The sequence below is a fragment of the Microcebus murinus genome, chromosome 4, assembly GCF_040939455.1.
Source record: "Microcebus murinus isolate Inina chromosome 4, M.murinus_Inina_mat1.0, whole genome shotgun sequence".
Lineage (NCBI taxonomy): Eukaryota > Metazoa > Chordata > Mammalia > Primates > Cheirogaleidae > Microcebus > Microcebus murinus.
The window spans coordinates 5,382,215-5,448,801 of record NC_134107.1 but is presented as its reverse complement, the minus strand read 5'-3'; the positions used below and the strand labels follow the sequence as shown (position 1 = coordinate 5,448,801).

Genomic DNA, 66,587 nt, shown 5'->3' with positions numbered 1-66,587 from the left:
TCCCAGGGTGGCCGAGCCCTCGCTCCTGAGTGGCCCTTTGTCCCCGGGGTCCTGCAGCCCAGCCCGGCCGTGTGGGCAGGGACCGGGAGCCACGCGTGACCCACGCTCCCACCAGCCCGAGGGGCCTGGCCCTGACTCACGCTGGGACCCGCCACCTGCCCAGACGGGGGAGCACAGCCCGTCCCCGCGAGGACCTGGCGCTGTCCGGGCGTCCGTGGGCAGTTCCCTTCCCGTCCTCAGCTCCCCCTGGGCCCGAGTCACCCCGCTCTCTCCTGGCCTCGGGGCTCTTCCTCGCACTCTCCTGCGTCTCTCGAGGAGGGAACCCCGTTCTCCCTGCTTCCCGGCGCGTCTCGCGTGCGGAACTCCCTCTCACTGCACGGGGCCCGCGTGTCCCGGCTCTGACACGCCATCTCCCTGCGTGTCATCTCTCCCGTCACTGTTTCTCTGCGCTGTGCCCCGGCCAGCAGTGCCCGTCACTTTGCACGGATGAGGGGCCTCTCCAGTGACCTTTCTGTGGGCGACTTTTATAATTATTCAGCAGTCGGAGACTCTGACCAGAGTGGCGCCTTCTCTCCTGATTACTGGGGCCGGCTTTGCAAGTCGGGCAGTTGTACCAGCTTTCCCCGTGCGCTTTGTAAATATCTGTGCTACTGTTGCTGCGTGCAGGAGTCTGCACACGCCCCGTGGGTTTGCCCTGTGCAGGCGGGATTCACACACCCCGTGGGTTTGCCCTGTGCGTGGCGGGATTCACACGCCCCGTGGGTTTGCCCTGTGCGTGGCGGGATTCACACGCCCCGTGGGTTTGCCCTGTGCATGGCGGGATTCACACGCCCCGTGGGTTTGCCCTGTGCGTGGCGGGATTCACACGCCCCATGGGTTTGCCCTGTGCAGGCGGGATTCACACGCCCCGTGGGTTTGCCCTGTGCAGGCGGGATTCACACACCCCGTGGGTTTGCCCTGTGCGTGGCGGGATTCACACGCCCCGTGGGTTTGCCCTGTGCAGGCGGGATTCACACGCCCCGTGGGTTTGCCCTGTGCAGGCGGGATTCACACGCCCCGTGGGTTTGCCCTGTGCATGGCGGGATTCACACGCCCCGTGGGTTTGCCCTGTGCATGGCGGGATTCACACGCCCCGTGGGTTTGCCCTGTGCAGGCGGGATTCACACACCCCGTGGGTTTGCCCTGTGCAGGCGGGATTCACACGCCCCGTGGGTTTGCCCTGTGCGTGGCGGGATTCACACGCCCCGTGGGTTTGCCCTGTGCAGGCGGGATTCACACGCCCCGTGGGTTTGCCCTGTGCGTGGCGGGATTCACACGCCCCGTGGGTTTGCCCTGTGCAGGCGGGATTCACACGCCCCGTGGGTTTGCCCTGTGCAGGCGGGATTCACACGCCCCGTGGGTTTGCCCTGTGCATGGCGGGATTCACACGCCCCGTGGGTTTGCCCTGTGCGTGGCAGGATTCACACGCCCCGTGGGTTTGCCCTGTGCGTGGCGGGATTCACACACCCCGTGGGTTTGCCCTGTGCGTGGCGGGATTCACACGCCCCGTGGGTTTGCCCTGTGCGTGGCGGGATTCACACACCCCGTGGGTTTGCCCTGTGCATGGCGGGATTCACACACCCCGTGGGTTTGCCCTGTGCAGGCGGGATTCACACGCCCCATGGGTTTGCCCTGTGCAGGCGGGATTCACACGCCCCGTGGGTTTGCCCTGTGCAGGCGGGATTCACACGCCCCGTGGGTTTGCCCTGTGCATGGCGGGATTCACACACCCCGTGGGTTTGCCCTGTGCGTGGCGGGATTCACACACCCCGTGGGTTTGCCCTGTGCATGGCGGGATTCACACGCCCCGTGGGTTTGCCCTGTGCAGGCAGGATTCACACACCCCATGGGTTTGCCCTGTGCGTGGCGGGATTCACACGCCCCGTGGGTTTGCCCTGTGCATGGCGGGATTCACACGCCCCGTGGGTTTGCCCTGTGCAGGCGGGATTCACACGCCCCGTGGGTTTGCCCTGTGCAGGCAGGATTCACACACCCCATGGGTTTGCCCTGTGCGTGGCAGGATTCACACACCCCATGGGTTTGCCCTGTGCATGGCGGGATTCACACGCCCCGTGGGTTTGCCCTGTGCAGGCGGGATTCACACGCCCCGTGGGTTTGCCCTGTGCATGGCGGGATTCACAAGCCCCGTGGGTTTGCCCTGTGCATGGCGGGATTCACAAGCCCCGTGGGTTTGCCCTGTGCGTGGCGGGATTCACAAGCCCCGTGGGTTTGCCCTGTGCAGGCGGGATTCACACACCCCGTGGGTTTGCCCTGTGCATGGCGGGATTCACAAGCCCCGTGGGTTTGCCTTGTGCAGGCAGGATTCACAAGCCCCGTGGGTTTGCCCTGTGCAGGCGGGATTCACACACCCCGTGGGTTTGCCCTGTGCGTGACGGGATTCACACGCCCCGTGGGTTTGCCCTGTGAGTCGTGGGATTCACACGCCCCGTGGGTTTGCCCTGTGCAGGTGGGATTCACACGCCTCGTGGGTTTGCCCTGTGCGTGACGGGATTCACACGCCCCGTGGGTTTGCCCTGTGCATGGCGGGATTCACACGCCCCGTGGGTTTGCCCTGTGAGTGGTGGGATTCACACGCCCCGTGGGTTTGCCCTGTGAGTGGTGGGATTCACACGCCCCGTGGGTTTGCCCTGTGCAAGCGGGATTCACACGCCCCGAGGGTTTGCCCTGTGCATGGCGGGATTCACACGCCCCGTGGGTTTGCCCTGTGCAGGCGGGATTCACACGCCCCGTGGGTTTGCCCTGTGCATGGCGGGATTCAAACTCTCTATGGCTTTGCTGACTCCGGTGTCTGCAGCGCCCAACAGTGACAGGGACAGATGTGGGACCACCTCCCGCCGTGGGTGGGACCCGCGCGGCCAGCTCCTCACCTGCGCGGTCTGTGCGCAGAGACTCGGTCTCCTGAGAACCGCCCCACCCCTACGCGACAGGGACGCCCTGTGTGCTCGCCCTCCTCCCGCCCTACTCCGTCCCTTCCTCTGAGCATGGTCCTCCGTCCAGTGGCAGGTCGCTCTCCGTCGTGTCCTCCCAGCCCGGCGGCCCACGGCGGTCGGCGGCTGTGGATTCCCTCCCCACCGAGTCTCGGCTCCCGGAACCGCCTGGACGTCAGTGTCCGCCCGGTGGGTGAGTTTCCTTCAAGTTGCTCTGCGGAGTCTGGGTATGGATTTTTCAAAAATGTATCCTGTCTGGGATCATATACTGAACTAGCATTTGTGATAAATTCTAGAACATTCCCCCACGTCATCTCTGAATATCACCTCTCCCCTGCCATTTCTGTCTCCTCCCTGTGGGATTCCGGTCACTTGCGTGTGCGCCCTCGTGACCGTTCTCCATGCCTCGCACAGCTCACCCTCGACCTCTGGTTGTGTTTCAGCATCGAATCACAGATAAGATATTAATGTCCGTTTTCTAATCAGTGCGTGCTCTTTCCCCTTGCTGTAAACGTGCCCATGGGGTTTTGAAATCCAATCACCGTGTTTTTGTTTATAGAACTTTATATCCTTCTGCAGAACGGCCTGACGTGCTTTGTTCTCCTGTCCTTGCCCTGGTGTCTGTCTGACCTTTCAGTCTTCCAGTCCTCGCAAGGGAACCTGCTTTGTGTTCTGTGCTGCCGACTTTACTACCCAGAGCGTCGCTAGACCCATTCTCTGTCAAGCTCGTCCCACCTCGCTGCCGTGACCTGTGTGCGTGTCTGCGTGTGCGTGCGTGTCTGCGTTTTGTGATTGTTGATTGTGAGCTCACGTTTCCTGGAATGTCACCGGTGGGAATCCTTCACGCCTGTTGAAGGGTGGGATCTCCAGAGGGGACTAGAGTTGCTCTTCCACCCGCCTGGGACAGGCCACGCCAGGGGACTCTACATGGAATCTTGTATTCCGTGTTCAGATCTCCAAGGCAGACCACACGTGGCTGCCGGTGCCCCAAAGAGCAGCTCACAGGGACGTATTTCAGGAAGAATTCCCCCAGCCTGGACCAGGGCAGATGCACGGCTCCCGGGGCCCCCTTCCAGAGAGGGTCGGTCTCTAGCCCAGCCCTGCCGGAATCTTCCATCTATCCCCCTGTGGGCTCAGTGCCCTCGTGCCTGTTGGGTCTGAGGGTCCTTTGCTTTCTGACCATCACAGCGAATTTTTAGAATATTACCTTTATCAATACAGCCCTTTAAATATTACTTTATAAAATCTCTATTCTTGGGGAAGTTACTAGGTTGTGAATAGTATCTTGCCAAACTTATTAAAGAGGCGGGGCGTGGTGGCTCACACCTGTAATCCTAGCACTCCGGGAGGCCAAGGCGGGAGGATGGCTCAAGGTCAAGAGTTCGAAACCAGCCTAATTGAGAGACCCTGTCTCTATTAAAAATAGAAAGAAATTAATTAGCCAAATAAAAATATTTAGAAAAAAAGTAGCCAGACATGGTGGCGCATGCCTGTAGTCCCAGCTACTCGGGAGGCTGAGGCAAGAGGATCGCTTGAGCCAGGAGTTTGAGGTTGCTGTGAGCTAGGCTGACGCCACCACACTGTAGCCCAGGCAACAGAGTGAGACTCTGTCTCAAAAAATAAATAAATAGGCCGGGCGCGGTGGCTCACGCCAGTAATCCTAGCTCTCTGGGAGGCTAAGGCGAGCGGATTGCTCGAGGTCAAGAGTTCAAAACTAGCCTGAGCAAGAGCGAGACCCCGTCTCTACTATAAATAGAAAGAAATTAATTGGCCAACTGATATATATATATATATATATATATATATATATATATATATATATAAAAATTAGCCGGGCATGGTGGCGCATGACTGTAGTCCCGGCTACTCGGGAGGCTGAGGCAGGAGGATTGCTTGAGCCCAGGAGTTGGGGCTTGCTGTGAGCTAGGCTGACGCCACGGCACTCCCTCTAGCCTGGGCAACAAAGTGAGACTCTGTCTCAAAAAACAAACAAATAAATAAATAAATAATTCTATTCTTGGGGAACTTTCTAGGTTGTGAATAGTATCTAGTCAAAGTCACTGATTGAAAGAGAAACTCAGAAGAATTTTCTAGAATGTTCACGTGGCTCAGTTTTACTTTTTCCTGTCGGATCCATTAGGCGCTGGCGGCTGCCCCGCCTGTGAGGAGCCGGGACTGGAGCAGCCTCCGCCCTCTGTCCCAGCAGACTCCGGGTCTGGGGGCCCGAGCCCTGCAGCCCCCGCCCCTCTGCACCTCGCCCGGCTCGCCCAGCCCTGCGTGACCCTGGGGCTGTTCCCACGGCGGCCGCTTCTGGAGCTGACCCAGGTCTCCTCACCCCGAGCCGCTGCCCCCAGCGCAATGTCTCCGCCGTCCCGGGCAGCGAGGAGCCTCTCCCGACTGCCCCGTCTGTCCAAGATCCCTTCCCACGCGCGCGTCTCAGGGTGGGGTCTCTGCTCAGAGTGGCATCACTGCGGATTCCTGGGAGCACCTGCCAGGTGACACGCAGGGAAGGTTCTGCAGGGTTTGGGGACAAGTGCAGCCGAGGGGGAGGAGATGCCAGAGCTGCCTCCACGTCCTGTCGCTGGAAGGCGGGAGGGAGGTGACGCCCTGAGCCACGTCGGTGTCAGGGGCTGAGTGACGTCCCCATTCCACGTCACCGTCCCACCCCCAGCACCGCGGGATGCGACCTCACTTGGAGACAGGTCTTTAAAGATGCGATTACCGTGTTTTCCCCAAAATAAGACCTGCCCATAAAATGAGCCCTAGCAGAATGTCTAAGCATGTGTGCAATAGAAGCCCTACCCCGAAAATAAGCCCTGGTGACGGGTGTGGCTATGAAAATAAGCCTAGTGATGGGCGTGGCTATGAAAATCAGCCCTAGTGATGGGCGTGGCTATGAAAATCAGCCCTAGTGATGGGCGTGGCTATGAAAATCAGCCCTGGTGATGGGCGTGGCTAGAAAAAAAAGCCTACTGATGGGCATGGCTATGAAAAGCAGCCCTAGTGATGGGCGTGGCTATGAAATTCAGCCCTAGTGATGGGCGTGGCTAGAAAAAAAAGCCTACTGATGGGCATGGCTATGAAATTCAGCCCTAGTGATGGGCGTGGCTAGAAAAAAAAGCCTACTGATGGGCATGGCTATGAAATTCAGCCCTAGTGATGGGCGTGGCTATGAAAATAAGCCTAGTGATGGGCGTGGCTATGAAATTCAGCCCTAGTGATGGGTGTGGCTATGAAAATAAGCCTAGTGATGGGCGTGGCTATGAAAATAAGCCCTAGTGACGGGCGTGGCTACGCAGCACATCTCCACAACCCATGCGTGTCGTCGCGGAGCAGGAAAGAACACGAGCAGCCCTTCTCATCTGCCCCGTGAGAGCTCTAGTGCTCCACAGGAGAGATCGGGGCCGATGGTTCTAACGGAAACAGAGTCACAAGACATCCAGGATGGAATTCTGGGTTTGGAGAGTGATGATGATGTTCCAGAAGAAGACGACTTAACTGTATTTGAATCAATGTAGATGGTTGTACAGTACTTAAAAAAAATGACACATCCCCTGAAAATAAGCCCTGGGGTGTCTTCTGGAGGAAAAAATAAATATAAGACCCCGTCTTATTTTGGGGGAAACTCGGTAGTCAAGACGCGGACACAGTGGAGCCGTGGCCGCTGCTCCCACAGGACGGTGTCCTAGAAGAGGAGAGGAGGACACAGACACACTGAGGGACGGCCGTGTCGGGGCACAGGGACAAGACGCCGTCCACAGCCCAGAGGACGGACCTCAGAAGGACCCAGCCCCGAGACGTCGGACCCAGGCTCCCGGCGTCCGGACGGGGAGACAGCGCACGGCTGCTGTTGGCCCCGCCGGGTCCGTGACGCGCAGCCCTGGGGAGCTGACGGAGCAGGCGGCGCGGGCAGAGGGTTCCGGAAGGCACGGGCGCAGCTATGCACAAACTGCAAAAAGAATCACAGCGTGAACACTCGGAAGGGCGGGTTGTGTTTATTGAGGAGATGCAGACTGACCTCACGGGGGGACTCAGCGCTGCGAGGCCAGGAGCTGGGCCACACGCACGAAGGGAGGGTCCCGGGGTCTCCGGCCACGCGGGTCCTCCCAGGTCAGACGGCTCAGAGCGGGGAGAGGAGGAGGGGATGGAGGAGCCGGGAGGCGGTGGGGCGGGGACAGGGCCCAGCGAGGGTCCCTGGTCAGGGGCTCCAGGCTCAGGAAGCTCCCAGCAAGCTCACAGGAGGGGCCACGGGACCTGGTGTCTCGAGCCCTGGGAACACTGCAGCAGGAGGCGAGGAGAGGGAGAGGAGGAAGAGGAGGAAGAGGGGGAGTCTGGTAGGAGAGACGGGAAGGGTACAAGGTGCAGGAGCCCTTCTGACCTCAGAGGCTGGGGACTGAGTGCTGGGTGCTGAGTGCTGAGCTCTGGGCACCAGGCTGCCCAGTCCAGAGGACGACAGGCCCAGAGCTGTGCTCCCAGAGTCCTGCACACAGCTGCAGGCATTGCTGCGCTGGCCAGACCTGCAGGGCCCAGAGGAGGGCTGGGGACAGAGTCTAGATCTTGCACTGGCAGCAGACGGGGGCACAGCAGCTGGACTGGGAGCAGCAGGGCTTGCAGCAGGTGGACTGGCAGCAGCTGGACTGGGAGCAGCAGGGCTTGCAGCAGCTGGACTGGCAGCAACAGGGTTTGCAGCAGCTGGACTGGCAGCAACAGGGTTTGCAGCAGGTGGACTGGCAGCAACAGGGTTTGCAGCAGGACTGGCAACAGGAAGACCCACAGCTGCCCTTGCCACAGCTAGAGCAGGAACAGGCTGGCACACAGCAGCACACGGGCTTGCAGCAGCAGACAGGGACACAGCAGCCGGAGCCGCAGCCCCCACAGCTAGAGCTGCAGCCCCCACAGCTAGACTGGCAGCAGCAGGGTTTGCAGCAGCTGGACTGGCAGCAGGATGATCCACAGCCCCCCTTGGAGCCCCCACAGGACCCACAGCCCCCCTTGGAGCCCCCACAGGATCCACAGCCCCCCTTGGAGCCCCCACAGGACCCACAGCCCCCCTTGGAGCCCCCACAGGACCCACAGCCCCCCTTGCCACAGCTAGAGCAGGAACAGGCTGGCACACAGCAGCACACGGGCTTGCAGCAGCAGACAGGGACACAGCAGCCGGAGCCAGAGCCCCCACAGCCGGAGCCGCAGCCCCCACAGCCGGAGCCGCAGCCCCCGGAACAGCCACAGCAGCCCATGGTTCTGGTGGTTGGAGAGAAGAGCAGGTGAGAGGAGCAGGTGAGTGGAGCAGGTGGAAGGAGGTGCTGGTATGGAGCCTCCTGAGCCCGGGCTTTTTATACCCCTGCCCAGGTGTTTGCACTGAACACGTGATTACTTCCCTCTGTGTTTACAATGTTTCCCGTGCACAGGTGTTATTTTTGCCTCTTCCTGGTGGCGTGAGCTGCCATGAGCTCCGCCAAGGTCCGCTGTCTTTGGGATCTAAATTTGTCATTTCCTGGAAGCCGCTTCCCTTTGGAGAAGAGGCTGAGCTGCCTGCACGGTGGCTCCCGGGAGCCCAGGGACGGTCACGGCTGAGCGGCTGGTGACCCGCTGTCCTTACGTCACTTGAATCCTTATTGAAATAGATCCTCCACTCCTGGGCATAGTGTTTACATTTCCCTCCTTAAAAATCAATTCCTCATCATTTTTGTAAAAAATCCAAAAGCATTAAGCTGGAAGAAGACATCTCTAGTTCCAGCTCCACGTCTGCCTGGGTCGGTATTTTGACAAACGTGCAAAGCAACACTTTAGGGAAGGCGGGTTCTACGCCAATCGCACGTCCGGGTTCCTATTCCCTCCGTCCTGGCCCTGCCGCCCTCCCGGGCAGGGGACCCACCGGCTCGCGGGAGCCCCGCGCAGGTGGGAACCCTCCTTCCAGGCTTGTCGGTAGCAGTTTTCCTCGGGAATGTTTGCAAGAGGCCAGGAGTCACTTCAGGTTTACTGTCTTTGAAGGGACACTGTGTGATCAGCCGTCCCCTCGAATGACTTTCATTTTCTAAAGGCACACTTTCAATTTTTATTGGAGGTAAAACGCACATCCGTGAAATGCACAGCCTTTGAGAACACAGCTCATGAGTCTGGTGAACCGCGTCCTGTGTGGCCCTCCGGGGACCCCGGCCATTTCACCACCCGGAAGGTTCCCTCCTCCTCCCGCCCAGCTGGCCCGGTCTGGGCACACGCTCCTCTGCCGCCTCTTGTCCCCCGTCTAATACATGCGTGTGAGATCGTCACGCATTTGCTCTGGTTTCTGCCATGGGACGCTATCACGTTGTTCTGCACATCCATGATTTGTTCTTTTTTTTTTTTTTTTAAACTTGAAGTAATTTGTAACTGCTGGTCTATGTTCTTTTTTTTGAGTAGCATCTTGCTCTGTTGCCCAGGCTAGAGTGCCGTGGCGTCAGCCTAGCTCACAGCAACCTCAAACTCCTGGGCTCAAGCAATCCTCCTGCCTCAGCCTCCCGAGTAGCTGGGACTATAGGCGCACACCACCACGCCCAGGGTGAGTTTTTGACATATTTTTAGTTGTCCGGATAATTTCTTTCTATTTTTGGTAGAGACGGGGTCTCGCTCCTGCTCAGGCTGGTCTCCAACTCCTGACCTTGAGCGATCCTCCCGCCTGAGCCTCCCAGAGTGCTAGGATTACCGGGGTGGGCCACCGCGGCCGGCCCATGATTTCTTCGCCATTTAATCGCTGAGCACCGTTCCAGGTAGAAGTATATCCCGCTGGGCTCCCCTCTCCTGCGCACAGACCTCGGACTTGCTCTCGGGTTCGGGGCTCTGACACACGAATCATCCGTGGACGTTCGTGCGCGAGTCCTTTTGTGGACGGAGGTTTCCATCTCTCTGGGTAAATATCCAGGGCTGCACTCGCTGGACCCAGGCGGGCGCAGGTTCCACGTTACCGGAACCGGCGGTTTCCGGCCGAGCCCGGCCGCGGCGGGAGCACCGGCCGTCCCCGTCTGTCCGCGTGGCTGCTGTCGGCGTTTCCGTCCCAGCCGCCCGCGTGGGTGGAGACAGGGTCGCACGCGGGCGTCGGTTTGCCTTTCTCCCGTGACTCACGTGTGTGGGAATCTTCCCACGCGCTGATCATGCACACGCCTTCCTTGTTAAATGCGTCTGTTCAAATTCTCCACTTTTCCCCTGCTGCTGATGTGTTGGAGCTGCTATTCTGGAGACGGAAAGTGCTTTGGCAGAGATGGGTAGACGCACACACAGACGCGTGACTTTCTCCTCGTGTCCGGGTTACCTTATCCGTATCTTATTAATAATTTCTTCTGATGGGGAAGAGTCTTGATTTTGAAGTCTGATCGAACACTTTTGTCTTTGATGTGATCTATGTGAGAAATCTTGTAGGTTTTCTTCTAGAAATGTTTGAGTTTTCGTTTCATGTTTTTTTTGAGGCAGAGTCTCACTCTGTTGTTGCCCAGGCTAGAGTGCCGTGGTGTCAGCCTCGCTCACAGCAACCTCGAACTCCTGGGCTCAAGCGATCCTCCTGCCTCAGACTCCTGAGTAGCTGGGACTGCAGGCACATGCCACCATGCCCGGCTAATTTTTTCTATATACTTTTAGTTTGTGAATTAATTTATTTCTATGCTTAGTAGGGATGGGGTCTCGCTCTTGCTCAGGCTGGTTTCAAACTCCTGACCTTGAGTGATCCACCTGCCTTGGCCTGTCAGAGTGCTGGGATTACAGGTGTGAGCCACCACGCCCAGCCTTCCTTTCGTGTTTTGCTCCAGGATGGATCTGAAACTGGATCTTGTGTGCCGTGGGAGCCGATGGGGAGACGTTTCCAGCAGCTGCTCCGGGACCCACCTGAGCCCGGCAGCCCTTCCCGCCCCGCTGGCCGGGGCCGCAGCCACCACCACGCAGGTGTGGCCCACCTGTGACCCGCGTGCCGTGGGTTCCTTTCACTCTGGGTGTCGGCTGTGCTGTGACGCTCAGGCTGTCCAGGGTCACCTGCACCAGCCGGGACTGCGAATCCGCGGGTCCCCGACCTGCAGGGTTTCTGTCCGTCCCCTCTGCCTCGCAGACCAGCCGGGTCTCCTCTGCCAGCCCCTCCCTACGCCGACTCGGTAACTGCCGCCCCCGAGACAACCCACACACAAGTGGCCCCGAGTTTTCCCACCCCTCCCGGGAGACCCGTGGCCGGGGACAGTCTCGCCAAGAGCACCAACCACCTGCCAGCCTCGGGCGGTTTCCTTTCCACCCACCTCCCGCCCGTAAACCCGCCTTGTCTGGGAGGTTTCTGGGTCAGCGAGGACAGACCAATGGAGCTGCCCAAACACGCCACCCCCGCGTTTCCGGGACTCCCCTCGACACGGGCTTCCCTCTGCTCAGGTGGCCGCCACCTCGGGCCAGCTGGTGGCCCTGCTCTGAGATTGCTCACTCTGCGCGCAGACCCGAGCTGCAGCCCAGCTTAGCGGGGGCTTGCGGAAGGGCCCCCTGCCACCCTTCCTGTGCCCAGGACAGGAGGCCCAGGACACCTTTCACCCTCCCCAGTCACCACCCCTGCCGTCCGTGGCTCTGGGTGGCAGCGGCGTCAGTCCTGCAGAGGAGTGTTTAGCTCAGTGACGTTTAACCTCTCTGTTGTACCCTAATGCGGGTGTGCCAGGCCGGGAAGCTCCCTCTGAGCTCTGAGTCGGCTGCAGGCAGTGGATTGGAGAGACCCAGGTTCTCATCATAGTTTTCATCAAAAGCCTGCGTTTATTAACAGGTCTGTGGCTTCTCCTTCATTTATTAGCTGGAACGTTCCTCGCCAAGCTTGGTTTCCACAAGATAAAGTTGTACCTAAAGGCAGAATGGGGGCCGGGCGCGGTGGCTCAAGCCTAGCGCTCTGGGAGGCCGAGGTGGGCAGATCGCTCAAGGTCGGGAGTTCGAAACCAGCCTGAGCAAGAGCGAGACCCCTGTCTCTACTAAAATAGAAAGAAATTAATTGGCCAAATAAAAATATATAGAAATAATTAGCCGGGCATGGTGGCGCATGCCTGTAGTCCTTGCAACTCAGGAGGCTGAGGCAGGAGGATCGCTTGAGCCTAGGAGTTGAAGGCTGCTGTGAGCTAAGCTGATGCCACGGCACTCTAGCCCCGGCAAGGGAGTGAGGCTCTGTCTCAAAAAAAAAAAAAAAAAAATCTATTTGTATAAATTTTACCATTTCTTCTTTGTCCAGATGTGTATCTGTTTCTTCTCATTTTCAAATTTACTAGCGAAAGTTGTTCCCATTGTTCCTTTTTGTAAAACCCGATGTATGGGGATTATTTAACCATTCTCAGTGGCGTTCTGCTTACCTATATCTTGCTTCCTTTAAAGCTCAGATTATAGAGATTTGCCTATTGGCTTCTGCCAGGTGGCAGCTCCCACCTTGCTCCCTCCTGTTACGTTGTTCTCCCTCCTTCTCATCACTGGGCTTCCTGGTGGGCCGCTCTTTCCGGCTTCCGCCTGTGGGTGCTCACCTCCCTCTCAGCCTCTCTGTCCAGCTCCCCGTGTTCCTGGGGTCCCGGCTCGGGGTCCCTCCCGAGGTTCCGGTCAGGATGTCGCCAGGGGCTGCATCTGCTGCGGGCGGGAGGGGGCTGGAGACCCGCTTCCCCCAAACACGCTCCGTGGCTGCTGGCGGCCGGGCCTGGCCTGGCGCCTGGTTCCACGCAGGAGGGGCGTGACGACAGAGAGAGAGAGGGGTGTCACCCTCCCTCCCGTGACCCGGCCCCCAGCCCCTCGCCATCGGTGCCACCTGTCCCCTCCACCACAAGCAAGTCGCCGTGTCCCTGATGTTCCCACGCTCGTCTCTGTCTGCGGTCCTCACACTGTCACGCTCCCTGCGCAAGCAGTTGCCCTTGGCCGCCCGGAAAAAATACCGCCCTCACGCCTGTGCCATCGCGCTGTGGCGACAGGTGGTGAGGAGTGAAAACCCCATGACCCGTCCCCCCACCCCTGGGGAGGAACACAGCGAACGCTGAGCAGAAAACTTCCGCTTCCTCCCGCCTGGGCCCCTCTGCTGCTGGGCTTATTCTGGGATCTACGGGCCAAGCACGGACTCGGGGCCTCTGTGAACACTAGTAACTCCGTGCACAATTGCGTGCTTATGTGCACACGCGCAGACCTGCCCACGGGGAGGCTCATTAAAACGTCAAAGAAGAATCCGCGACCAACAGCAGGGGAGGAAGGGCTCCCGGCCCCGTCCCCGAGTGGAGCAAGGAGACAGGATGAAATCATCCATGGGTGCTCTGAGCAAAAGAGATGAGAAAATTGAAATGAGCTAATAAGTGACATGTGACTAGACAGGCATGCGGTGGTCATCCCTACACACGCATCTCAGGGGAACACGCTCGGACACGGCTCACGGGCGGGAGCACGGGGACACCGCTGTGTGGACAGAGCAGCTGGAACGTTCCGGAAGTCCATCCCCGCTGCTCCATCCTGGGTCTGCTTTGTTCAGCGTGGCGACCGCAGAGGTAAACAATGGCCAACAAGAACAAAGGGCACAAACATAAAGGAGTCCCCAAAGTAAGAAAGTAACAAGGCAATAAGTCCTCTCCCGTCACAGGGAGGGGCTGGCCAGTGCAGTCCCCGGGAGTCGGCCCAGTGCGTGAGAACCTGTGTCCTAGGCCGGGCGCGGTGGCTCACGCCTGTCATCCCAGCACTCTGGGAGGCCGAGGCGGGCGGATGGCTCGAGGTCAGGAGTTTGAAACCAGCTTGAGCAAGAGCAAGACCCCATCTCTACTATAAATGGAAACAAATTAATTGGCCAAATAAAAATATATAGAAAAAATCAGCTGGCCATGGTGGCGCATGCCTGTAGTCCCAGCTACTCGGGAGGCTGAGGCAGGAGGATCGCTTGAGCCCAGGAGATTGAGGTTGCTGTGAGCTAGGCTGACACCACGGCACTCTAGCCCGGGCAACAGAGCCAGACTCTGTCTCCAAAATATATAAATAACCCCCGTCCAGGACGGAACGAGCGCACCTGTGGCCGCTGTGGGGGGCGGGGGCTGCAGGACGGGCTGCCTGCGGCCAGGGCGGGGCAGACCCAGGGCTGCCGTCTGCTGAGCTGTGTCCCTCCCTGAGATCGGGCTCCAGGCACCGGGAGTGGGTCCCCAACGTACCCACAGGAGGTGTCACCGGTGCCAGCCAGTGTCTGCACCCCCGAGCCTGCGGGCTGGATAGGCGCTCCCAGAGACGGGGAACTGGGGCGATGGCACCGGGGACCGGCTACCCAAGGGGGGCTTGCTTGGCCTGTGGAGGAGCTGGGGGAGGGGCAGATGGCAGGAGCTGCAGGCGGGGAGCCGGCGGGCACCCCCTCTTCTGCCTGGAAGGGCCTCTGCCTCCCCCTGAGCGGCTGCCCGATCCCCTTAGCCGCCCGCCTGGGGGACGGGTCGCAGCAGCGACACCCGGCGGCGGCAGGAGGAACAGCGCTGGGCGCGTCCCCCGTCCTGTCTCGTCCTGAGCTCAGGTGTCACAGGTCCCCGAGTCACAGTCGGGACACCATCATGCTCGAAGGCCGTCTTTGCTTCTCTGAGGTCCGAGGGTCACCGGGCATCCCGTGTTCTGTGTGTCAGCCCTCCCGCCCAGTGACGGTCGGGAAGGCCTGGAGCACACGCGTGTTATCTGGGAGCGGGAACCGCCCTCCGCGGGAAGAACCGGCCAGGTGTCGGTGGGAGAAGCTCCCAGGATCCGCGGTCTCGGTCAGCTCTTGGAATCCTCCAGCCCAGCCCTGCACGGCCGGGACGCTGCACTGAGCGCCAGCCGGGTCCCAGCACCTGCAGACGCAGCCAGGACCTCCTGAGGGGGACAGGCGGGCTGTCCCCAGGCGGGAGTGGCTTCGGGAGACGGCTCAGCCCAGGAGGCTCCCTCTGGGCTGCTCAGGCCGCAGGCAGGAGGTCCGGGCGGCTGCACCCTCGCTGCTGTGGACACAGGAGCCGCGTCACCCACCTGACAGCACATTCCAGAAAAGCTCAGTGACAACAGCGGACCCAGGAAACCAAGGCAGAGGAGAGCCTGGACACGTGGCACAAACAGGAAGCAGGAAGTGACCGGTTGCCAGCCTCACACCTGACCCTGGGCAGGAGTATAAAAGGGCCCGGGCTCAGGAGGCTCCACACCTGCACCCTCCTCCCACCTGCTCCACCCACCTCTCCTCCCACCTGCTCCTCTCTCAACCCACCATAACCATGGGCTGCTGTGGCTGTTCCGGGGGCTGCGGCTCCGGCTGTGGGGGCTGCGGCTCCGGCTGCTGTGTCCCTGTCTGCTGCTGCAAGCCCGTGTGCTGCTGTGTGCCAGCCTGTTCCTGCTCCAGCTGTGGCAAGGGGGGCTGTGGGTCCTGTGGGGGCTCCAAGGGGGGCTGTGGGTCCTGTGGGGGCTCCAAGGGGGGCTGTGGGTCCTGTGGGGGCTCCAAGGGGGGCTGTGGATCATCCTGCTGCCAGTCAAGCTGTTGCAAACCCTGTTGTTGCCAGTCCAGCTGTGGGGGCTGCGGCTCCGGCAGTGGGGGCTGTGGCTCTGGCTGCTGTGTCCCTGTCTGCTGCTGCAAGCCCGTGTGCTGCTGTGTGCCAGCCTGTCCCTGCTCCAGCTGTGGCAAGGGGGGCTGTGGGTCATCTTGCTGCCAGTCCAGCTGTTGCAAGCCCTGCTGCTCCCAGTCCAGCTGCTGCAAGCCCTGCTGCTCCCAGTCCAGCTGCTGCAAGCCCTGCTGCTCCCAGTCCAGCTGCTGCAAGCCCTGCTGCTCCCAGTCCAGCTGCTGCCAGTCCAGCTGCTGCAAGCCCTGCTGCTCCCAGTCCAGCTGCTGCAAGCCCTGCTGCTCCCAGTCCAGCTGCTGCAAGCCCTGCTGCTCCCAGTCCAGCTGCTGCCAGTCCAGCTGCTGCAAGCCCTGCTGCTCCCAGTCCAGCTGCTGTGTCCCCGTGTGCTGCCAGTGCAAGATCTGAGCCTCTGGCCCAGGCCCCAGGTGGCCCCCACTCATGCAGGGGCCAGGCCATCTCTGTCCTTGACCTGGGCTGGTGCTGCTCCTCCGTCACTCCCTGGTGTCCTCTCCACATGGCAGCTCCTGAAGCACGTCGTCCTGATGGTGTAAGCCCAGGGCTGCCTCCTCCTGGCTGGACGCCCCCCGGCTCATTCACCCCTTCTCCTCCTGAACCTCCTCCCTGCTCCCCTCACTGGACACCCGAGCTGGTCCACAGAGGCCTTGGTGGCACTCCGACCCTGGGCCCCCGGGAGCTGCCCCTTCCTTCAGGAGTTCGGCCAACCCTTCCTCTCTGCGTGTCGGGACCTGACCCTGGACCCACTAAATAAACACTGTGCGTAGCGTAAGCCCGGCCTGTGTTCCTTCCTTCCCGCCTTGCTAACTCCCGAAGCCCCTCTCGCCACCCCACCCCGGGCTGTTCCGATTTTTCTCTCCACCGGGTCCCCGGCCACCCCCACGTCCTCACCCACAGAACTGGCGTCTGGAGTTTTCCAGAGCCTCGACCCACCTGGGGGAAGGGTGGGTGAGCCCCAACCCCTCTAACTTTCCTGTGCCCCAAGGGGTAGAAGCGACACCACTGGGAAACAGTCGTGAAGGTCACGGTCCCGGGACACAGGGCACTGAAACGCTGAGATCTAAGCAAAGGATTGTAGAACCCTCCCCTCCCCACTCTGCCAGGACCTGGACTGGGCTCAGGTCTGAGTGGGATTTATTCCAGGCAGGCACAGCTGGTTTAGCTGCAAAAATGGGCTGGGCGCGGTGGCTCACGCCTGTAACCCTAGCACCCTGGGAGGCCCAGGCAGGCAAATTGCTCGAGGTCAGGAGTTTGAAACAAGCCTGAGCAAGAGCGAGACCCCGTCTCTACTATAAATAGAAAGAAATTAATTGGCAAACTAAAAATATATAGAAAAAATTAGCTGGGCGTGGTGGTGCATGCCTGTAGTCCCAGCTACTCAGGAGGCTGAGGCAGGAGGATTGCTTGAGCCCAGGAGTTTGAGGTTCCTGTGAGCTAGGCTGACGCCACGGCACTCACTCTAGCCTGGGCAACACAGTGAGACTCTGTCTCAAAAAAAAAAAAAATGCAAAAATGAAATAATGTGGTCCACAAACAAACAGATTACAGAACAAACGTCATCTGAGCACGCTGTCAATGCAGAAAAGCACCTGTTGATGGTAACGTTCCCAGCAGCCCAGGGCCACAGGGAGCCTTTCCCCAGCTCGAGAAGAACATCCGTGAAAACACACACAACAGCTCACGTCGCAATTAACCGTGAAAAACTAGGTGCCTTCTCCCTAAGATCGAGCACAGAACAAACACGCCCTCTTGCTGTTCCCACTCAAGTCGTCCCGGATGTCCCGGCTTGTGGAATGAGCTTAGAAAACAGAAATACAAGATATAGCAAATCAGAAGGAAGAAATAAAACTGTCTTTTTTTTGTTGATGACATGATTATCTATGTAGATAGATTCCCCAAAATTGGCTAAAATAACCCACCTCCTCCTGGAACTAAGAATCGATGAGTTCACTAATAAGTGAAGCAAGGTCACAGGAAACAGGTTTATATCTGAGAATCAGTTGCTCTGCAATATGCCAAAGTTAGTGGAGGAAGAAACTAACTCTGTAAAACAAGTTAAAGAGGTTTATTCTGAGCTGAGCTGAGGGACTGGGGTCCGGGGAACCGTGTCCAAGAAGCCTTGAGTAAGTGGTCGGAGGCGGGCGGGTCACAGTCTGGTTTTATACATTTCGGGGGGACGGGAATAGCAGCTAAAATCATTAGTCAACGTGGGGAAGGTGCACACTGGCTTGACACGAAAGGTGGGACATTTCAAAGTGGGGGCTTTCATCCTAGACCAAAGATAAAGCACAAAACTATAAAACTGCATAAGAAAAAGGAGAAACCCTGGGTGACCTTAGGCCTAGCAATGCGTGTTTAGATACAAACCACGGAGGCGCCCAATCGTTGAGTGAGGCTTTACGAAAGTTAGGAACTTCGGCTCTGCACGAGACGGTGGCGAGGACGGAAGGACACCGGTTACCTGGGGGACGATCACAGAGCGCGTGTCTGGGAAGGGCGCACACCGCCGGCATCCAAAGAGCTCTGGCAGCCCAACAATCCGAACACAGACAACCCGACTGCATAGACGGGCAGAAGAGCGGAACAGACACCTCCCCAGGCGGGACACACAGACACACGGACGAGCGGCTAGAAGCGCCCCCGCGTCACGCACGGCTGAGGAATGTCACATTAGAACGAGACGCGCGGTCACCGCCGGCCTGCGGGAAGGGCCGAAATGCGCGGCCCCGACAGCGGCCGGCGTGGCGAGGACGCGCAGCGGCGGGCGCGCGCGCCGTGGGCGGGAGCGCGCAATGGCACAGCGCCTGCGGGAGGTGCGGGGCGGCGTCGCGCGGGCCGCGCGTTCTCACCACGCGGTGCAGCCACCGCGCCTCGGCCCCTGCCGGGCTCGCCCGGAGACTTCGTGCCCCCCAGAGCCGCGCGGGCACGGTCGCGTCCGACGGCGACTTCATCCCGGATCACCCAGCCCCGGACACAGCCACCGTGGCGGTCGGCGGGCGGGCGGGTCCGCGGACTGCGGTTCCCTGGTCGCCGCGAAGGGAACATGCGCTGCGGGTCTCGGGGCGACAGGGGCGCAGCGCAGACGCGCCTGGTGCGGGAAAGAAGCCGGGCTGTGAGCGCCGCGATGTGCGCCACCCGCGTCCGTGCGAGGTTGAGGGCGGCAAAGCTGCGGAGGGACAGGCGGGGGCTGCCGAGCGCTCACGGGGGCAGCGGGGGGAAGCGCAGGACTTCAGGTGCTGACACGTCCCGCACGACACAGCGGTGACGTGTGTGTGACACCGCGCTCTGTCACCCGCAGTGCGTCACAGCGCAAGGAGCGAAACTTGGTGTTTGCAGATGTTAGAAAAACCCGTTTAGCATGTCAAGGTTCCAGGACGGAACGCAGAAAGAGCGTGACAAAACCGACCCGCTGCTCCCGTGGATAAAACGTCCACAGTGAAGGGCGCAGTGGGCGGGCGCAGCGGGAGGAGGAGCCGGGGCCTGAGCGCCAGGCTGGGTCGGTGCTGCGGCCCGTGGTGGGGCGCGGTGGAACCAGGCAGGGAGCACGGGGTGGCCTGAGCGGCCGCGGTCCCAGAAAGACGTGCTCACACCCGCTCTCTCACACTCACACCCGCGCACACCCATGCGCACTCACTCACACCCATGTATACCCGCTCACACCCATGCACACCAGCTCATTCACACACTCATCCACACCCACTCACATCTGCTCACACCCGCTCACTCACACCCGTTCACACCCGCTCACACTCATGCCACACCAGTTCACACCCATGCTCACTCACACACCCATCCACACCCACTCACATCTGCTCACACCTGCTCTCTCACACACCCGCTCACACCCATGCACACCCACTCACATCCATGCACACCAGCTCACATCTGCTCACACCCACTCACACACACCCATGCTCACTCACCCCCATATACACCCACGCACACACACCTGCTCACACCCATGCACACCTGCTCACACCCATGCACACCTGCTCACACCCGCTCACACACACACACTTACACTCACCCCCATATACACCCATGCACACACACCTGGTCACTCACACCTACTCATGCCCACTCGCTCCCACTCACTCCCATATAGACCAACTCACACCCACGCACAGGGAAACACAACCACTCACTCCTACTCACACCTATACACACACATATACACCCACTCACATTCACGCACACCTGCTCTCTCCCGTGCTCACTCACTCACACCCACTCACTCCTGCTCACACCCACACACCCTAACACAATCACACTCTCACACCCACACACCCTAACACACTCTCGCACTCACACCCACACACCCTAACACAATCACACACTCTCACACCCACACACATGCACTCATGCAGACACATCCTCACACACACGCACACATGCACTCACTCTCTTACACACACATGCACACCCGTGCCCACACATGCACACATGGATGGAAACATACCACAGGAGCCAAAGGGAAGAGCTCCCAGTGCCCAAAAATGAAACAATTCAATCAACAAAATAAAGCATTATTGGATTCTCACCCAAGGTATAAAATAAATATCCCTGAGTCCAAACTGGTACAAATAAGTGATTGAGCAGAGAAATGAATCGGAGAGGACAGACCTCCCGTCCACACCCCAGTAATTGAGGATGCTCTGCCCTTGGGGAAGAGGAGGTACACCCTGCAGGACGTCCCCCCGCAGAGCACAGCGCGGGGGAGGAGGCTGAGTGAGGCCTGACAGCCGAGAATCCACGCACGACCTTGGCCAGGAGGTCAAGGTCACCATCAGCAGTGGCGAGTGGTGTCCGTCGAGTGGACCCTGCAGAGGGTGTGATGGGAGGGGCCGGTCACCACTGGGGTGGGAAACCTCCCGGGGAAGGGGCATCCTACACGATACTGCTCAGTCCTCCCCAAACTGCCACCATCATCGAAACAAGACGAGCCTGAGACCCCATCACCCCCAGGAGGGGCCTGAGCACACAGGGCCACGGCGAGGCCCAGGGGGGGTCTCCTGGGTCCCGGTGCAGAAAAGGAGCGGGAAACGCCATGAAACGCTTCCGGACCTGTGGACCACGGTGGGCAGCGATGCCTTGGTGTCCGTCTGTCCGTGTGGCACCCATGTCTCCCGGGTCTCAGCGACAGTGGAAACTGGGTGTGCGGCACGTGGGAACCTTCTTTGTGATTTCTCCGTATATCTGAAACTGCTACAATGCAAGAAGTTTATCAGCAAAATTAATTTTTTTTTTTTTTTGAGACAGACTCTCGCTTGTTGCCCAGGCTATAGTGAATGCCGTGGCGTCAGCCTAGCTCACAGCAACCTCAAACTCCTGGGCTCAAGTAATCCTTCTGCCTCAGCCTCCCGAGTAGCTGGGACTACAGGCATGCGCCACCATGCCCGGCTAATTTTTATATATATATTTTTAGTTGGCCAATTAATTTCTTTCTATTTATAGTAGAGACGGGGTCTCGCTCTTGCTCAGGCTGGTTTCGAACTCCTGACCTCGAGCAATCCGCCCGCCTCGGCCTCCCAGAGTGCTAGGATTACAGGTGTGAGCCACCGCGCCCGGCCAGCAAAATTAATTTAGACCCACATGAAACTGACTGTCACCAAGACAAACTTTTTAAGAAAATATTTTCCATGAGAAACATCCCATGCAGGTGTACTAACATTTATATTTTGAAACAATGTGTCGGAAACTCAGCCCGATGTGGTCACGGGCCTGTAAAATACCTTAAACAGGCCGGGCGCGGTGGCTCACGCCTGTAATCCCAGCACTCTGGGAGGCCGAGGCGGGCGGATCGCTCGAGGTCAGGAGTTCGAAACCAGCCTGAGCAAGAGCGAGACCCCGTCTCTACTATAAATAGAAAGAAATTAATTGGCCAACTAATATATATAGAAAAAATTAGCTGGGCATGGTGGCGCATGCCTGTGGTCCCAGCTACTCAGGAGGCTGAGGGAGGAGGATTGCTTGAGCCCAGGAGTTTGAGGTTGCTGTGAGCTAGGCTGACGCCACAGCACTCACTCTAGCCTGGGCAACAAAGTGAGACTCTGTCTCAAAAAATAAAAATAAATAAAATACCTTAAACGGGCCCCGCAACGTTGCATCTGAGGAAAGGGCCTGGTCAGACGCCACCAGAAACCGCCCACGCTCTCCCCTTCCACCAGAGAGGCTGAGACCGCTTGGGTTACAGCAACTGAAGATGAAATTGCTGAAATTATAACCAACACCTAATAAATAAATCTGTAGCAAAGTGAGCCAAAAAAAGAAAAAAAGTCTTATGATCAAACGCGATATCTTGTTAATCAATTATGATTTATCGTATTACGCAAAATTGACTCCAAAGTTATTGCGATGATCCTGGTTGTGCAATTTGTCAGTTTGCACTGTCCGCTGGGGACCACTATCGCATGGGACATGGGACAAAGTGGTTTCCAAGGGGAAGAGCGTTCAGCGCAGTCCTGGCTGCCCTCCGAGCACGGACTGGCAGGACGTGTGTGCCGGCGTCCCTCCGCCCTGCAGCCTGGGCTCCGCCCCTCCAGGTCTGTCCCACCTGAGCCTAACCGCAGCCCCACCTGCCCACCCTGCCGCCTGGTGTCAGGGCTCCTCCCTCAGCCCGGCAGCGTCCATATGTCCCCACTCCCCCGTGCTCCCGGCTCTCAGCTTCTCTGTCCTCCACCCACGGGGCGCTACAGGGCACCTCAGTCGAGTCTGCCTCGGTCTCCCCCAAACATCCACTCGAGAGAAATCTCTAGTACATGTGCCTCGGAGCTTGGGTGTAGCCACTGCACAGGTAACCAAAAGATAAAAATAAAGAAAGAAGAAAATGATGAAATGTCTGAATCAGTTGGGATTAGGCTCAACTGTACGTAGCAGAAAAAAAACGTTGCCATGGCTGAACCTGCCGGCTTTATTCCACCAGGACCGAGGCGGCGCGGAGGTGGCCGGCCAGGCAGAATGACCACTGCACACAGGGCAGCAGAGGAGGGGTCGGGGAAATGAAGGCAGAAATCTGCGCATCCCAGAGCAAATGTGAAGACTGATACATAACCCGGGAGTTGTTGCTTTGTTGTTCTGAAAAATAAACTTAGGAGAGGCTCTCGCCTATAATCCCAGCACTCTGGGAGGCCGAGGCGGGAGGATCGCTTGAGGTCAGCAGTTCCAGACCAGCCTGAGCAAGAGTGAGACCCCGTCTCTACAAAACATAGAAATGTCTTCCAGATGGCACAGCTCATATAGAAAGGAAATGTGATAGGTGTGTCCCCAAATTTGATGATAATGCTAAAAGTTCTCCTAGTTATCCATAGTAAGTTATGAAATTAAAACAACCGGGACTTCGGCCGGGCGCGGTGGCTCACACCTGTAGTCCTAGCACTCTGGGAGGCCGAGGCGGGCGGATCGATCGAGGTCAGAAGTTCGAAACCAGCCTGAGCAAGAGTGAGACCCCTTCTCTACTAAAAATAGAAAGAAATTAACTGACCAACTAAAAATATATATACAAAAAAAATTAGCCAGGCATGGTAGCACGTGCCTGTAGTCCCAGCTACTAGGGAGGCTGAGGCAGGAGGATCGCTTGAGCCCAGGAGTTGGAGGTTGCTGTGAGCTAGGCTGACGCCACGGCACTCTAGCCCAGGCAACAGAGTGAGACTCTGTCTCATAAATACATACATACATACATACATACAAAAAAATGAAACAACCGGCATCAGCCCTAGTGCGGAAGGCTGTGAACACACTTGGAACTGGAAACAGCTCACATGCCAGGATGGGCGTCAGGCCATTCCAAATGGACTCGTGGGAGCATGTGCCTCAGAGGGCCGGAAAATGTGGACACAGAGATCCAGACAGAAGCCCACTGAAAAAAAGATCGGGATGGGGATAATGGGCGACTTACTTTCTTCTCTAATTTTCTCCTAGAAGTTAACTAAGACCTCAATGTCAATATTAAAATGTTGAGATTTTAAAACGGGAAATGTTGGCCGGGCACGGTGGCTCACACCTGTAATCCTAGCACTCTGGGAGGCCTAGGTGGGCGGATTGCTCAAGGTCAGGAATTCCAGACCAGCCTGAGCAAGAGCGAGACCCCGTCTCTACTAAAAACAGAAATTAATTAAATTTAATGGCCAACTAAAAATATATAGAAAAAACTAGCCGGGCATGGTGGCGCGTGCCTGTAGTCCCAGCTACTCGGGAGGCTGAGGCAGGAGGATCACTTGAGCCCAGGAGTTGGAGGTTGCTGTGAGCTAGGCTGACGCCACGGCACTCACTCTAGCCTGGGCAACAAAGCGGGACTCTGTCTCAAAAAAATAAATAAATAAATAATAAATAAGTAAATAAAACAGGAAATGTTTTCTGGCAGAAAACAGAGAAGCTGGGATAGGCACCCGGATCAGTCAGACACAGGTAGCCCAAGATGATCGGCTCCAAGAGACAGGAAGAAACTTCTTGAAGTTGGAGCTGTCCACACAGGACAAGCAGAGGCTCTGGTAGAATGTGCTGGATTAAAGCCAACAGGAGTGCTCACTTCCGTAGCACATATATTAAAATTGGAATGATACAGGAAAAAGAAAAAAAAACAACAACAGGAGCCCATGGACTCTAGAAACACAAACAAGACGTGGCTGCAGAGAAATGGCTCAAACAGGAACCAGGAAGTGACCATGTGCCAGCCTCACTCCTGACCCTTGGCAGGGGTTTAAAAGGCCCGGGTTCAGGAGGCTCCACACCTGCACCTCCTCCCACCTGCTCCTCCCACCTGCTCTTCCCTCACCCACCAGAACCATGGGCTGCTGTGGCTGTTCTGGGGGCTGCGGCTCCGGCTGCTGTGTCCCTGTCTGCTGCTGCAAGCCCGTGTGCTGCTGTGTGCCAGCCTGTTCCTGCTCCAGCTGTGGCAAGGGGGGCTGTGGGTCCTGTGGGGGCTCCAAGGGGGGCTGTGGGTCATCTTGCTGCCAGTCCAGCTGCTGCAAGCCCTGCGGCTGCCAGTCCAGCTGCTGCAAGCCCTGCTGCTCCCAGTCCAGCTGCTGCCAGTCCAGCTGCTGCAAGCCCTGCTGCTCCCAGTCCAGCTGCTGCCAGTCCAGCTGCTGCAAGCCCTGCTGCTCCCAGTCCAGCTGCTGCCAGTCCAGCTGCTGCAAACCCTGCTGCTCCCAGTCCAGCTGCTGCCAGTCCAGCTGCTGCAAGCCCTGCTGCTCCCAGTCCAGCTGCTGTGTCCCCATCTGCTGCCAGTGCAAGATCTGAGGCTCTAAGCACAGACCCCAAGTGGCTCCAGCAGAAGACTGGGACCTCTTGAAAGTGACAGTGCCTCCTATCAGGGTCCCAAAGTGCGGTCTGGCCCTCTCCCTTCCAGAACAGATGCCCAAACTCACAGCCCCAGCATGCGTCTCCCCACACCCTCAAGGAGAAGAGGGACCTCCTGGTGCACGTTCTGGAGCCCCTGCCCCATTTGCTTTGGGGATGAGAAATCCCCCCCAAAATGTTCCCTCGACAATCACAGTCCCTTGAGGACTGACCCCCAAAGCTCGGTGTCACACCCATGGCCCTAGGTCAACCCCATGAGGCCTGTGTCCCATGCTGCACCCTCCATGTCCCTGCATACCCTGGCACCTCCTTCCCTATCGAGTCCAGACTGGACCCGGTGACAGCTCTGGGTAAGCACAGTCCTGACCGAGGACTGTCCCCAGGACAGACACTCCAACGGGGCAGCTCAAAATGTGACTCAATGTGGTGGGTGTGCAAGCAGATGAAATTTCTTTTCCTGAAGGTAAATCTGGCCATAGTCACTCATATTTCTCTCGTGTCACCCTTGGTTTACTTGCTTCGGCGGCTTACCCAACACGACAACAAAAGAGAATGACACAGAACGTGGAACAGTCGGAAGGAGAAAGCAAAGTGCCACTATCTCAGACGGGTCCACGCCACACCTGGGGGAAACCCGAGACAGTCAAATGGAAACACGAGAAAGAGCCAGTGATTCTGGGGGAAGGGCTGGGCACGCAAGCCCCGAGTGGAGTCGACACCCTTTCTACACACGCACGACACACGCCACCCCCAGCATGAACTTGGGAAGGAACATAAATCAGTGTGAAGCATTTCGAATACTAGAAAGTGGAGGCCGGGCGTGGTGGCTCACGCCTGTGATCCTAGCACTCTGGGAGGCCGAGGCGGGAGGATCGTTCAAGGTCAGGAGCTTAAGACCAGCTTGAGCAAGAGCGAGACCCCATCTCTACTATAAATAGAAATAAATTAATTAACCAACTAAAAATATATAGAAAAAATTAGCCGGGCACGGTGGCCCATGCCTGTAGTCCCAGCTACTCGGGAGGCTGAGGCAGGAGGATCACTTGAGCCCAGGAGTTTGAGGTTGCTGTGAGCTAGGCTGAGGCCACAGTGCTCACTCTAGCCCGGGCAACAGAGCGAGACTCTGTCTCGAAAAAAAAAAAAAAAAAAAGAAGAAGCAAGCATATGTTAATTAGCTCGATTTAGCCATTCCAACAAAACATCATATTGTACACCATAAATATATATGATTTTTGTCTACAAAATAAATAATTTTTAAATGCATTCATTAAAGAATTGAGACCCTTCTCATAAAAATTAATAGAACATAAAATAAACATGATAAAATGGGCTATGAATTCAGTAGAAATTACTCTGACAGTGAGATGCAAATTGCAGCAAAACTTTGAAACTACATGAGTAGTAAAATTTATTAAGAAAACGAAATGCATTTCTGGTTTTTTTTTTTTTTTTTTTTGAGACAGAGTCTCGATTTGTTGCCCAGGCTAGAGTGAGTGCCGTGGCGTCAGCCTAGCTCACAGCAACCTCAAACTCCTGGATTCAAGCAATCCTGCTGCCTCAGCCTCCCGAGTAGCTGGGACTACAGGCATGCGCCACCATGCCCAGCTAATGTTTTCTATATATATTAGTTGGCCAATTAATTTCTTTCTATTTATAGTAGAGACAGGGTCTCGCTCCTGCTCAGGCTGGTTTCGAACTCCTGACCTCAAGCAATCTGCCCACTCCCAGAGTGCTGGGATTACAGGCGTGAGCCACCTCACCTGGCCAAGATGCATTTCTAATAGAAGTAATGAAGGTCCACCTGCTTTCATGTAAAACAAAAAAAAAGTAATGAAGCTCATAAATTATTTGATAATCCAATTTAAGCATAATAGTGGATCATATCAATATTTTGGAAAATATAAAATTCTCTGCTAATTATACATGAAATACTGACACAGCCAAAGTTGGCATTGGACACATAACAAGCTTCTGTAACAAGAATATCAATCGCAAATTGGTTGATAAATGCAATTAAAGGAGAATATAAATTTAGACACTGCACGAAAGAGAAATGTTGGTGCCCTGAAGTTTTACAGTACACATGTGAAAATATTTGATGAGATTTTCCTAGATTTGACAAAGAAACCTGAAAACTTACACAGCAATACTATAAGGCTAAAAGAAATTTTTAAAACCACGAAAAAAGCCGGGCACGGTGGCTCACACCTGTAATCCTAACACTCTGGGAGGCCGAGGCAGGCAGATCATTTGAGCTTGGGAGTTCAAGACCAGCCTGAGCAAGAGCGAGAGCCCATTTCTACCAAAAACAGAAAAACTAGACAGGCATGGTGGCGCATGCCTGTAGTCCCAGCTACTCGGGAGGCTGAGGCAGGAGGATCGCTTGAGCCCAGGAGTTGGAGGTTGCTATGAGCTAGGCTAACGCCATGGCACTCTAGCCCGGGCAAGAGAGTGACAGTCTGTCTCAAAAAAAAAAAAAAAAAACCCACAACATCAAAGCATCCATGCTAGAGGAAAAACTAAAACATCCATTTATTCTCTCTACAGAAAATAAAACTGTCATACGAAGAGGTGATCAAAGCGTATGTGAAGAAAAACATAGCAGAAAAAGGTACTATGGGAGCAGTGTCTCTAGACAATGAATTTGATAATTTTTCCACTTCTTTTTTGTTTTTTGTTTTTGCCCAGGCTAGAGTGCCGTGGCGTCAGCCTAGCTCACAGCAACCTCACACTCCTGGGCTCAAGCGATCCTCCTGCCTCAGCCTCCCGAGTAGCTGGGACTACAGGCATGCGCCACCATGCCCGGCTAATTTTTTCTATATATATTAGTTGGCCAATTTTTATTAGAGACGGGGTCTTGCTCTTGCTCAGGCTGGTTTCGAACTCCTGACCTCGAGCAATCCTCCAGCCTCGGCCTCCCAGAGTGCTGGGATTACAGGCTTGAGCCACCGCGCCCGGCCTCCTCCACTTCTTTAAGTCTCTAATGTATTGTGATTTCCTTTCCCATCGTCATTATTCCCTGAGACACAGGGAATAATGAGGCTGCACCTTCCCGCTCAGGCGGCCGGACCTGGCTGGGTTAGGAGGGTTCAGGCTGGAACCACCCGGGTCTACTCGGGCGAGGTCCGGGCGCCCCCTGGTGGCGGCCCTGGCGCAGCCGAGCGCTCTGGGGAGACAGGCGACCCACAGCCCCGGGGACAGCAGCAGGACTCGCCATCTTCCTCCTGGGACCACTGGACGCAGAATCCTTGCAACTTCCAGAATAGACGCCGTCCCTGGGAAACCAAACAGATACAATTGGAACATTCTGGACGGTGCTCCCAGGGACATACCAGGCCCAGACACTTTGTGACCAAGCTCTGCGACGCCCGCCATCCATACGCCCTTCCGAGGACCAGGGCAACAGGGCACGTCCTGCAACTCCTACACGAGGCTCTCGGTGACGGCGCCGAGCTGCCGTCCCCGTCCGCCTGCCGGGTCCCCGTTTGCCACCAGGGCAAGGCCTGGTGCGTGGCCAGAGGCCCCCAGCGGCCCTCACCAATGACCATGAGGCCCCCAGCCACTTTGTCCCCTGAACACCTCCTGCCCCGTGGCCCTCCCTGTGACCCTGTCTCCTTGTGCCGGCACAGCCAGCCCCCGACAGGGAGGAAGCCCTTTGCTGCAGGAAGTTCACGCCGGCCGGGCAGTAAGGACGCCCGTGCCACCCGTGGGTGCCTGGCCCTGCTCTGAGCCCACCCTGGTGACGGACGTGCCCCCGACCGCAGGCCAGACCTTGGGTCTCCAGGGACTGGCTGACGATGGCGGCAACCGGCCGCTCCCGAGGCCCCGCCAACGCCAGTTCTCACTTCTCGGAAACTCGGCGCCGCCCACAGGGGCTTCCTTCCTGGGGGTTCCCGTCTTTTTCTCTTAAAATCAAAGCAAACGTTCCGGTTTCTTCTTCTTCCGTCGCTGGTGGAAGCAGGCCGGCTCAGACGTGCCGGGTGAGCGTGCGGTGGCCAGGCCCTGGGCCCTGGGTCTGGGTCTGGGGTACTGGCAGCGGGGGAGGGGAGGCGTGTTCCTGGAGCCACGGCAGGTGCCGCTCCGGTGGGCCCGTGAGTGTGGTTCTGATGGCGGGACAGTACAGGCCACAGGAGAGCCCGGGCGGGGACCCGGCGAGGCAGCCGGGCAGTAGAGAAATGACACAGCACGGCCAAGAAGGACCCGACTCGGGGACCCACGGAGGCTCCCAGCGTACGAGCACCGACATCCCAGCAGCGCAGAAAGGTAGAACAGCCGGGACGACTCACTCCTTTCCAGAAAGTTGGCAATACGACCCGGCAGCCAGGTGCAAATTGTTGAAAAGAAATCGTAGGCCGGGCGAGGTGGCTCACGCCTGTAATCCTAGCACTCTGAGAGGCCAAGGCGGGCAGATCGCTCGAGGTCAGGAGTTCGAAACCAGCCTGAGCAAGAGCGAGACCCTGTCTCTACTATAAATAGAAAGAAATTGATTGGCCAACTGATACATATAGAAAAAATTAGCCGGGCATGGTGGCGCATGCCTGTAGTCCCAGCTACTCGGGAGGCTGAGGCAGGAGGATCGCTTGAACCCAGGAGTTTGAGGTTGCTGTGAGCTAGGCTGACGCCACGGCACTCACTCTAGCCTAGGCAACAAAGTGAGACTCTGTCTCAAAAAAAAAGAAAGAAAGAAATTGTAGCACTCTGGGAGGCCGAGGCGGACAGATCATTTGAGCTCAGGAGTTTCAGACCAGCCTGAGTGAGAGCAAGACCCCATTTCTACTGAAAAATAGAAAGAAATTACCTGGACAACTAAAAATATATATATACATAAAATTAGCCGGGCATGGTGGCGCATGCCTGTAGTCCCAGCTACTCGGGAGGCTGAGGCAGGAGGATTGCTTGAGCCAGGAGGAGTTTGAGGTTGCTGTGAGCTGGGCTGATGCCACGGCACTGTAGCCTAGAGTGAAACTCTGTCTCAAAAAAAAAAAAAAAATGTTGAGAAATATCTGAATGTAAATAAAGTCAGTATTGTTTTTTAAATTATATATATATATATATATATATATATATATATATATATATTTTTTTTTTTTTTTTTTTGAGACAGAGTCTCGCTTTGTTGCCCAGGCTAGAGTGAGTGCCATGGCGTCAGCCTAGCTCACAGCAACCTCAAACTCCTGGGCTTGCGATCCTCCTGCCTCAGCCTCCCGAGTAGCTGGGACTACAGGCATGTGCCACCATGCCCGGCTAATTTTTTTCTATATATATTAGTTGGCCAATTAATTTCTTTCTATTTATAGTAGAGACGGGGTCTCACTCTTGCTCAGGCTGGTTTCGAACTCCTGACCTAGAGCAATCTGCCCGCCTCGGCCTCCCAGAGTGCTAGGATTACAGGCGTGAACCTCTGCGCCCGGCCTAAAATGATTTATTTTTTTAAAAAGCACTGCCTGCTGTCTTAGGCGCCATGGAAACCAGGAGGGAGACTACACAGGTGTCTGCCTCCATCGCTGTTTCAGAGACGCTCTGGTCTCAGCCCGACTACAAAATAAAAGTGGCCGTCGCACAGATGAGAGGGAAGAAAGGGCCGGGCGCGGTGGCTCACGCCTGTAATCCTAGCACTCTGGGAGGCCGAGGCAGGAGGATCACTCAAGGTCAGGAGTTCGAAACCAGCCTGATCAAGACCCCGTCTCTACTAAAAATAGAGAGAAATTAATTGACCAACTAAAAATATATAGAGAAAAAAATGAGCCAGGCATGGTGGCGCATGCCTGTAGTCCCAGCTACCCGGGAGGCTGAGGCAGGAGGATTGCTTGAGCCCAGGAGTTTGAGGTTGCTGTGAGCTAGGCTGACGCCACGGCACTCACTCTAGCCTGGGCAACAGAGTAAGACTCTGTCTCAAAAAAAAAAGAAGGAATTGGGGGGGGGGATGAGCATTTATTGAAACCTTAAAATCTGTATCCCCATAATATGCTGAAATAAAAAAAAATTAAAATTAAAATTAAAAAAAAGAGGGAAGAAAGGACATGAGGCTCACTTCCCCTGGAGTGGGCTCGGAGCATCCTCGGGACACTGGAGGGACTCTCAGAGCACCTGTGTGTCAGGTGGAGCAGAGGATTGGGAGAGGGGGCTGCGGAGAAGAGCCAGGCCCGGCCTTTTCCTCTGTGAGCAAAACAGCTGAGGACAACAGGGAACGCGAATGCAAGTGAGGCGGATCGGGATGGCTGAGGGTACTTATTTCCCTCGGTAACTGGGGGCCAGCAGCCTGGGTGTCAGGGCGGTGGGTCCCAGCTCCTCCTGGGTGTATCTAGCGTCAGGGAAGGCAGCGGGTGCCACAGACAGGCCTGGAGGCCACCGTCCCCAGGCCCTGCTCTCCTGGACCCGGGCAGCCCCCTCCCTCTGCAGGACTCAGCTGTCTCGGGCCCTGGGCAGGGAGCCAGCTCAGCACGGAGGTGGTGGTGGCAGCCCCCGCTGTGGCCCAGGCAGGAGGGCTCCGAGATGGGTCGTTCCAGGAGAGGAAGCTAGGGACAGAGATGCCCACCCTCCCGTGAGGGGACAGCCCCACCCCAGGGGGAGGCGGGAGGCTGGGCAGGGGTGCAGCTCTGCCCGGTTGCTCAGCCTCCAGGAGAGGAGCAGCAGGAGGCCTGACCGGGGCTGGCCCAGTCCCTGTCTAGCTGACAGGTGGCCCAGGTGACAGGGAGGGCCTGGAGCCTGGAGGAGCTCTGGGGTCGGCCCAGCAGCAGTGGGTGGTCCTCGGCTGTCCCCTTGCCCGGACTGCTGGGCTCAGACGGTGACGTGGGCACCGAGAGATGGCTGGGCTCCCGAGACCCTCCCGACACATGCAGGACCCAGAGCTTTCCGCAGACAGAAACGTCCTTTCCTTCCGGAAGTGCCGAGAGTCTCTGGTGCATTCGGAGGCTGCTTCCCGCCTCGGCCCTGCCCTGCGGAGGTCGGGGGAGCAGGGCCAGGTGTCACTGCCACACAAACACCACGTGGATCCCTCCCCACCTGGAGGGATCTCGAGTCCCTCCAGTGTCCCGAGGATGCTCCGAGCCCACTGGGCCACAGCGGGGGCTGCCACCGCCGCCTCCGTGCTGAGCTGGCTCCCTGCCCAGGGCCCGAGACAGCTGAGTCCTGCAGAGGGAGGGGGCTGCCCGGGTCCAGGAGAGCAGGGCCTGGGGATGGTGGCTTCCAGGCCTGTCTGTGGCACCCGCTGCCTTCCCTGACACTAGATACACCCAGGAGGAGCTGGGACCCACCGCCCTGACACCCAGGCTGCTGGCCCCCAGTTACGGAGGGAAATAAGTACCCTCGGCCGTCCCGATGGGCCTCACTTGCATTCGAGTTCCCTGTTGTCCTCAGCTGTTTTGCTTCCAGAGGAAAAGGCCGGGCCTGGCTCTTCTCCGCAGCCCCCTCTCCCGATCCCCTGCTCTGCCTGTCGCACAGGTGCTCCAAGAGTCCCTCCAGTGTCCCGAGGATGCTCCGAGCCCACTCCAGGGGAAGTGAGCCAGGCGGCTGTATGACGTCAGGTGGGGCCGCTGGGGGACGGAGGGTCTCGGAGGAGATGGGGGATGCAGAGGGAGAGGCGTCCCCGGGGGGAGGAAGGGGTCCCAGGGGAGGCAGTGACGAGCCCCCAAGCGCCCACGGGCTCTCCTGACCCAGGGAGCAGCCAGCACCACGTTCTGGGCCCTGGGCCGGCTGGCCACGTGGCACCAGGTGGCTCCCAGGACACAGGCGGCAGCAGCCCACACAAGCTGCAAAGTGAACGTGCTCCCCAACACGCCGGGCCCTGGGAGGCTCGTGGGCTGAGGCGGGAGGAGGCGACGCCAGGGGCAGGTGGGGGACGTGGAGCCACAGGAACTTTCGCCGTGGCTGGGGACGCAACGTGGCATGGCCACTTTGCGAGACGGCCGGGCGCTTGCTTACAAAGCTAAACAGACACCTACCCCACGGCCCAAACCTGCCCAGAGGCGTTCACCCAGCGGATTGCAAAGCCGACGTCCACATGCAACCGGCACGCCACGCTCACCACCCCAGTCGCAACCACTAAAGCCACCGGCCACCGAGAGGATCCTCCACGGGGGAGTGGACAAAGGCAGGTGGTCCGCCCAGGAAGCAGAAGACACTCAGTGATACAGGGACACGCCCCGACCAAGCGGGGACAGGGAGGGACCTCGGCCGCGTGGACCCAAAGGGCCGCACCCTGCAGGCCCCCGTGACCGGGCCGTCTGCAGAAGGCCCAGCCCCAGGGCTGAGGACGGAGCAGCGGCTGCCCGGGCCAGCAGAAGGAGGCTGGCCTTGCAGGGGACAGGGGTGGGCAGGCTGGGGCTCTGGGGACAGAGGAGCTCCTCCCCAGGGGGCTGCAGGGGCGGTTCAGACCCGAGGGACTGCAAGCGCCGGACACGGGACTCCCACGTGTGCACGGCAGAAGCAGCAAGTCACCCAGCATGAGAGCCAAACTCACAAGCGGCCGAGAGACTTGCGTTTCCCTGCGTGGGGATCCGACCGAGCACCGAGGAGCTCCAGCTCAGCGCTCATTTGGCGGAGCGTCTCAACCGGCCTGGGGTTCCTAGCCGGGGTTCCTGGGGCAGAACTGAGCCGACAGCAACAGCAGGACACAAACAAAACCCTCTTTTCTCTTCCCCAGGCTGCGGGATCTGCCTCTCGTGCCCTGGCGCACGCCGTGCATGGCAGCGAGTGTCCCTGGCACTGACGTCCCCACACCCACGGGCGTGAGCATCTCCGGGGTGTCGCTGCCTGTTTCCGAACGGGGCGCCAGGCGGTGCCGGGAGGGACCCGGGCTCACTGCCGTCAGCGACACCCAAGCAAGGGGCGGGGTCTCTCCTGGAAGACTGAGGCGGCGGAAAGGGGTCGGGGTCCCGGCCCACCTGGACCTGCCCACCAGGTGCGAGGGGCAGCATCACCTTCCTCCTGGGCTGCCCAAGCCCCGGCTGCCCAGCAGTGTGGCCGGCCACTCCCCTGGGCGGCAGTTCGCTAGTGAGCAAAGGGTCTGGCGCACTCATGGCAGGAGCCTGGACCCCGGAGAAGACACGTGACTGATCGGAACCGCGGCAGGGCTGGCGGCTCCGCTCCCCTGCACCCCGAGACAGCAGGGACAGGGAGGGGGTCCTGAGACGTCTGTTTCCACTCAGCCCCACGTTGCAGGTCGTTCCCCCGGGCAGGGCAGCTGCGCCGACCGTGGACTGCCGTTTTGGGGTGGCCGTCAGGGCCCCCAGCTGGCCCTCAGGGGGACGGGCTCACGGGTGCTGCCTGAGCCCACACAGCACCCCGGGAGGGACCCTGGACGGTCCGCGCATGTGCCGTCTCCGGCCACTCGAGCTTGGACGCCAAAGGTGTCTCTGCAGTAGCTCTTTGTACTGAGATACCGAGCGTGACGTCCTCAGTTCTGACCGTCATGCTGGGAGGGGCACAGAGGCTGCACCCCACATCCCCCAGGGTCTCTGGTAGGTAGGCCACCCCAGTGACCTCTGCCCTCCCAGGTGACCTCTGCCCTCCCAGGTGACCTCAGCCCTCCCAGATGTCTTCAGCCCTTCCAGGTGACCTCAGCCCTCCCAGATGTCTTCAGCCCTTCCAGGTGACCTCTGCCCTCCCAGATGTCTTCAGCCCTTCCAGGTGACCTCAGCCCTCCCAGATGTCTTCAGCCCTTCCAGGTGACCTCAGCCCTCCCAGGTGACCTCAGCCCTCCCAGATGTCTTCAGCCCTTCCAGGTGACCTCAGCCCTCTCAGATGTCTTCAGCCCTTCCAGGTGACCTCAGCCCTCCCAGATGTCTTCAGCCCTTCCAGGTGACCTCAGCCCTCCCAGATGTCTTCAGCCCTTCCAGGTGACCTCAGCCCTCTCAGATGGCCTCCTTTCTCAGTGACGCTGGCTCTTCCGAGAGGTGGGCTGCTGCCAGGGCGTGGGCCACGTCACAGCCGTCCTGCTCAGCCAAAGGCAGGGGACGCTTCTGGGTCCTGGCACAGCGGACGAGCCACGAGAGCCATGCGATGCGAGGGAGGTGGCAGCTGCCCACGGACCCCACACCACCCAGCCAGGTGAGCCTGACTCACAGGTAACACACCTGCATCCCCAAACAGGTTTTGACCTGGACAGTCCCCCACTGAGGGTCTCCCAGGGGCCCCAGGGCTGGCGAGGGACCTGCACACCTCAGCCGGAGGCCCTTGTCCCCATCAGCAAAGGGCCCTGCAGCCTCTCTGTGTCCACCCTGTGTGTCCTGGAGCCACGGCCCTCTGGCCTGGCCAGCAACTCTTCCCTCCCCACCACTCCTTCTGCCTCATGTCCTCCTGGCCCGAGGCCAGACAGAGCCACATGGCAGTGTCTCCTCAACCTGTGTCCCGGTGTGGATGGCTACACACCCTCATCACCCACCTGGTCACCCAATGGCCACACACGGCCAGGACTGGCCCCTGCACAGCCGTCCCCACCACCCTGCCTTTCGGGAGCCTTGGCCCAGCACGTCCCTGGGCAGCGAGTCCAGCCAGGCTCCAGAGCAGGTTCCCTCCCTCGCCCCTCCCAGGGCCAAGGCCCACCGGTGGGGTCTCTGGATGGGAGAGGGGAGCAGCCTCAGGATCAGGAGCGCCTACCCCTCTCAGCTCTTCCAGCCCCACATTGGGGCTGGAAGACTGACTTCCTGGGGTGGGGGCTCCCCAGCCACCCCAAGTGCCAGAGGATCCCAGAGCTTCGGGATGCTCAGGTCTTTGCAGACCTAATGCAAGATACAGAGAGTGGACGGGGCCCATAGCTGCTCCCCAGAGGTGACAGTCCCATGGGGCCGGGGGCAGAGGGGAGGCCCAAGCCCCAGAGACATGGGGTTCTCCATGGGTTTGCTGCTAGGTGTCCCCTGCCTTCCCTGGAGGGGACAGAGGCTCTGGGACCAGGGCCGAGCTCTGGCGGAGGAGGGATGGGGAGGCGTGTCTACAGTTGTCCCTGAGCTCTGGAGCAGAGAGGGGGCTCTGAGCACCTCTGCTCCTTCCGTCAGCACAAGGAGGGCTTCCCTGGGAGCTGCACACCGCGGCCTGGCTCCCACAACGTCCCACCGAGGTGGCAGGGATGCACAGGGACCCCCCAGCCCAGGGGAGGGCCCAGCTCACCCCACCCCGCAGGAGGCCCGGGCAGGTCCCTGCAGGGCAGAGAAGCCAGGCCCTGCCTGAGAAGGGGCAGCCCACGGCAGAGGCCAGGGCTCAGGCCAGCACCATAGGAAGCCCAGGGAACCCCCTGCCCTCAGGGAGCCCCTTCTTCCAAGAGCCTCCCCCAACCCAACCCAGCCCCACCCCTGAGGGGCTACAGGGCCTTGTCTGATTCAGCCTGGGGGCTCTCCTCCCATGCAGAGGGGACCCTGGTACTGCAGACTGAGGCCCCAGGGGACCCTGCTCAGCCGCTGACCCCTGCCTGGAAGGGCCCCTGTCCTCCAATGCCTGGGGTCCCCACAGACCCCCTTCCCACTCACCCCGAGGACATGGGACGTGTATGTCCTGGAGGGTGGAACGTGCTGGTCAACATCGTGTTTGCAGCCCTCGGACCACACAAAAGTCCCCTGCACCAAAGGGACACGGCCGGCCCCATCACCCTGCCCACCTGAGCCTCTGCCCCACCCTGGTCAGGAGGGAGGCAGGGTGGGCCCGGCCAGGCGTGGTGGGCTGGGCAGCAGGAGTCCCCCAGGCACTGAGCACACCCCAGACATGACACACCTGCAAGGCGGAGAGCAGCCAGCACCTCCTTACTGGGACCTCCCTCTAGCGGGGCCTCCTGTGCAGGGCTGGTGTCCGGCGGGGAGCAGGCGCGGGTCCCAAGCCCTCCCTGGGAATTCCTTTTGGCTGACGCCCCCACCCCATCCCTAGAACATCTCAACCTCTCTATATTTGCAATCTGGGGTTCCTGGGGGACTCCTGGTCCCAGACAAAGAGGTACTCAGGCTCCTTGGGGTGTCCTTGGCAGAGCTCAGGAGGAAGCACTGGCACCTGCCCCCTCCAGGTGGGCTCCTGCACCAGGTCCCCTCTCCAGTCACCATTCAGGCGGGCCCAGCCACCACAGCCCTGCTCCCTGGCCTTCCTCCTCCTCCTCCTCTTCTTCTCCTCTCAGAAGCCCTCAGGGCAGATGCTGAACGTGGGTTCACTGGCCCTGCCTTATGCCTCAGGGGACAGGGAAGCCATGTGGGCAGGACCCTCCCAGACCCTCCCACTCCTGCCCTGAAGGGCACGGGACAGGTGGGGCCGTGGGGGCCAATGCCCAGGCCTGGAGCAGCACCAGCCGCAGAGAGCAGAAGTCCCTCACTCCTGAGCCCCCAAGGCGTCAGTCAGCACAGCAGCCCTAAGCCAGGGAGTGGGGAGAGTCAGTACCCCAGACCCGGGCAGGATTCGGGGAGAGGACTCAGGTGGGACCCTGCCCAGAGCCAGCACCCACAAAGCAACTGAGTGTGGGAACAGCCCAGCCCTGGCGTGGAGTGGGTGGCCCTGGGGGGCAGAGGGTGACCCATCCACGGTGCAGACAAGCCCCACGGTAGGTGGCAAGGGACCTAGGAGGACGTGAGGCAGGGGCCTGACCCAGCCTGACCCCTGGGGGCCGCCCCAAGGCAGCCGGAGGTGCCCGACAGCTCCCTACCCCCACCCCCCATCCAAGGCGGGACACACCCGTTGCTCTGGGGTCAGCTGCCTGCAGGAGAGGCCTCAGTGTCAGACTGGGGGCCACACAGGGACCATGAGGACTCCAGGGACCCAGGTGTGGGGGCCAGGTGGGCTGGGGTAGAAGCTGCCCAAACTGCTTGCCTTTCAGCCCGACAGGGGAGTGTCCTGGGCAGGTCCCGGGCCTGGAGCCAGCGGGCCCCAGCATCCAGACCCCTCCCCACAGGGGACAGGCTGGCCCCTCCTCCGCCCAGCAGCCCATGGGGCACTCCCCTGACTCAGGAGCCCAGTCCTCCCTGACCCTCACCTGGCTGTGCCGTCCCCTTGGCCGAGGCACAGCGGCATGAGGGGCGTCCGCAGAGCCTAGGGCAGCCAGCCTCGTGCTGGGGGGCCTCAGGGGCTCAGGCTGTGGCCAGCTGGTGTCTGGCACTAGGTGGACCACAGGTGCCTAGGCCCCTGTGCTCCTGCCTAGGCCCCTGCCACACCCGGATGTCGGGGGACCCTGGTTTCCTCATCGTGACCTGGGGCAGGGCTGCTGGACACCTGTCCCTTCTATGTCTGCACTGGCCACTCTCAGGACCACAGGACAGGTCAGGCCCTCCCGCCCCAACTGGGGCCGTGTCACCCAGCCCTGCCCAGCCCACAGAACACCCAGAGGCAGGGCCAGGGTCACCCCCTTGCACAGTGGGGCCTACATCTGCCCATCCTCGTGGGGCAGTGACCAGCCCGCCCAAAAGGAGCCGGGACAACCCCCGGCAAGCTGCCTCCCAGCTGACAGCTCCTCAGCCTTGGCCCCTCTCTGAACGGGGAAGGCTATCACCTGCACCAGCTAGCCAGAGAGGTAAGCGTGGAGTCCCCCCTGCCCCGGACAGCTGGCCGACCCTTGGGAGCAAGTCCCAGAGCCAGAGGCTGCCAGCCCAATCTCAAGCCAAGTCTTGGAAGTGGAGAGACCCCAGGGGCCACAAGGGCCCCCAGCAGCCAGGATGACCACACGGAGGCCCAAGCGCCCCGGTCAGTGCTCAGCTCAAGGCGCAGCAGGCCCCACGAGAGCAGAGCGAGCCCCGCTGCTGCCGACTGGGCTGCCGGGTCCCCACTTGTCACCCTGCGTGGGTCTTGGGGCTGCCCTGCCGGCCATGCGTCAACAGCAAATGGCCCACGGTGAGGCTCGGGCAGGAGGAGACCAGCCCCCAACCCCGCCCACAGGAGGAGGCAGGGAGAGACAGGCCCCTGCACCTGAGCGGCCCCCTCCTGGCGGTGGATGAGGCCCTGCCCTAGGTGCTCCCCACGGCAGGACGGGACAAAACGGCCGGGCCCCGACGTCCTCCCGCCTGGGCTGGAACGTGCCTTAGAAGAAAACACCCAAGGAAGGTGGCCTTGTTTGAAACAAGTAGCCTGCAAGGAGGCAGGGACCTGCCTCCTGTGCCCCTGCCTAGGCCCCTGCCACAACTGGATGTCGGGGGCCCCTGGTTTCCTCATCGTGACCTGGAGCAGGGCTGCTGGACACCTGTCCCTTCTATGTCTGGGGTCAGCTGCCTGCAAGAGAGGCCTCAGTGTCAGGCTGGGGGCCACGCAGGGACCATGAGGACTCCAGGGACCCAGGTGTGGGGGCCAGGTGGGCCGGGGGAGAAGCTGCCCAAACTAGTTCCCAGACCAGCCTCAGGTCTGGGAACAAGAACACCCCCCCATGCCCTAAAGTCCCCCCACTTGGTTAAAAAAAATAAATCTGTGGCCATCGAGGTGGCTCACGCCTGTAATCCTAGCACTCTGGGAGGCCGAGGCAGGCAGATTGCTCAAGGTCAGGAGTTCGAAACCAGCCTGAGCAAGAGCTAGACCCTGTCTCTACTAAAAATAGAAAGAAATTAATTGGCCAACTAAAATTATATACAAAAAAAATTAGGCAGGCGTGGTAGTGCGTGCCTGTAGTCCCAGCTACTCTGGAGGCTGAGGCAGGAGGATGGCTTGAGTCCAGGAATTTGGGGTTGCTGTGAGCTAGGCTGACGCCACGGCACTCTAGCCCGAGCGACAGAGTGAGACTCTGTCTCAAAAAAAAAAATAAATACATTTACTATTGTCTCCTGCCTGTCCCTTTAGCACCCAAAGCCATCTGCAGGAAGCACTGGACACCCCGGGGTAGGGGCTCGGCCCGCCCAGGCCACTGATCAGCCACTCCCGGGAAAGGCCGAAGCAGGCCCGGGGATGGGACTGAGCCCGGCTCCCCACCTGCCTCCCCTGCAGCCACACACACCCGCCTGCCACCCTCAGCACACGCCGGGGTCCACCATCCAATAATTTACTGGATTCAACCTGGGCCCAAAAGGCCTGCAGAGGGCTGGGAGGGGGCAGAGGGCAGGGATCCAGTGGCCTCTGGGCTGTTCACAGCAGTCTCTGCAAAGCGTCCCTGGGGGGGTCGGCATCGCCCCTCTGTCCACCGTCCCTGGTTGTTGGCCGGGCTCCAGCGACACCTCCTTCCTTCCTTCCTTCCCTTCTCCTTCCTTCCTTCCGCGCTTCCTCCCTGCATCCGGCACCTCCGTGTCCCGAGCCTGTGCCGGGGCAGGGCACAAAGGACACCGTTGACTGCAGGCCTCGGGGGGAGACCAGCAGGGTCGGGGGGTCCTGTGGTCGTCAGAGTGGGCACGCTGGTGCAGCTGGCCAGCCGGGGGCAGCCGCCCCGGGAGCCGCCTGCCAGGTGCGCGCCTCACCTGCCGTCAGGACAGCACACACTTGCAGCTCATGCAGCCCGGGCCACTCTCGTCGGGGGGGTTCAGCTTCCGCAGCTTGTGCTGCCGGATCTCGCGCACCAGTGTGTAGAAGGCGTCCTCCACGCCCTGCGAGGGGAGAGGCTGGGTCAGGGGCGGCCCAGCCTGGGGGCCCGGGAAGGAGGGAGGGGGAAGGAGGGAAGGGAAGCAGGGAAGGAGACCTGAGACCACCCCCCTCCCCACCTGGGAGAGAGGATCCTTGCTGCTGGCTCAGGAGGAATCCCGGCCGCTGAAGCTCCCAGACTCCACCAGCCCCTTCTTCCCTGGGCCCCCACCTGCTCACCCTGAGGCACCCAGGGCCACCCCCACTGGGCAGGCTCACTCTGCAGCAGCCCCTCAGGGGTCAGGGTGGCCCAGGACCCTCCTGAACTCCAGCTCTGGCTCGGGATTGACCACCCTGCACCCACCTCTCGCCTGATCTAGGGACCCAGGTCGTGTCTGTTCCCAGTAGCCCAAATAAGGGCTCCGGACCAACAGGTGCCCACGGGATGCTCTGGGGACAGGAGGGGCCAGGCCCCAGGGTCACCGCTCCGGCCTGGCTCAGGGCAGCTCTCTCCAGGGACCTCCACCTCCCCTGGAGCTGTGTCAGCCCAGGACTGCAGGGCATGAGCCCAGACCCTGGCCCCCGCCTCCCTCACTGCCCTGCCGTCTGGGGAGACTTACAGCGCAAGGGGCCGCTGGGTCACATGGGTCCCGGGGGGGTCCCAGAGGGTCCCGGAGCTGGAGCCAGAGCCAGAGCGGCTGCCCTGTGTCAAGGGAGAGGGGGCAATGAGCGCTGCTCCCTGCCTGGGGCCGGGTGGGGCGAGTCCCTGGCTAGCCGGGGGTGCGGGGAGCCGGCTCACCTGCCGGGTCTTGGCCGACGTCTCAATGTAAGGGATGCTGTAGCTGCGGGCGAGGTCCTGAGCCTGCCGAGACTCCACGGTGCGTGCAGCCAGGTCACACTTATTCCCCACCAGCACCATGGGCACATCGTCCGAATCCTTAACCCGCTTGATCTGCTCCCTGAGAGGGGGAAGGTGTGAGCTGGCTGGCGGGCTGCAGGCATGGCTGCATCCAGGACATGCAGAGAGAGAGAGAGGGCAGGAGGCCCCTGTCCGGGCACAGTGGCCTCCCTGCCCCACCTGTGCCATGGGCTCCGGGGCCAGCCACACAGGTGGCTCACCTGTACTGATGGATGTCCTCAAAAGACTTGGTGTTGTTGATGGCAAACACACAGAGGAAGCCCTCTCCGGTGCGCATGTACTGGTCCCGCATGGCGCTGTACTCCTCCTGGCCCGCTGTGTCCAGGATGTCCAGCAGACAGGTCTCCCCGTCGATGACCACCTGCTTCCGGTACGAGTCCTGCGGGAGGACACGGCTCAGAGGCCCCATGCTCCTCGGTGGAGAGTTCACACTGCCAGCCCCTCCCCTGTGCCTCTCTGCCCCTCTGCCCCTTCCCCTGGGGTACAAGGCCAAGGGAACTCCACCTCCTGCAGGAGGCAGGAGACAGAACCACACTGCCACACCGGCCTGACCGTGTGGACGCCGGGCCACCTGGGGCCTGCCCTGGTGTGCCCACGCCCTGGGAGCAGGGGGCTCACCTCTATGGTGGGGTCGTACTCGTCCACAAAGTGGTTCTGGATCAGCTGGATGGTCAGAGCGCTCTTCCCCACGCCCCCTGCGCCCACCACCACGAGCTTGTACTCCGTCATGGCTCCTCAAGGGCCGCGGCCGGGACTCCTGCCCCACCTGCCAAGGAGGGCCGAGCTCAGCCAGGGCCAGGCCCAACGACCAGGCCCACCCGGCTCCCTGGGCCCCAGTATCCGGGCAGCAGGGGTGGTGGCCAGGATGGCAGCCCAGCTGCTTACCTGTGGCGCCTCCAATCTCGGGGGAGGGAGGGGGGCCCCGACTGGCCCCCAATTGCACTTAATGCGGGTTCTAGAAGTCAGGAGCCAAAACCCCCAAAGGCCCGGCTGACAGCCGAGAGCTCCTCCCAACCACGCACCCAAATTAGAAGTTGCTGGGTAGGCAGAAAGCCTAAACTGGAGGCGCCCGAGGGCTGAGGTTGCCAGTCCCCCCACAGAACAGGCCCTGCCATGGTGGAGCGTGCCATGGCGTGCCCAGGCAGGCCAGCGCCAGCCAACGACCGGCCCTGGGCCCCGCAGGCATGCTGGTGCACCCACAAGCATTCACTGAGTGCCTACTGAATGCCAGGTGCTGGTCCAGGGGCTGGGGCAGAGCAGACCGAGGCAGAGCCCCTGCCCTCCCCGGCTCAGCCTGCACCCCAGAGGTCCTTATGGCAAAGGGGCCCAGGGCACCCTCCAGCCAGAATAAATCAGGAGAAAATGAAGGGGCAGCGGCTCCCCGGAAGAAGCTGGCCGGCAGAAGAGACCCGGAGGAGGCGCAGGAGACGGGGCAGCCGGAGAGGCGGAACCCCGAGCAGTGACGCCGTCACGGTGCCCGGCGCACGCTGGGCCGCGACCCTCCGCCCCGCCGCGCCCCGCCGCGATGGCCGCCGCGCTTCCCAGGGCGCCGGGCTCTGGCGGGGCCTGGGCCGGGCGCCGCGGCGGGGACACTCGCGGGACCCGCGGACGGCCGGGGACGCCGCCCGGGGCTGGGCTGGCCGAGGACGCCCGGCCCCCGCCCGCCGCCGCAGCCCGCCGCCGCAGCGCCCCGCCCGGCGCGGCTCACCTGCGCCCCCGCGCCCCGGCCCAGCCCGGCCCCGGCCCACCCCCGGCCCGGCCCGCCGACCCCGCCCGCACTCACCGCTCACGGGCGCGACTGCCCCAGGGGCCGGGGCCGGGGCGGGGGCGGGCGCCGGGGCGCGCTGCTGGCCCCACGCATGGGCTCAGCGCGGCGGGCGCGGCTCGGGCTGCGGGCACAGGGCGCGGGCGGCGAGGACTCGGCCGGGCCCGCGCACGCCCCGCCCCGCGCCCGTCCGTCAGCCCGGCGCGGCCTCCCACTGGCCGCTCTCGGCCAGGCCCCGCCCCGGAGCCGCCCCGCCCCGCCCCGCTCCGGTTGGCTGAGCGGCCCGTCCGTCCGAGCCGCGGCCGGGCGGGGCTGGCCGGCTGGGGCGGAGACGGAGCTCGGGGGCGCGCGAGGGGAGCGCCCGGCAGGTGCCGCGGGACCCGGGCTGCGGCGTCTCGGGGCGAGGCCCAGGACTGCCCTGGGAACCGGCCGGACTCGCCAGGCCGGCTCGGGAGCCCTGCACGCCCGCGCCCGCGCCCGCTGCCTTCCCGGGCGGGGTTGCGCAGCGCAGTCCCCCGCGGACGCCTCCGCCTGGGGGCCGCGGATAGCCGAGGGCCGCGGGCCGGACGCGAGGAGCTGCAGGCCCACAGGTGGCTGTCGGGGCCGGCCTCCCTGCTGCCCCCCGTTCCCCACAGGCGGAGCGCAGGCGGAGCGGCCTGGCCCGGGACGGTGCCGATGCACCGCACCGCACCCCAGACGCCCCGCACTTCTGGCGCGGTCCCGAGTCCCGGGCAGTGCTGGGCGCCCTTGGCCCCGCTCCTCGCCCCCCAGCCCGCGCGCAGCCTGCGGCCCCTCCCCTAGCTCCCCCAGCTCGGCGGCCGGGCAGGCCACCCCGCCCGCTGCTCCCGAACCCGCCCGCTCGGCGTGGCCCGGTGAGCAAACCGGCCCGCAGGTTCAGCCCGCGGTTGAGGCGGAACCCGCCCCCGGCTGAGCGCGAACACGCGAGCCTGTCCCCGCGCGCTCGCAAAGGCGCGCCGCAAACGTCCCAGACGCCAGGGTGGCGCAAATGCAGCCCCGGTTCAGAAACGCGCGCGGCGGCCGGGCTTGGTCCGCCACTGGCCGGGTGCCAGTCCCGTCGCCGCGTCCAGCTCGCGGCCGGCTCGGGGGGAGGGGGCGGGGGGGGCGCCAAGAGGCAGGCGCAGCGGGTCGTGTTCCCGGGCAGGCGCTGCGGCCCGCCTGGCGTCGGGCTGCACTTCCCGGCCTGCGCTGCCGCCCGGCCCAGACGGAGGTCGCTGCTGCAGGCGCCGGTCTGGGGCGACCCTCCCACCCGGAAAACTGTGCCGCGTCCGCGGGCCGTCGCGGGAACACGCGGCACGTGGCTGAAGACCCCGGGCGCCCCTCCCCCGCTGCGGGCGCTGGGACCCCTCCAGCTTTCCTCCCCCGCAACCGTTGCTAAGGGGCGTGGCTCAGCCCCGCTGGGCGGAGAGTCCCAAGCTTATGAATATTTGGGCATTCAAATGATGCCCCGCCCACGTTGCCATGGCACCCGGGACCGCATCCCCGCGGCCGGAAGAACAGCCCTGCGTCCGAGAGAGCGCCGAGCGGCGGCGCAGCCCCCAGGGCCGGACCCGGGTGGACCCCGGGCCGCACCTGTAGGTGAGGGCCGAGCGCACCCTCGGGTCGGGCGGCAGGCCTCAACCTCTCCCTTGTGCGGGGGGACCTGGGCCGGTGCGGAGACGGAGTGGCAGGGCCAGTGGGAGGCCAGGACTGGCCCCAAGTGTCAGATCTGGCCCCCTGGGGACCCTGCCTACAACCCCGCCCTGCTCTGAGGGGCTGAGTCTGGGAGAGGCCCAAGCCCTGCTCCTGGGGGAAACAAAGGCAGGGCATTCCAGGTGGGAGCAGGGCAGTGCAGTGTGCAGACGGGCCCGGCCAGGCTGCAGACCCCAGGGGCAGCGTCTGGGGGTGTCTGATGGGGACTGTGGTGCATGCAGCCTCCAACCCCAGGTCCTTGGACCCAGGGCCTTTGGGCTCAGACCACTGTGATGTTTTGGGCCCAGCTATGGGCAGTAAACTGCTCTCAGGGGAGAGGTGGGGGGGCCTGGGGGCAGGTCAGGGGCTAGTGGTCACCCCGACCAGCTCACACCCCCTCTGAGGTTGGAAGTCCTGGTGTGGAAGTGGCCAGCACCTTCCTGGGCAACACCGTGGCTGGGCTCTCTGGCGAGGCTGGGGTCTTGCACTGGTTGGAGAAAGGTGGGCAGCAGGGGAGACCCTGGCTGGAAATTCCAGGAGACTCCACCTTGGGCCTTAGCTTCCTTTGGCCCCCATGCATGGGCCACTTTCGAGACCAGGCCACTGAGGCACAGGTCTCCAGTGGCTTGTCCAGGGGCCATCACTCCCCACCACTGCCTCCTCCGTCAAACCCAGCTGACGCTGCCCTGGTCCGGCGAGGCCCGAACGCTCTAAGTGGTGACATGTGCATCTGCTGCATTCTAGGGTGCCTTCAGCAGGTATGCTAGCGCCCCTCCTGCAACCGTGCGTAGCGGGCCAGTGCCCTGCGCACACGGAGCCCACACCTGGCGGGGCAGGGCACGTGCTCAACCCCACACCTGTGAGACCCCACACGTGCGAGCCCCAAGGGGCGGTGGAAGAGGCTCAGTCTGATCTGGAAAAGAGATCTGGGAAGGGAGGGGGTGCAGGAGGGAGGAGGGCAGGGGCCCAGCCTGTGGGTGGAGGAAGGAGCTAGGGAGGAGGGTGCTGGGCGTTCCGGGCAGACTTCTGGCTCTACCCCCAGGGATCATGATGCCAGGGTCCAGGGCCAGGTGCAAACATCTTTGTCTTTAAGGACCAACACCAGGTGAGCCTGTTGCAGGTAGCCCAGAGACACACTGGACAACCTCCTCCAGGGGCCTAGGGAGGGGCTCTGGAGGGATAGAGGTGCCGAAGAGGCCAAGTCCATGGAGGTGGCAGGAACAGCAGAGCCCAGACCCCTTTCCAAGACAGAGGGAAGTGGGCTTTGGGTGAGCACCAGAGGGGACCCAGAGGGACCCAGCATTGGTCACACACCTGGCTCTGTCTCCTTCCTCGTCAGCTGGGCTGAGTCCCTAGTCAGGATGGTCCGGCCACAGCAGGACAGCCCCCTCCACCACCACCCACTGTTGCACTTGCTCATTTCTGGGTGCTGTGACCTCAGCCTGGCCTATCCCAGGCGACCCTGGGGACAGTGACCTGGCCAGGAGGCCAACCTGGCTCTCTCTTCCAGGTACCAGTTGGGGACACATGCCGCCTCTTTGCCCAGATGTTTGACCCACAGCAGGAGAAGGCAGCTGCCTGCAGGTGAGGGGCATGGCTGGCACAGGGGTGGGAGGGCCTGGGGTTTGCTAGAGTCGGAGACCATCGGGTGGAGAAGGACCCCATAGCCCAGGGAGCACACCAGCAGCAGCTTGCTACTGGTCACTGCAGGTGGCCTGCCCAGCACCCCCAGCTCCCAGCCCTTGTGGGGCCTCAGAGAAGGCCTGGAGCCAGCGCTGCTGAAGGATGGGAAGAAACCCGGAGAGATATCCTGCCCGGGCAAGAGGGGTCCTGGCCAAGGCTGTGGGGCCACGAGGCCCTCCAGGCTGAGCTAAGCGAGCAAGGGCAACATCAGGCCAAGCCAGGGCAGGCCAAGAACCTTCTCTGGGCCAGGGGTGGGTCCCACCAGCCTGCTGTGTGCAGGGGCATGCCGGCAGGGGGCTGGTCCAGGGTCTCAGCTGGGCCCAGATCAGAGGAGGAGCAAACACTCAGAGGCTTCGAATCCTCTGCCTCTGCCAGCAGGTTAGTCGTGAATGGACCCAGCCTGGGACAGACCCCGGGGGCCTCGGCCAAGCACGGCCAGCATCCGGGTACGGGAGCTGAGCTGGCAGGGCCTGCGCAACCCCTGCCCAAAAAGCAAGGGCCCGGGCAGCCGCAGGGACGGCTGCAGAGGGCAGCTGGTGGAGCAGCGCCTGTCCCCTGCCCGGCTGGTAAGTGCTTGTGAGGGTGACATCCAGTCTGTCCTCCATACCTGGTGTCCTTGGGGCCACCCTCAGCCCAGGCCCCAAAGCTCCAGCAGCCCCAGGTTCTTGGGGGCACAGAGGTCCCCAGGCATTTGGGCACAGACAGGATCTAGCCAGGCCAGGATCCCACAAGTGTCTGCTGAGCACGCGGCCCTCAAACCAGAGCACGGCCCTTCTCTGCAGGGTGCCAACCATGGAGGCCCAGGGCCACATGGAAGCACAGAGTGCCAGGGGAGGAGGAAACCTCCAGTGAGGAAGGAGCTCAGGCCTGCAGCCCAGCAGGGTCTGGATCCAGCCCCTCCCTGGGCCAGGGGCTCCCGTGCCGCCCCAGTGTACCCCACTCGCCAGGCCCTTAAGCCAAGGTGGGGCCGTACTCGGTTGGCACTAACCATGTCCAGGCTGCAGGCAAGGGCCTTCTCCCACATCTGGCGAGGAAGCTCCTGTTCCCCCCACCCCAACCTGCGGCCCGGAAGGCACTACAGAGCCCCCCTAACTGCAGGTTCCCACCCGCCACCCGGGCAACCCTGCACCTCCCATGTCGGGGCCCCGCCTGCCCACCCGTGGCCGATGTGGGATACAGGACCCTGTTGGGTACCCACACCACCCAGGCCCTCCCTCCAGGTGAACAGCCCCACCAGCCACTTTGCTCAAAGATTCCGCTTGATGGGGAGGCAGGGGCAGATCCCAGGAGAAAACATTTGCATTTCACACTTGCCGAGCAGCAGGCCCCACACCATGGGTTGCAGCATGAGCAGTCCTGCAGGCTCCAGGCTCCAGGCACAATGGCTCTGCTCCGTGAGCCTCCTTTGGAGACTGGCAGCCACGGGGCAGGTCTTTCTCTGACAGCGGCCCCACCAACCAAGCACAGCCACAACCTCTGTGCATGTTCCATGCACTCAGAGTCCAGCAGCCACACTGTCCGTGGCCAAGGCCAACGTGGATGAGGCAGGGAATCCTCTGTCCCCTGCCGCCATGGAGGCTTGACCTGCGGGGAGGGTTGACGGCCGGGCCCAGGGCTGACCCCTGGCTGGTTTCTGCAGCAGGCCCTGGCCGGGGTGGACGACCTGCAGCTGGTGCGGGTGCTGGAGATGAGCGTGGACACCCGTGAGGGCAGCCTGGGGAACTTCGGTGAGTCCCCGCCCACGCCCGCCACTGCCAGGCCCAGGCCCCTGCGGAACAACCACCTCTTTCTGGTTCTTGAAGGAATGCTGCCCGCACTTCTCGGGGCTGTGTGTGTTTCCTTACAACTGACGTCTCAAAATTAGGTGCTCTCAAAGCTTGTTTTGAAATAGTTTTGTTTGTTTTTGTTTTTGTTTTTTTGAGACAGAGTCTGGCTCTGCTTTCTGAGCTAGAGTGCCGTGGCGTCAGCCTAGCTCACAGCAACCTCAAACTCCTGGGCTCAAGCGATCCTCCTGCCTCAGTCTCCCGAATAGCTGGGACTACAGGCATGTGCCACCATGCCCGGCTAATTTTTTGTATATATATTTTTAGTTGTCCGGCTAATTTCTATTTTTTTTTTAGTAGAGACGGGGTCTCGCTCTTGCTCAGGCTGGTTCGAACTCCTGAGCTCAAGCGGTCCTCCCGCCTCAGCCTCCCAGAGTGCTAGGATTACAGGCGTGAGCCACCGTGCCCGGCCTGAAATCGTTTTGAACGTACAGAAACACCGTAGGACAGTGCAGAGTCCTCCCAAGTCCAAGTCACCAGACTCCATCATGCATGATTGCAACATTGCCATCGTTCGTTCCCTCCCTCCCTCCCTCTGTCTCTCGCTCGGGCAACTGTCACTTCCTGAGCTACTCTGGAGCAGCAGACCGCAGGCCCTCTGTGCACTGACACGTCAACGTGTCTTCCCGAAGAGGGCAGGCGTCAGAGTCGGGACGCCACGCCAACGCAGGGCGCGCCCGGGCCGCCGACCCCAGTCCAGTGTCACCAACTGTCCCGACAGTGCCCTTCATGGCAGGGAGGGTCCTTCCTGTCCAGCGTCACTGTGGGCTGTCTGCATTTCTCTGATTACGAGTGAGGTTACGCAGGCCATCTCGGTTGGTCTCATTTTGTGTTTTGCAATTGCTGTTAAGTCCGTGACCACTTAGTTTCTAGGCCACTCCGTGCCCCCATGAGGTCACTCGAGCCCCTTCCTGTCGGGCCTGGTCCCCAGGCCACCTCACCCCACAGCTGCCCTGTGCCTCTTCCTGTCCCCGTCCAGGGACTCTGTCTCCTGGGGCCAGTGCCCCAACCTCTGAAGGACTCAGAACCTTTCCCTGGGTCCTCGGGCCACACAAAGACACTGGCCGGAGTGTTCCAGTGACTCGGCAGCCATGCTGCCCAGGGACGGGGTGACTGGGGTGCTCGCGGGACGCAGTTCAGGGGCAGGACCCAGGCTTCAGGCCCAAGGGGGCCCCACCCCAGCCAGCCTGCTCCCTCCTCCAAGCTTACACCTGCAGTCCAGTGGCCTCACGGGCTTCAGGGACAGTCTGTGTTGCCCTGCCACTCGCACACTCTGCTTCATTTGGGCTGGGCTGTGGACGTGGGGCGTGTGGCCATGGGGGGCCCTGCACAAGCAGGCCCATCGGTGGCCCCTGGAGCAGCCCAAGGAGCCATCTGGTCCCTGTGGTACTGCCCTGCTGGGGACAGAGGCTTCTGCCCAGAGGCTGGCCCACGAGCAATGGGGGATAGGGGGAGGCCAAGGGGCACTGACACCCCGGCAGGGTGTGAGTGAACCTCCCACTGCTGCCCACAGGGGTGCACCTGCCCAACCTGGACCAGCTGAAGCTGAACGGCAGCCGCCTGGGCTCCCTCAGGTGAGTGCTCCAGGTAGGGTGAAGGGGAGTGCTCTGCGTGTGGGGTGAGGGTCCCTAGGGCCTAGAGAGCTCCAAGGCATCCTGCTGGTGGGGACTCTGGCCTGACCACATGACGCTGTGGAGGGCGGGCGGGACGTTCAGGCAGGTGTGGATTCCCTCCCAGGTACGGGGGTGTCTCGCTGGGGCAGGCTCCCTCCTGGGTGGGTCTCTGTGGAGAGGATGAGGTCCCTGGCCAGGCTGGCCCTCGGGGCATCCTGACCTGGTGTCCTGAGTTCTCTGGACTGGACCCTAACGCCTCCCCGCCCCCAAGCAGCCTGACTCTGCCCCTGCAGCTCCCGTCAGTGGGAGGCACCTGCCACAGGTAACACGCAGAGCCGGGGTCAGGGTCAGGCCACCAGGTTGTATGGCCGATGAGACTGAAAGGGGCTCGCTGATCTCTGGCAGAGAGACCCCAACCAGTGAGGGGTCTCTGGTGGACACTCCAAAACCAGCCAACGCTTAGGGGACTCCTGGCATCCCTGCACCGCAGCCCAGGCTGTTGGTTGCACCTGTGAGGCCAGAAAGCTGGGGAGCCGGGCAGGTGCTCCGCAGCGAGAGGAACAGGTGGGCACCACCCCCAGGCGGAGCCTCCTTACGGAACCAAGGCCAACCACGGATGCCGCGCAAAACTCGAGTCTCCTGAAACAGGGCTCTGCGGCCAGGAAAGCTCACTGCCCGTCGTGCCAAATCATCTTTTTTTTTTTTTGAGACAGAGTCTCGCTTTGTTGCCCAGGCTAGAGTGAGTGCCGTGGCGTCAGCCTAGCTCACAGCAACCTCAAACTCCTGGGCTCAAGCCATCCTCCGGCCTCAGCCTCCCGAGTAGCTGGGACTACAGGCATGGGCCACCATGCCCGGATAATTTTTTTCTATATATATTAGAAATTGGCCAATTAATTTCTTTCTATTTATAGTAGAGACAGGGTCTCGCTCTTGCTCAGGCTGGTTTTGAACTCCTGACCTCGTGCGATCCGCCCGCCTCGGCCTCCCAGAATGCTGGGACTACAGGCGTGAGCCACCACGCCCGGCCCAAATCATCTTAATAATTAACTTCAGAGACAGCATTCAACACGGAAGACAGGTTAATGGTTTTTTCGTTTATCGCGTCGGACTGGAAAGAACAAAGCTGAAGGAAGATCACAGTTTGCTGAGGGGTCTGAGCAAAGCGTGTTTCATGAAAACGCTGATGATTTCCTGTAGCCCAGGCCTGGCAGCGTGAGGCAGGGGAAGTCGGGTCAAAATTCGAGCAAGTTCCCCAGCGGTTTGAACTGGCTCCACGTGCCTACTGTGCGCCGTTATCTCCAGGTGAGGGTGAGGGTCTTCATCAAGCAACCTCACCTTAAATGGTCTCGCGAATTTCCTTATTTACGCTTCTGTTGATCGAACAAAGGTCACGAGGATGTCATAAAACATGAAGATCTGGAAGTAAAGACCACGGGGACATGAGCCGGCCCCGGGGCGGCCACAGGACCCCCGGTGGAGAGAAGATGCACCCTGCGGACACAGGTGACACGTGACGTCCTAACAGAGGGCGCTGTACTTTAACAGAGGAGAGAAGGTGCCATCGTGAAGGCCAACAAATTAGCCGAGAGAACAATGAAAGTATATGAAAAGCACATACATTGGGAATTAAAACGTAAAAGAGAAGTAATTACAAAAGCAAGAAACGTGATCCACTATTTGCAGCAAAACAAAATACTTCCAAGGGGAAATGATTCGATCATACGTTTTAGAAAAGCAGAAAAGCGTATTCATGGCCGGGCGCGGTGGCTCACGCCTGTAATCCTAGCTCTCTGAAAGGCTGAGGTGGGAGGATCGCTCGAGGTCAGGAGTTCAAAACTAGCCTGAGCAAGAGCGAGACCCCCGTCTCTACTATAAATAGAAAGAAATTAATTGGCCAACTAACATATATATAGAAAAAATCAGCCGGGCATGGTGGCGCATGCCTGTAGTCCCAGCTACTCGGGAGGCTGAGGCAGGAGGATCGCTTGAGCCCAGGAGTCTGAGGTTGCTGTGAGCTAGGCTGACGCCACGGCACTCACTCTAGCCTGGGCAACAAAGTGAGACTCTGTCTCAAAAAAAAATTTTTTTTAATTAAAAAAATAAAGAAATGCCAGGACACCTGCAGAGCTAGAGGGCAGTTCCCAGGCCGGGCCCTCCAGGGGGTGGCAGAGGAGGAGGGCATCCTCCCCATGCTGGAGGCCAGGGGGCACAGCCCTTCCTCAGCCTGGAGGCCACCATGGGACCTGCACCTGCAGGCAGCCGCATGCGGGTGGTGGCTGGCTCAGGGCGTGGCAGAGGGCCCCCACCACCCAGCCCCGCACTGACCACCCAACCCTGCCTTCTGCAGAGACCTGGGCACCTCCCTGGGCCGCCTGCAGGTGCTGTGGCTGGCCCGCTGCGGCCTGAATGACCTGGACGGCATCGGCTCCTTCCCGGCACTGAAGGTGGGTCTGGGCGCCCTGGGCAGGGGGCTGGGCCAGGCTGGGCCCGGGCTGAGAGGCCCTCGCTGCCCAGGAACTGTACGTCTCCTACAACAACATCTCCGACCTAAGCCCGCTGTGCCTGCTGGAGCAGCTGGAGGTGCTGGACCTGGAGGGCAACAGCGTGGAGGACCTGGAGCAGGTGCGCTACCTGCAGCTGTGCCCTCGGCTGGCCACGCTCACCCTGGAGGGGAACCTGGTGTGCCTGCGGCCGGCCCCTGATCCCTCCAACAAGGTGTGTGTCCCGCGCACCCAGCCGGCACACGGGCGGGAGGGGAGGCACCTGTGGCTCCGGCTCCTGGGCCCTCTCACAGGCCAGGGACCTGTGTGCCCACCTGCGCCCTGTGGCTCTTTCACCATGAGTTCCTCCCTGTCTGTCTTTGGATGTCTGACTGCCAGTGCTTCCTCCTGGGCCAGCCCACCGCCCCCCACCAACAGGGCTGCATGCAAACATGCCATGTTCCTCTGCCCATGTATGCACCCTGCGAGGTCCACACACATGCCACGTGCAACCCACAGGGTCACGTACGCATGCGCACGCACATACAAGCATGCCTGTGAACGCCCTGTCCAAAACCACCTCCAGCCCCTGCAGGCCTGTGCACACCCTACACGGGAATGTGCTCATGTGCAGTGTCCCAGCCCTGCGCAGGCCCTGCTCGGAGCGGGCACACAGGCACACCGCAGCACACGGACCCACACGCCCCTGCACGGGGCCTTCCCCCCGCCCTGCCCCACGGTGGGCCTGGGGGAGGGAGCCCCAGGCCTGCCACCCCTTACCCTCCACCCTGCAGGTGCCCAGGGACTATAACTACAGGGCAGAGGTGAAGAAGCTTGTGCCCCAGCTGCAGGTGCTGGACGAGGTGCCAGCCACGCGCCCGGGCCCGCCCGCCGCCCTGACGCTGACCCAGGACTGGCTCGTGGTGAAGGAGGCCATCCAGAAGGGCAGCGTCCTCCCCTGGCTGGGTAGGCGGCAGCTCCTGCCGAGCCCGCCCACCCCCCACCCCACTGCACAGGAGGTCTCTGCCCAGCCCCCCAGGGAGAGATCACCACCCCAGCCCCCCAGGTCTTTCAGAGATGAGGGGGCCACCTCTCACGCTGGCCTCCAGCCTTAACCCCTGGTGTGCAGAGCTGTGCCCATCACCCCCAGGCCAGGACCCTGTCTCTGTGAGCAGCACCGGGTGGGTAAGGTGGCTCTGAACACGAGGGTCGCTCTGGAAGGAAGGGACATCACAGGCCAGCCTCGGGGCACGTGGCTTGGGTGTCCGGGCCCTGGTCTGTGGACAATCTTGGGTGGGACCGGTGACCTCCAATTCTGACTCTCCTGCAGATTGTCTCCAGGGAGCCCCCTTGCAGAGATTCAACCCGGAGCTGTCCCTGCCTGAGACCCAGCCCCGGGCCCCCAGGTCCTGGTCCTTCTCCCTGCTGGTCCCCGGGGGCCCCCTGCCTCAAGACCTGCTTCCTGAGGACCCGGCCCAGGCAGACAACGCCAGCAATCTCACTCACGGTAACTGACCCGCCCCGGCCTGGAGCTGACCCTGCAGCCCCTTGACCCCAGCCCAGGCCCAGCCACCCCGTCTTCCTCAGGTGCTGGCCAAGTCCTCTGCGGGAACCCCACCAAAGGCCTGCGGGAGCGCAGGCACCAGTGCCAGGTACGCCCTCCCCCGACCCCTCCCTCCCCAAAGCAGGCCGGGGCCCAGGGCTCGCGCCCTGCCCTATAGCATTCCAGAATCGGGGTTTCCGAGCCTTCCCTCCTCCTCCTCAGGCCTGGGTGCCGCCGGAGCAGCTGCCCGCACGCAGGCCAGGAGATCTGGCCACCAGCACCTCCACCTTAGGGCCTGACCCTGCAGACAGCTGTGACCTTCTGGACTTGGGCAGGCATAGGGCCCGGCGGGAGCCAGGCCTAGGGTGGGTGCCCCTGCTCCCCCGCTCTGTGTGTCCTGCCTGGTGTGGGCGGATTGGCGCTGGGGTGCCGTGGCTGGGCTATCACTGGTCCCTAAGATGGCCAGAGGACTTGGTCTTGGGAGCCTAAGGCTGGTGGGCACCTCCTAGACTCCCCCACTCCTTTGGGATTGGCTCCAAGAAGGGACAGGCCTGCAGCTTTCTCCTTCCCCCACCCTGACCCCTCCCCTCTAGGCACCTGGGGTCCCAGCAGGAAGGGGCCCCAGCCCCCCGGGGCCCAGGAAGGGCCCCTGAAGAGCAAGATGACCAGGCTGAGCCCAAGACTCCCTGCAGCCCCCAGAGCCCGGCCTCAGGTACTGAGCCTGCCCACCCAACCCCAATGCCTGAGAGGGACCCCATGTCCGCCCGCAGTGGGGGGCCCCCACCTCAGACCAGTGGGAGTCAGATCGGCCCCCTTTCCTCAGCTGGCTCTGGGAGGGGCTGGCAGACAGGTGCTCTCCTGGGGGCCGGGGGCTCACACCTGGGAAGGCAATCCCAGTCTCCCCTCCCCGAGCCATGGGACCTCGGGGCCGCCTGAGCTGGACACCAGAGAGACAGGGCATTCCAGGGCCAGGGTGTCAGCAAGCAAGATGCACCCACTGGGCAGTTCTCAGGGCAGGCACCGGGCCCTGGGTGGAGGGAGGCCGCCAAGTCCACGTGAGACCAAGGAGGGAGGGCGCCCCCCCTCACCTGAAGACGAGACCTGTGGCTGGGCTTGAGGACATAGGATTAAGCAGGCGGGACCCTCTCTGGAGGACACTGGCTCAAGACAACACAGCTGCAAGGCAGAGAGGGCCCTTGCCCAGCATGGCGGGCAAGCCTGGGCTGGGGCACTGCAAGCAGGGGCCGCATGGCCATCGGGGGCAGGACAGCCAGGACACGCAGGCTGAGCCCCTGCCCTTCCATGTGCTGGCTGGTATCTGGGCAGGGGCCAGAGGGAGGAGCGGGCCCTCAGAGAGTCCAGAGGGTGTAGCGCCGGCTGTCCAGTGGACGAGGGCTGCAGGGACTGAGGGCGGACAGCCAGGAGGAGGAGGAGGAGCAGCTGGAGTGGCAGCCAGGCGGGCTTGGGCCCTTACTCCAGACGCCAGTCCAGGTGGGCACGGCAGGGCCAGGACCAGCTGCCCTGTGCTGGTGGAGCCTCACTCCCTTTCAGAGATTCAGGAACTGGCCAGGGGCCACCAGCCTGTGAGCAGGCCCTCGGGGACAGGACCCAGGTGACCCACAGCCAGAGCCCAGGCCTTGTGGCCTCTCTGCCTGGTCCAGAAGTGGGCTGGGGTTAGGGGCCCAGAGTGGACCCTGCAGCCCTTTCTGCCTGTGGCGCCACCTCCCCAGGCTGCAGACCCCCTCCACCGGGCAAGTCTTTTGCCTGGCAGCCTTTAGGACATGCCGTCCCTTTCTTTGCTTTCTAGAGCCTTCCAGGACCTTAAGCTTCCACCTGACTCCTTCTCCGCCCAAATGCCCAATGCCACCTGACTCAGGTAGCAGCTCCCCCTGGAGGTCTGCAGACCTGTTCAGGGGGCGTCAGCTCAGAGCCCTAGACAGCCTGGGGCCTGGCCGGGGTGAGGGGCCTGGCCTGGGCCGTGGGGTGGCTGCAGTGACTGCCCTGAGAGCCCTGGAGGTGGCCTCGGGCCTGAGCGCTGGAGCCCAGGGATGTCCAGGCCCGAAGCCAGCACCGGATCCTGCGGCAAGACCCCCAGGCCTCCAGTGCCGGCGGCACCTGAACCCTATGGCTCAATCCCACCCTTAATGTGCACCCCGCCCTCACTGCCAAGCTTGCCTGGACTGGGGCCAAGGAGCCCCCCATGTGGTCCTGTGGCCCCACAGGGACTCTGGCCCCACAGACCAGAGCATCTGGGCTGCTGTGTTGGGGGGTGGGGGGTGAGCCTGGGCCAGGCCCCGGAGAGGCCCCCAGGGGAGTGGGGTCTTGGGAGCAGCCAGGGGACCACAGAGGCCAGAGCCCAGGTTAGGGCCCAGGCTTGGCTTTAGCCTGGGCAGGGAGGGTCCAATCCCCACCCTTCCATGGGGCCAAGAGTTCCCAAGAGGACTGGCCAGGGGCCAGGCCTGAGACCTCCCCTGCTGGGGCTGGGGCTGGGCCAGGGCCAGGGCCCGGGTGGCAGAGCTGGGGCTGGGAGTCCATCCTCTGCTCAAGCGCCCTCGGGTTGCCCCTGGGTCCGAGGTGCCTGCCTGAGGCCGCCCGGGGAACAGCCAGGACTTGGTCCTCGGGGGACTTGTGGGGTTCCCATGCAGGAATGGGGCGGCCAGAAACCAAGCGAATCATTTCCGACTCTCAGGTGTGCTCAAGTGCTGTTTACTTTGTGGGTGACGTTGGTTCAATAAAGCTTGCAGCTAGCGCTGCCCGCCCAGCCAGAGCCTCCCACGCCTCCTGTGCGCCTAGGCCCGCCGGCACGTGTCCACGGTGACCGGCGGGCAGCTGAGGAAGCGGAAGCCGTATCTGCTCTCCGCAGTGTTCTGCACGGCCAGCTTCACCATCGGGCAGCCGGGGTCCACCCTCTTCCGGCACACCTGGGGGCGGGGCCCGAGAGCGCTCGCTCGGGGCCAGGGAGCCAGGAGGGGCGGGGAGAGGGAGGGGAGCCGGGAGGGGCGGGGAGAGGGAGGGGAGCCGGGAGGGGCGGGGCGAAGCCCCCAGGTGGGTGGGGAGGGACAGACCCCAAGTGGGAAGGGGCGGGGGAGGAGCCGGGCTGGAGGGTCACCCCCGCACGCTCACTCACCCGGACCTTGTGCTCCTTCGGGACCTGGTGGTCCTCGAGGCCCGGCCCAGCCTCTGCGCGGGACAGTGGTGGGGTGGGTCAGGCCTGCCCGCGCCTCCCCGCAGGCCCGCGCCTCCCTCAGCGTCGCCATGCTCACCTGGGAGGGCGGGCAGCGGCTCCAGCGTCCAGGGCTCTGCGCCCTCGGGTAGCGGCGGTACCTCCCGCACGGGGAAGAACTTGTGGGCGCTCACAAGTGGCAAGGTGCCCCGCGTCCTGCTGGGACGAGGGCATCGTGAGGGCCGCAGTCCACCCATGAAAGGCGGTCCTGGCAATACCGGGCCTGGGGAGGAGGAGGGCCGGAGGGGCGTCCTGGACAAATGGGGCGCGGGCACTGGCCCAGTGGGACCTGGAGGGGAGGTGGGGGTCCTGGACAGCACCAGGCCAGCGCAGTGGTCCTAGCGGAGCGGAGGCCTAAGGAGGGAGTCCGCGACGGTTTCTGCTGGGGCGGGGCATGGAGAGGAGGCAGCGACCGAGGGACCCGTGGTCCCCACCCTGACCTCTTCCGGCGACCAACTCGGGCGTCCCGCACCCGGGCCTTGCGCGGGGGTCGCGGGGGTCGAGGCCGGCGCTGCAGCTCGCACTTATGGGAGAGCGGGAAGCAGTCGATGGACAGGTCAGTGTTGTCAGCGTAGGTCCCCGAGACCGGGGCCACGTAGCGCAAGACCTGGTGCTCACTGAGGACCTGCAAGGGCGCCTGGGTCTTGCTCACCGCCCAGGCCACCCGGCCTCCCTCCCCCCCAGGTGGACCTGCACTGACCTCACCCTCGGGGCTCAGGAGGAGCGTCACACGGCCGCAGTCGCCACGGAAGCGCACGGGCTGGTGGCCGGAGGACGGGCGCGGCTGATGCCTGGTGCTGCAGGAACCCTCGCCCCAAACCTGGAACGGGCGGGGGCGGCGGGTGAGGGGCGCCCGGGCGGGCAGGCAGGCAGGCAAGCGCGTGTACAGGCTGGGGGAGCGGGACACACCGTCACGTGGTGCCGCGGTGCCAGCAGCGTGCCGGGCGGGAAGCGGTACATGCACACCGGGGAGTCGCGCACCAGCTGCTCCAGCACCAAGCCGCCCAGGTCGACCGTGCCCTCCAGAGACTGGTTGAGGATGCGGACGAAATTCTCTCGGGGGCTCACCTCCACGATCTTCAGGCAGTAGTCGGTGGAGCTGGGGCAGGGAGGGGAGCACTGTGCCGAGAGGAGAGGCACGAACAGGCCGCACCCCAGAACAGCTGCCCGCTCCCAGCCGGCTGGGAGACCAGGCCAGGGACGCCCCCTCACCTCGGCCCAGGCCCGAAATGGTCCTGGTGGACATCCACACTGGGCTCTGACATCATGGTGTTGCTAGGCTGGTCAGAGTGGGTTTTCTGCAAATCTAGGGAGAGCAGCCAGCCCTTTGGAGGTGGGGGCCCCCATATGGCATGTGCAATGGGGGTGTCCCACAGGAGGCCAGAGCAGGCCTGCACCCCCCGAGGGTCATCCTGGGAAGGGAGCAGGGGCCATGGGTCAGATGCCAGTCAGGACAGGTGGCTGGACCCTCGGCCGCAGAACAGTTCTACGGGACTCCGGGTGGAGATCTGGGGGGTGGGTGAAGGGTCGCGGGGGAAACCTGCTTCACTCCACCTTCCAGCCCACTGGAGGAGTCTCTGCTGAATTTTTTCAAATGAGCCTGGATCTGCTCAGAAGCAAAGCTCCTCGTCTCGGTTGGTTGCTCCGTCACCTTCTGCACACGGAAAGGCACGCCCAGCTGGCAGCTGCTGGAGTCGGAGCCTGTACTCCCTGAGCTGCCGATGTCCACAGAGGGCAGGGTGCTCCACTCGACGCTCTTGTGGCACCCCTCCGAGTGCCTGTCAGGGGAACCCAAGCTCCATGTGTCCAGCGGTGGGGGTGTCCGGTGATGCCTGCAGACCACGATCTGCTGGTTGGCTGCTCCTGCCCCCACAGCCCCTAGCCCTGCCCCCGGCCAGCCTCCCCAGGGCAGTGGGGCACCCCTGCTTGTGCCCGGGCCCCTTTCCCTTCGTCCCTAACCCACTTTACAGACGAGAGAACTGAGGCTTGAAGGGTTCAAGTGACTTGTCCAGGGACAACTTGGACATGGTCTACATCTGCCAAGGCTAGCCCTCCCTTCCCCCCGGCCCCTAGGGAGTCCCCACCCAGTGCAGTTACTTGTGCCCTGAGGTGGACTCCAAGTTGGTGAAGAGGTTGGGGTACCGGTGGGCAATGCTGTTCCAGTCCACATCCTCCAGCCGGAAACTCTGGCCGGGAAATAACAGGCACGTGGCCCTCCCCTCCTGCAGGGCTCCAGAGCCCTGACCACACTCGTGGAAGGCCTAGCTCACCTCCCCAGCATGGGGGGCCTGGTCATCAGAGGAGTCGCTGGGGTCCATCAGGGTCTCTGCCGTCAAGACCTGCAAGAGCAGACTGGAGGCCAGTGGGCAGGGCCTGGGGGGAAGGGCACCCCTCCCCCAAAGCACCTCTCTCCCCTTTGACCTCACCAGCCCTGTGTGTCAGGTGGGTGTGACCACAGACCACATGATTCTTCCCTGCCGCGGGCCAGGGTCCCAGAGGCAGTCTGATGGGGGACAGGCCTCCAGACAGGCCAGGGCACCCCAGCAGAGGCACCTGACAGGAGGGGGGACACACTGGCTGCCCAGCCCGAGGCAGGTCCAAGGAGGGCTGGAGGGGGCTGGGAGGCAGGAGGGAGGGTAGGGTGGGTTCACCTCCACGCTGCCAGTCTGGGATCGTATAATTCGGCCCACCCACGAGGACTCAACCAGCTGCAGGAGGCAAGACTTCTGGAAGGCCTGCAGCTCAGTATCCAGCTCCTGTAGCATGTTGTTGGCCTGCTGCAGCCGCTCCTCCAGGTCCGCCTTCTCCTGCTCCGGGAGGGGCCGTGGGTTGGGGGAGCGAGGGTCCTTCTGCAGACCCCACCCCTGGCCAGCCCCAGCCTGGCTCACCCCAAGCCAGCGCCCCCCCCCCACCGACTCCCTTACCCCACCCGCCTCACCCGCCGAGCCCGTTCCTTCTGCTCTTTTAGCTCCAGGGTCAGCTTCTGCACCTGCTTCTGCAGGAGCTTTTCCTTACTGCAGGAACTCCTAGGAGAGGAGCGATCTCAGCAGCCTGCCTCTGGTTCAAGCAAGGGCTCCTGAGGCCGGATCAGCGGCCAAGAAGGGGGCAAGGACGGGCTCCGCTGTCATCTTGGCCAGAGGGCACACAGCACTGCAGGCCAGGGCAGGCTCTGCCAGTTCTGGACAGGGGTCATGCTCAGGGGTAAGGGTTGGGGTTAGGGTTAGGGTTAGGGCATGTTAACTTACCCAGGGCCAGGCACAGGTTGGGGTTAGGGTCAGAGAGGAACCAGGAGCTAGGGCCAGGACAGGGGCTGGGTTGGGCTGGGGGCTTTGCTGCTGACCTCACAGCAGGGGCGGGGAAGCCGGCCACCTCCTGCAGGATGCGATAGTCCCGGGCACTCTGGCCATTCAGGACTGCCCACCGCAAGGCCTGGATCTCCAGTTCTCGCTGTCCCCACAGCATCCGGAGGGTGTAGCGGTCCAGGGACTCCGGGGCCACCCTGCAATACCAGCACCCCTGCTGCGTGACCAGGCCTGCCTCTCAGGCCGGCCCTGCCCAGGAGGCTGACCGCCCTTGCCTCCCCTCCTTACTGCAAGTTGACAGGACAGAACACCCACGCAGATTGGGGCTCGGTGCCCTGTGGGCATGTGGGAACTGTGGGGTCTGCACCACTGGCCACCTCTTGATCTGCCGGGGACGGGAGCGCCTCCTCCTTGGCTCCCTCAGCCTCCTGGCCAGACTTAGGGGCCATTCTTGATGTTCTTGGGAAGCTGGGAGGGTGATGGGGCTGAGTCTGCCCTGTGTTCCTTGTGTGGTGCCACGTACACGCACACACACACACACACACGCACACTCACATTGGGGAGACCCAGGCAGCACCGCCAGTTCACACGGCATCACTCTCCCAGGAGGCCCACACGCGGGCATGTCTACCCAACAGGACACCAGACTGCGTCCACACCTGTGTGTTTCTGACCAGGCCAGGCCAGGCCAACAGGTCACCCACCAGGGAACGTTTCCCTGTTGTGCCCCCCCCACCACCCTTGCCTTTCACCTAGAGCAAATGACCCCAGAGGTGCCAACCCAAGGCCCCACTCCCAACACTCACCTGAGGCCTGAGCGCCAAGGGCTTTATACCGTTGCCGTGGTTACCAGCACCTGGAAGGGGAGGGGCTGTTTGTTACCAGGAGCCTCCAGGGAGACCCCAGACTAGGGCCCCCCCCCCCCGGGGTGAGTTCCGAGCCAGCCCCGACTGGAGGAGATGGGGAGAGGCTGAGCCACTGCCCAGCTAGCTGAACAGGCCCGGGGCCCACAGAGTGGCCAACGCCTCAACGCCGAGGTGCCCCCCTGCAGCCTGAGGGTGGCGATGGCTGGGTATGGGGGCCTTGCCGCCCTGGGAGTGCGCCGGGCGTGGATGTGGGGGTGCGAGGCAGCAGGGAGCAGTGAGAAGCTGAGGGCTGTGCTGAACCCTAAGCAGCAATGGCCCCCCACACACAGCCTCTGTGCCCCAGTGACTGGTGCTCACCCACCTGACTTTCCAACTGGAAGCCTCACCTTTCCCAGCCCCCTCCGAAGCCTCTGACCACCACCTGGGCCACCCCCGGGGGAGCCCTGGGGACGTTCCCATGGCCATGGCAATTACTCTCTCTGCCCCAGGACAAAAGTGCGTGCCAGACCTGACTCCCAAGACCCAAACACCCCAGCCTTCGCCCCCTTGACCCCTACATCCATCCATCCTTCAGACCTGCGATTTTCGGTTCTGTAGGGCCGCCCATGCAGGCACAGGGGACAGGCAGCAGGAGGACCCCCCACGCCCTCAGCTGCATCTGAGTGGGATAGAACAGGCCCTGAACGCCCCCGGCGCCCAGCTGGCTCCGGTCCAGCCACCTGCGGCGGCAGGGACGGTGGAGGAGCGGCTTAAAGTCGCCTCCCTGGGCGTGAGGCCTGGCCTGGGCGACAAAACATCAGGAGGACCGGGGACCCCCCGCCCCGGGAGGGGGGGTGGGAGGAGGCTGGGGCTAAGAACCTGCCCGTGTCCGGGCAGTCTGGGCGGCCCCTCCCCCACCGAGGTTGCCGCCGCGGGCCCTGACCCTCGAGCCGGTCAGGGAAGTTCGGGGGTTGGGGCCCCAGGCCCGCGCCCCGTCCCTGGCGCGTCATTCTGGAAGGCTGCCGAGGAAGTCGGCCCCGGAGCAGGGCCAGACACCTGTCCGACGCGCGGCCTGCGGACCGGGGATACCTAATCACTTCCACGCGGTTGGCAGGCTCTGGCGAGAGGTACGCCGCCGGCCCCGCCCCCCGCCTCGGCGGCCCCGCCCCCTGCGATCGCCGGCCCCGCCCCCTGCGCCCGCCGGCCCCGCCCTCACCTGGCGGCCGCTGGGGGCGGGGCGCGGCGGCGAGCCAATGGGGCGGGGCGGGGCGGGGCGGAGGCAGCCAATGGGCGGGGGCGGGGGCGGGAGGCACGCGCCGGCAGCTAATGGGGGCGCGGCGGGGCGGGGCGAGCAGGCTGCGGGCCAATGGGGGCGCGGGGCCGGGGCGCGCCGCGGCGCTGGGGGCGGCAGGTTGCGGCGGCCGCGGAGCGCCCCAGGCCCGGAGGCCGGCGAGCGCCCAGGTGAGCCGCGCGGGTCCCGAGCCTCCGGAGCGCCGGCCGGCGCCAGCTCCGACGCGCTGCGTTCCCGCGGGAGCGGACGGGGCGTATGCGGTGCCCGGGGCTGCGGGCCGGGACCGGCGGGCGGCGCGCCGGCTGCGCAGAGGTCGGGAGCCGGAGGTCCGGAGGGGTCTCGGCCGCGGCCCGGGAAGACGCCGCCCTGGGGTCGCCCGGCGGCAAGGCTCGCGTGGGGGTGCCCGGGACGGCCGCCGCCCGCCGCCCGCGGGGGAGGCGGTGCGCTCTGAGCCGGTGGCGGACAGGAAGTCCCGGCTGGTTAATGATTCGCCCTGTTCCGGGAGCCGGGCACTGCGGAGGGGCTGGAGGTCGGGGCGGGGGCAGGGGGGGCCTCGAAGTGCCCTGGAGTGTTGGACCAGGGCCCTCCCAGCCCACGCTGAGGGGCCAAAGCCCTGAACCACTTCTGGGGCCAGAATGCAACTCTGTAGCCTGACCCTGTGGCCTGTGCCCTCCTCCCAGGACCGGGATGCCCTTGGGGCTGACGGCCATGGAGCTGAAGGTGTGGGTGGACGGCATCCAGCGTGTGGTCTGTGGCGTCTCCGAGCAGACCACCTGCCAGGAAGTGGTCATTGCACTAGCTCAAGCAATAGGTGAGTCCCCTGCGGGCCAGCCGGGCCATACAGGCAGACCTGGGAGGGCCCAATCGTCCAGCCCCATTTTCCCCCCAAGGTGGGTGGGGCTGGTGCCGATCACCCTTGCCCTCTCGAGCTCCTCCAGCCAAGTGGACAGAACGCAGGGCGATGTAGGTGACCCTCTCCCCTTTCCCCAGGCCAGACGGGCCGCTTTGTGCTTGTGCAGCGTCTTAGGGAGAAAGAGCGGCAGCTGCTGCCACAGGAGTGTCCAGTGGGCGCCCAGGCTACCTGCGGACAGTTTGCCAATGATGTGCAGTTTGTCTTGCGGCGCACAGGGCCTAGCCTGGCTGGAAGACCCTCCTCGGACAGCTGTCCACCCCCTGAGCGCTGTCCAGTTCGTGCCAGCCTCCCCTCAAAGCCATGGGCAGCGCCAGGCCGTGAGCCACGCAGAGCACTGACCTGCAGCCCAAGGTGCCCCAGGCTGGCACCCAGCCCCTCGCCCCCCGAGCCTGTGGCCCCCACCGCACCCACGCCAGGCTGCTGGGCAGACCTGCAGGGCCTGGAGCTCAGGGTGCAGAGGAACGCAGAGGAGCTGGGCCACGAGGCCTTCTGGGAACAGGAGCTGCGCCGGGAGCAGGCTCGAGAGCGAGAAGGGCAGGCTCGTCTACAGGCGCTGAGCGAGGCCACTGCAGAGCATGCTGCCCGGCTGCAGGCCCTGGACGCCCAGGCCCGCACCCTGGAGGCCGAGCTGCAGCTGGCTGCAGAGGCCCCTGGACCCCCCTCGCCCACAGCGTCTGCCACCGAGCGCCTGCGCCAGGACCTGGCTATCCAGGAGCGGCACAGCGCGGAGTTGCAAGGCAGTCTGGTCCTGGTGAGCCGGGCTCTGGAGGCTGCAGAGCGTGCCCTGCAGGTGAGCCGGGGCCCATCCCCCGACTGCTCCCCACCCCTGACTCGGGCAGATTGGGGGTTGGTCACGGGATCAGACTAGGGAGAGTGCTTTGTGTGGGGCACAAAGGCCATGGAACCCCCTGGCCGTGCCCCCTGAGGGTCCCATGTGCCCCCAGGCCCAGGCCCAGGAGCTCGAGGAGCTGAACCGCGAGCTCCGGCAGTGCAACCTGCAGCAGTTCATACAGCAGACGGGCGCTGCACTGCCACCACCCCCACGGCCCGACGGGTCCCCGCCACAGGTGGGAGCGGTTCTCGGGGAAGGCTGGGAGGTGAAGCCCTGGCCCAGCTTCAAGCTGATCTGCCCTCCCCACAGGACCTTCTGGCTCCAGGAAGAGAGGAGTCCCTCCCAGGACCCCCCCTGAGTCCTGTCTTCAAGCCTAGCCTGAGCCCTGAGGGTAAGTCTGCCTCCTGTCCCCTTAACCCCACTCTGTCCTCTGGCCTCAGCCTCCTCAACCTGTGTCCTCCCCACAGTTGCCCCCATGAGGCAGAATTCCTGGAGGTAGCAGCTCCTGCCCCAGACTCTGGTGACGGACAAGCCAGGACAGCTGAGACAAGCCGGCCCGGACCCTGGGAGGAGAGTGGGTGGTCACAGAGGCTTCTCCCCCCGTGGAGTGGGAAGCCCTGGGGTTGCTGCTTCAGGATCCTGGGGGGGGTTGCTGGGAGGATCACCCTGCTGCTCGCCAATTCTGCCAAGCTCCGCAGAGAACTTGCCGGGCCCCAAAGGCCAGGACTCCATGTTGGGGATGGGAGCTGCATGGACAATGTGCTCAACCTGTGGATGGATATATGCTTGCCTGTGGGAGGTGTGTGCGTGTGTGTGTGTGCGCGTGCGTGTGTGTGTACACGGAAGAACTTGTGTGCCGCCTCCCCTACCCTGACACTGAAACCTCAATAAACTGCCCAGAATAGCTTGTGTGTGTGCTGAGGCTGAGCTGGGCGGGGTTTGTGGGGTCTAGAACTTGTTCCACACCCGGGGTGCTGGGGACCCTGGGTCTGGCCACAGCTGGGGCTCCTTAGAATGGCACCCCTCACGGACCAGTCCTCAGTAAGGTACAAGTCTGGGACATGGGGGGGCCCCACCCGCCCTGGGGCTCTCCTTTGAGGGCCCCAGCCTGGTGGGGCCTGCCGGTTTAGCCCTGGTGTGGGTTGCTGTCTGGACCTCTCTCCCACCTGGCTCCCCCTCACCTGGCTTGTGCCCCACCAGCAGCAGGAACTGAGGATGCCAGGACAAGCTAGACCCGCCTGTCAGGTTTACTGAGAGCCGAAGCTCGTGGGGGTGGGTCCCAGATTCCTAGGTCAGCCAGGCCCAGGGAGCTTCACCCAGAGCAGGCCCAGGATGGGTGCTGGGCACCAGCAGGAAGGGGCTGTCCCTGCCTCCCCAGGTGGGCATGAAGCCTCCGCTGCAAGCCTGCAGCTCTGAAATTGGGGCAGGGTGGCGTCCACAGCCCAGCCCAGCCCAGCCCAGCCTCTGCCTGGGCCCTTGGGCTGGCTGTCACCTCTCCTGCAGAGCCCTGGTCCTCAGGATGGGCCACACACTCCAAGCTCCTAGGGCCATGGCTGGAGTTGGAGAAGAAAGCTTTGTGATGAGCAGAACCTCGGAGACCCTGATGCCTGGGTGTAGCCATGGGTGGTACTGGGGGACACAGAATGGAGATGCCCTAGATGATGGGGGACTTTGTGCGGGGTTTGAAGGGTGGGAAAGTTTGGGATAAACTCAGCTTTCTCTTGGGGTGGCCCCTAAGCTGGATCTGGTACTCCCATTTCCTCTGGGGCAGACCACAGGGGACATGGAAGTGCTGACCTGGAGGAGCAAGGAAGCCACCCATGGGCGCTGAGGGAGGGCACTCGTCAGAGGCCGGGTGAGCAGAAGCCCGCTGCTGTGGGGAGCAACGGAGGCTGAGTACCCCTGGCTGAGCAGGGAGAAGGGGATAGGAGAGGACAGGCAGCAGGAGGAGGCTTCTGATCCTGGTGTCTGCAGGACAGAACCCCCAGCCCAGTGCTGTTCCTGTCCACATTCCTGCCTGAGCTCACTGACCAGCTCACAACCACCTGTCCTGGGAGGTGCTTGGAAGCCTGGACTTGTGGCCCCAGACACAGCTAAACACAGGTCACATGGGGCAGAGCCTAGAGTGCAAAGGTCAATTGGGCTGGGAGTGCCCTGGGTGGGGGGGACTTGCTTCCCCACTCCCTGGCACTCAGGAGGGTTGGCTATACCTCTGGGCACCAGCCTAAGCCCTAGGATGGGTTCATCTTGCAAAATAAGCGTGCAGGGGGCAATGCCAGGTGCTATCCAGAGACCACCCTACACACAGGCAGGGCTCCCCAGAGCCATGACTCCCCTGATATTCTCAAAGGAAGGCAGGCACAGGGCTGGCAGAGCCCATGCCACATCCACCTGTGTCTGTTTTC

The 66,587-nt window shown here is 62.0% G+C and overlaps 4 protein-coding genes across 8 annotated transcripts; 2 read left to right on the top strand and 2 right to left on the bottom strand.

The window, feature by feature from the left end:
- Positions 1-39,736: 39,736 nt before the first annotated feature.
- Positions 39,737-43,125, bottom strand: HRAS (HRas proto-oncogene, GTPase). Of its 2 annotated transcripts, XR_012918887.1 has the most exons (7): positions 42,964-43,125; positions 41,799-41,946; positions 41,381-41,559; positions 41,061-41,220; positions 40,882-40,964; positions 40,162-40,287; positions 39,737-40,002 (listed from the first exon to the last, which is right to left on the bottom strand). XR_012918887.1 is itself a non-coding variant. In XM_076001625.1 (6 exons), exons 2-5 carry the CDS (start codon positions 41,907-41,909, stop codon positions 40,168-40,170), a joined length of 570 nt encoding a protein of 189 aa, XP_075857740.1. In that variant the 5' UTR covers positions 41,910-41,946; positions 42,964-43,124; the 3' UTR covers positions 39,737-40,002; positions 40,162-40,167. The 2 variants fall into 2 exon arrangements, 1 of the variants encoding a protein (XP_075857740.1); XM_076001625.1 differs by lacking the exon at positions 40,882-40,964 and having other exon boundaries at positions 42,964-43,124.
- Positions 43,126-44,170: 1,045 nt separating this feature from the next.
- Positions 44,171-56,537, top strand: LRRC56 (leucine rich repeat containing 56). Of its 2 annotated transcripts, XM_012769467.3 has the most exons (15): positions 44,171-44,541; positions 45,194-45,392; positions 45,677-45,739; positions 46,145-46,218; positions 46,696-46,883; positions 47,957-48,044; positions 49,654-49,714; positions 52,101-52,197; positions 52,268-52,468; positions 53,028-53,199; positions 53,564-53,740; positions 53,821-53,885; positions 53,999-54,141; positions 54,370-54,488; positions 55,584-56,537. In XM_012769467.3, the coding sequence occupies exons 5-15, from the start codon at positions 46,707-46,709 to the stop codon at positions 55,919-55,921; spliced, it is 1,638 nt and encodes a 545-aa protein (XP_012624921.1). In that variant the 5' UTR covers positions 44,171-44,541; positions 45,194-45,392; positions 45,677-45,739; positions 46,145-46,218; positions 46,696-46,706; the 3' UTR covers positions 55,922-56,537. The 2 variants fall into 2 exon arrangements, with proteins under 2 accessions (XP_012624921.1, XP_075857739.1); XM_076001624.1 differs by having other exon boundaries at positions 44,171-45,392; positions 46,693-46,883.
- On the bottom strand, positions 56,467-61,963 carry LMNTD2 (lamin tail domain containing 2). The gene is made up of 16 exons (XM_012769463.3): positions 61,744-61,963; positions 61,108-61,157; positions 60,590-60,769; positions 60,340-60,498; positions 59,938-60,025; positions 59,651-59,806; positions 59,270-59,338; positions 59,097-59,185; positions 58,554-58,831; positions 58,212-58,305; positions 57,909-58,098; positions 57,700-57,819; positions 57,440-57,624; positions 57,040-57,155; positions 56,904-56,956; positions 56,467-56,697 (listed from the first exon to the last, which is right to left on the bottom strand). The coding sequence occupies exons 3-16, from the start codon at positions 60,748-60,750 to the stop codon at positions 56,566-56,568; spliced, it is 1,890 nt and encodes a 629-aa protein (XP_012624917.2). The 5' UTR covers positions 60,751-60,769; positions 61,108-61,157; positions 61,744-61,963; the 3' UTR covers positions 56,467-56,565.
- A 550-nt stretch (positions 61,964-62,513) lies between these two features.
- Positions 62,514-65,086, top strand: RASSF7 (Ras association domain family member 7). 3 transcript variants are annotated; one of them, XM_012769476.2, is made up of 6 exons: positions 62,514-62,607; positions 63,118-63,248; positions 63,428-64,140; positions 64,295-64,417; positions 64,492-64,573; positions 64,650-65,086. In XM_012769476.2, exons 2-6 carry the CDS (start codon positions 63,125-63,127, stop codon positions 64,679-64,681), a joined length of 1,074 nt encoding a protein of 357 aa, XP_012624930.1. In that variant the 5' UTR covers positions 62,514-62,607; positions 63,118-63,124; the 3' UTR covers positions 64,682-65,086. The 3 variants fall into 3 exon arrangements, with proteins under 3 accessions (XP_012624930.1, XP_075857738.1, XP_020142029.1); XM_020286440.2 differs by lacking the exon at positions 62,514-62,607 and adding an exon at positions 62,617-62,749; XM_076001623.1 differs by lacking the exon at positions 64,295-64,417.
- The last annotated feature ends 1,501 nt before the right edge of the window (positions 65,087-66,587 follow it).

Excerpts from the sequence above, each read along its gene's own strand:
- HRAS (XM_076001625.1), bottom strand. The coding sequence starts at position 41,909 with ATGACGGAGTACAAGCTCGTGGTGGTGGGCGCAGGGGGCGTGGGGAAG. Across the intron at positions 41,560-41,798 it reads AGTACGACCCCACCATAGAG|GACTCGTACCGGAAGCAGGT; the intron begins GTGAGCCCCCTG and ends GTCCTCCCGCAG. Across the intron at positions 41,221-41,380 it reads GAGGACATCCATCAGTACAG|GGAGCAGATCAAGCGGGTTA; the intron begins GTGAGCCACCTG and ends TCCCCCTCTCAG.
- LRRC56 (XM_012769467.3), top strand. The coding sequence starts at position 46,707 with ATGGACCCAGCCTGGGACAGACCCCGGGGGCCTCGGCCAAGCACGGCC. Across the intron at positions 46,884-47,956 it reads GCCTGTCCCCTGCCCGGCTG|CAGGCCCTGGCCGGGGTGGA; the intron begins GTAAGTGCTTGT and ends TGGTTTCTGCAG. Across the intron at positions 48,045-49,653 it reads GGGCAGCCTGGGGAACTTCG|GGGTGCACCTGCCCAACCTG; the intron begins GTGAGTCCCCGC and ends TGCTGCCCACAG.
- LMNTD2 (XM_012769463.3), bottom strand. The coding sequence starts at position 60,750 with ATGGCCCCTAAGTCTGGCCAGGAGGCTGAGGGAGCCAAGGAGGAGGCG. Across the intron at positions 60,026-60,339 it reads TTCCCCGCCCCTGCTGTGAG|GAGTTCCTGCAGTAAGGAAA; the intron begins GTCAGCAGCAAA and ends CTCCTCTCCTAG. Across the intron at positions 56,957-57,039 it reads GCCGCTGCCCGCCCTCCCAG|AGGCTGGGCCGGGCCTCGAG; the intron begins GTGAGCATGGCG and ends TGTCCCGCGCAG.
- RASSF7 (XM_012769476.2), top strand. The coding sequence starts at position 63,125 with ATGCCCTTGGGGCTGACGGCCATGGAGCTGAAGGTGTGGGTGGACGGC. Across the intron at positions 64,418-64,491 it reads CCGACGGGTCCCCGCCACAG|GACCTTCTGGCTCCAGGAAG; the intron begins GTGGGAGCGGTT and ends CCCTCCCCACAG. Across the intron at positions 64,574-64,649 it reads GCCTAGCCTGAGCCCTGAGG|TTGCCCCCATGAGGCAGAAT; the intron begins GTAAGTCTGCCT and ends TCCTCCCCACAG.